Source organism: Schistocerca americana, chromosome X (assembly GCF_021461395.2).
Source record: "Schistocerca americana isolate TAMUIC-IGC-003095 chromosome X, iqSchAmer2.1, whole genome shotgun sequence".
Lineage (NCBI taxonomy): Eukaryota > Metazoa > Arthropoda > Insecta > Orthoptera > Acrididae > Schistocerca > Schistocerca americana.
Window position 1 is genome coordinate 917023305 of NC_060130.1, and position 72089 is coordinate 917095393.

A 72089-nucleotide genomic window follows, 5' to 3' on the forward strand; every position below is an offset into this window, starting at 1 on the left:
AGATTGGTTGTGCTGGTGCGTGATAATTTTCTCTTATTTTTTATATGCTATAAAATTTGTTACATTAGTAGCCTAATATTTTGCCAACTTAGTACCCTAAGGGATGTGAAGCTTTGATAGACTTGGGCACCCCCATGAGGCTTGAGCCCTGGGAATTTTGCCCTCCCTCCTGCCCGCATCTCGTCAGGCTTGTATGTGTCGTCTGTTGTGTCGGACACGTCCGAAAGAGCAGACACCATTCTGATCCAGCAGCCACTATGAATTAAGACACAGCAGAGTTACAGACATTCGCTGCAAGATGGCATTGATTTAAACGAATGGGGAAAGATGAAAATTTGTTCCGTACCGGGATTCAAACCCGGGTCTCCTACTTAGTAGGTAGATGCACTATCTGGACACAGTGATCATCCCAACTGTACAGATTACCCTAAAGTGCCTTTTCAGAACCTAATTCTCAACTTAACCACAAACTACTAATGTAGTGCCCCTCGCCCTTTATCCTCATTACTTGCGACATTTCGCCGATTCCTGGAAGAGTTCGAACCTTAGTGTAGATCCACACTGAAGAGATCATTGGCCGTACTCGCTTTAACTATGTATATGTGGTGTCTCTTCTTTCTGACATGTCCGAAAGACAGACACCACATATATCATTAAGGTGAGGATGACTAATTGATCACTGTAATGCAGATGCACAGCATGCTCAAACTCTCATGGGAATCGGAGAAATGTCGCGAGGACTGAGGATAATGGCCGAGGGGCACTACATTAGTAGTGTGTGGTTAAGTTGAGAATTTGGGGTCAGATGGGAGGCTTGCTAGCATAGTCCATGCAGTTGCGCCGGTCACTGTGCCCAGATGGCGGAGTGGTGAGCACATCTGCCTACCATAAGTTCAGTGTAGAAGATGGCATTATGGTAAGTTAAATTTTGGGTTGGTAGCACCCCTAGTACCCTTCTCACCAACATAACACATTCCATGTCAATGCCATGACAGTTGTACCAGTGGGTGTAATCTGAAGACAGATATCCTTCCTGACAATCTCACCAGCAGTACTCTTATCATAACACCACTTCCCTGCAACTCTAATTCCTTCAACTCTTCAGGTTTTCCTTTTTCATAGCCAATTGTCATTATAATTTCTGGCAAGAAGACTGTACATCAAATGTATCCCTGCTTTTTGGAAGTAAGAATGTGTGGGAAGGATTTCCTTTTCACAACTTATCTCAATCATTTACTCCAAAAACATACTTGCATCACATGTCTGCATATCAGCATGTACTGGTCTGCGTGGACAAAAAACAATACTACCTTGAGTGCACTTCTTCAAAGCCACTACTGACATAACTACTTGAGCCCCTCTATTATCTGAAATCTACACCATCTCCTTTGTCCCTTTGTACTTAATCCTATCCATTTCCATATCCCCCAGGATGTCCCTGTGAACTTCCAGGCCTCTGGTAACATCTACAGAGGGATTTTCTGGTATGAAATATCTGTTCTTTGTGTGCATAGTACACACTCTCTTACATACTGCTCCATGTTGCACATCCTATTCCTCCACCAAAACCGTTGAGCATTACATCTATCTCTTGGCCATCAGTTACCTGACAACACAAGGACATGAGCCTGTTGTAACTCCTCCTTTTCAAAAACTGCAAGGACTACAACATGTGGCCTGCATTTTGTGTCTTTACACAATAGATCCTCATGTAAGATAAAGTGTGGCTGTGACTTAAAAGCCTGACCTAGATGACTAGATGGGTTTTGCACACCATGCACCATTTCAATGACACATGATCAGTCAGAATCTTAAATTTCCTAACGTACAAGTAACACTGTAAATTTGTGATGCTATGTATGAAAAGTAACAGTTTCTTCTTAGCTCTCAAGTAGTTACATTCTACTTCATTTAACTACCTCAGAGAATATGCTACTGGCAGCTCCTTTATATATTATCCATCTGACTCAAAATACAGCCGATTGCTTCATTAGAAACATCACATGAGAGATTGAACTCTTTTGCAAAATCAGGGAAAACTAATACAGATCTGAAATCAATGCCTCCTTCAGTTTCACAAATGTGGCTGACACTCCTGTACACACTGAAATTTTACAGACTTTCTGACTAATCTGTTCAAATGTTCAGCTTTTTTTGTGAAATCCTTTACAAATTTATGGTAGAAGTTACAAAAATTGATGAATGACTTTATTTGTGTGGTTGTCCGTGGTGTTGAAAAATTTTTAATTGCTTCTGTAAGATGAGAACTGGTCTGCACATCATGTTCGCTAATTGTGTGTCCCTGGTAATTAACTTGAGTTTGATCAAAATGGTACTTGTCCATGCCCAGTGTCAAATGTGCTGACCATAACCTACAAAACACATCCTTCAACCATCTCATATGCTCCAGTATATCCTTTGAATAAACTATTATGTCATCTGAACTTACAAGTTTTAGGCATTAACACACTTAAAAGGCCATCCAGTAACCTCTGAAATGTAGCAGGCCCATTTTTTAAACCGAACGGCATATGTTTATGATGATAATATCTGCATGGTGCCATAAATGCTGTCTTTGGTCTATGTTCAGGTGCTACTTCTAACAGATGATAACCACTTTCGAGATCTATCATAGTAAAGTAATAACACTGATCCAGATTATCCAAAGTTTCCATAAGATTAAGGATTGGATACAAGCCTGTAAGGGTTTAGACATTTAAAAACCTATAACTAAAGAAAAACCTATATTTCTTCATTCCATGCAATGATTTCTTAGTGATAATAATTATATTTCAGCTCCAGTAACTATCGCTAGTTTCTACTCTTATATGGTGTTGAGTTGCCAGAATTGTTGGTAACCACCTCTCTGTACAAAAGAAGTCACTGAATTTGAACATTACTTCTTCCACAGCAGGTCTATCCACACACTTTACCTCCATATGATGCTTCAGCACAGGATTAGTTCACTTTCTGTCATGGGGGAAGCCTCATCAGAGAGGTCCACCACATGAGCGTCTAAGGAAGTGATTCCAGTGGTGGTTTCCCATTGTCTTACACAGATGATGATGAAATGATAATGAGGACAACACAACACTCAATCCCTGAGCGGAGAAAATCTCCGACCCAGCCAGGAATCGAACCTGGGCCCCTCGGTGTGACAAGCTGCTGCCCTGACCACTCAGTTATCGGGGCGGACACAGGATTGGAACTTTATGAAAAAAGACCGGGAGAACGTATTTTGGCTTTCGGTGTGACAGACTCGAATTTGTCCAAAGCCTTATTCCTCTCATGGATTCTACATAAGGCGTATCAATTACAGTGTCAGCTTACCCCTTTATTTATTAATTTATTTATTTGTTCAAATAAATCTCTTTCTCAGTATACATATCATACACCAGGTATTGGGCAGAAAACCTTTTTAGCTATTGGTTTTACAGACATCAAACATACATCATTTCAATTTTTATGGCAAATTGGATCCATGTAGTTAATAATTACAAATTTGATTAAATACAGTATATTTATAGCTTATTTCTACAAAGTAAATTTTTTCTTGCATATGGTACTGTGAGAGTGAATAGTAGCAGTTTTGCACTAGGTAAGCTGTCAGAGACTTTTTAAAAGTTTTGTAGTTCAGGAAGAGGTTTTACATGTCTTGGTAATCTAGAATGAGATTTTCACTCTGCAGTGGAGTGTGAGACTTTCTGGATGATTAAAACTGTGTGCCGGACCGAGACTCAAACTCGGGACCTTTGCGTTATGCAGGCAAGTGCTCTACCAACTGAGCTACCTAAGCATGACTCATGCCCTGTCCTCACAACTTTACTTCTGCCAGTACCTCATCTCCTACCTTCCAAACTTCACTGAAGCTCTTCTGCAAACCTTGCGGAACTAGCCTCCTGGAAGAAAGGATATTGCAGAGACATGGGTTAGCCACAGCCTGGGGGGGGTGTTTCCCAGAATGAGATTTTCACTGTGCGGCGGAGTGTGCACTGATATGAAACTTCCTGGCAGTTTAAAACTGTGTGCCAGACCAAGACTTGAACTTGGGACCTTTGCCTTTAGCAGAGGTCCCGAGTTCAAGTCTCAGTCTGTCACAGAGTCTTAATCTGCCAGGAAGTTTCATACCTTGGTAATCTGTTGTATAGTTTTGTTCCCACATGATACACACCTTTCTGGTATAATGTGGTGTTACAACGACTAACATGTATCTCACTGTCTGACATGTTACTGTAATCATGGACACTTTTGTTTTGAGGAAAAAGGCTTTCTTTTCTCGGTATACTGTTATTGACATGCATGACTTCTTCCAGTATATAAATGCAGGGAAGGGGTAGCCTCTTTAGATCTTTATAGAGAGGTTTGTATGGTTTTCTGCTGCTTGCTTGTTTCATGATGCTTATAATTGCTTTTTGTTTACTCAAAACAGTTATGGCCTGGTGTATGTTTCCCCACATAATGGTACTGTACTTCAGTACTGAGTGTACATGAGCAAAGTATACAGTCCTAACTGATTCTGCACTGGTATTATTGCAATCAGTTCTCACTACACAGCTCATTTTTGCTAGTTATGAATTTAGGGACGTGATACAACAGGTCCATTTAAGATTTTCCTGGATGTGAATCCCAAGAAATTTAGTTTCAGCGATAGCACTAATGTTTTAGTTATCTATATAAATTACCAGTTGTGCTGCATTTTTATTCTGATCTGTGTGAAAATTCATGACTACTGTTTTTTGGGGATTAACTATTAGCCATTTTCCGGTGAACCATTCAGAGACTTGTTCAATAATATCTTTTGCAGATACAGTAAGATTTTCTTCTTTATTTCTTTCAATCAATAGACTGGTGTCATCTGCAAACAGTACTGGTTCTCAGTGCCTAACATGTAATGGGCAATCATTTTAAGACACGTTTCAAAACCAACTTGTATTTTTTGAAATAACTAAGGATTTCTGGACTGCTGTCAGTTTTTGGGTGCAGAAAAAGTTACTGCTTCCTTTCTAAAGATACTCTAATGCCTGATGTAATCCAGTTTTTGTATGTGTCTGTGTTTCTGGAAATCGTTTTCCTTTGTAGAAAAGCTATGTCAAAGTTATGCTTGAAAATGATCAAAAAAATTCCCATCTTTCCATTGGTAACTGAGGTATCATATACTTCTCTCCAAGAATTTTTGCTGATTGGATACTGGAAGTGTTCAATATTTTTGTGACTATAACAGTTTTTATCGATAATATTTTGTACATAGGTCGAAATGTGATTTTCAGGTATGATTTAACTGCAAAAGGTGGTCACTACAGCTGGTATCAATGTTTTCTGTTATACACTTGTCCATGTTTACACATTATGGTCCAAAACGTTACTGACTTGCTCAATTTGTGAAGCCATTTCTCTTGAATAAATCATACGATTTTTCTGAAACTGATATCATTTTTTTGCCTGTGCATGTACGTCATATCTACCAATATCTGTCCCATTTGGACTACCATTTTCTGTCCCATTTGGATAATTTATTTTTTTACTCTTAGAGTGTGTTACTGCTCTTCAAAGTTTCCCTCTGGATTTCCTCTGTATGTAACTGTATTATGTACTGATCTACACCTTAAAACAGATAAATAGAAGTAGCACACAATACCAGAACTAAATTCTGAACATCTCAAGTCAATGGCAATTTCATTTTTGTCTGTAGAAACATCGGCCTATCTACCTGTGAAAGAATGTTAGCAAGAATGGCTGGAATGTGATATGCTGAAACATTTACTGTAGTACTTCTGTGGTAATGCTGAAAGAGTTATGGATACAATGGGATTTTCATAAAATATGCTACTTGAAAATGCACAGTCAACTAAAGAGTCAGTGAAAGATTGTAAGGATTCACATCAAGCACAAAAATATCTGATGAGACCCACGAATATCTGATGAGTCACAATCAGTGTAGTTAAGGACGTTTACATACAGACTGAAATCTTCAGCACAGCACAATTATAAAAACTGTTTCAGAGAAATCTGTACAAGGATTATGGGAAATAAACACAGAGATAATCTACAAAGGCAAACATTTTTATTACATATTAACTTTTCTTCCAATAATGTGCAAAGTTTTAGTGTTACATTTAAAAACTTGAAGATGACGTTCATTAAATGTTATGTTTCAACTCAAAACAGAATCCACTACCAAATACATATTAATTATTCTGCTGAGAGGTGATTTCTGCCCTCTGTTTGTTGCGTCTTAATTCTCTCCTTATGCATGCTTCCATGCAATTTACCTGAAACACACAAGCCACTGTAATTCTTACATACATGATAGTAATTGTCTAAATACAACATAGTATGAAATCCGTATATTCTTTCATAATGCAATAATAATATAGTTGCAAAAATTCACGTGACCAATCATATAGCACAATAATATACTGAAAAGTCATACAGCATATGAATTTAAATAAACAGAAAATATTTTAGTAAATAATTAGTCCACTAAACTGCGATGCTTAGGACACAACTATAGGTCTAATGCTACAGGAGTATTCTGTTTCCAGTGTAGCAGCTATCTTTCATTGAGTTGGCTGTGGGTATACAAAAATTGAAGAAATTGATGGATATAAACACAAATAATTGTGAATATGATAGAGCCCACAGAAGTATATCAGCAATCTTAATGGCACAGTCACTTTCATCTTCTGAATGCACCATAATTCCACAGATCAATCAAAATCCCTACCACTAAGGAGTCAGCTCCTTATCTTTAAGGATGGACTGCAAACACATGTTACAATGAAAAACAAAAAAAAAAATGAAGCAGATAGATTGGATATTTTTTCTAAATGTCCAGTTTTTGTGTGTAATTATCAAATTAAATTATTCTTATGTTACATACCAGGTTAACACTTATTATACACTGACCTGTCACATTAATGTCATCTCCTGTCAAAAGCCTAAACAAGCACTTTTTTTTTCCCCGGCACAGAATACTGTGAGATGTGCAGAAAGAGAGACAATATGGAGGGAGGGTGAGGAAGAGGAGGAGGAGGAGATCAGTGTTAAACGTCCTGTCGACAATGAGACGGAGACGGAGCACAAGCTTGGAATAGGGAAAGGTGTGGGAGGAAAATTGGCAGTACCCTTCCAAAGGAACCATCCTGGCAACTATTTAAATGGACACACTGCCATTTGACAGTATTGTTGTTTATTTAACTATGCCCAGATTTCAGCTATTTATGCCATTTTCAAGCGATTGAGTTTATGTCATTACCATATAATGCTGGACATCAAGCTCAATATATGTTAATAACAAAAAACTCAATCACTTTAAAATGGTGTAAAGTCCAAAACCTGGGGCATAATTAAAAAAAAACAATACAGTTAAATAGTGGTGTGTCCATTTAAAAATTATTGTATTATTGTTGGTCAGCAACATCAAAAACTGTACCCTGGCAACTGCCTGAACCAATTTAGGGAAATCACACAAAAACTAAATCAGTGCGGCTGAATGTGTGTGTGTGTGTGTGTGTGTGTGTGTGTGTGTGTGTGTGTGTGTGTGTGTGTGTGTTTTTCCTGTTATTAGAATGTCACCTACATAAACACTTATTTTTGAATTGACTTCATTCCACAAAACAAAATCCAAGGCTCTAATAGATTCAGCAACAGGTACATTTAATCAAAAGGTGCAACATGATATTTGAAAACATCTACCTTATTATAAAAATGCTGTGTATTTTCTAGAACATGGATCAAGACAAATTTGGTGAAAACTTTAAGACAGATCTTAGCTGCTTGTAAACTTAACACATTCAGCTTTATATAATAGTTATCCCGTATTTTCTTGACCATGATTCTCTCTTTGCAGGAACTTATTCAACTGTCTTGAACTGAGAACAAGCCTGACATGACCACCTTATTATGAAAAAATTATTGGACGGTAGTTGTATTCACTGTTACTTTACTCTGTGGCCTTATCGGCCATCGACAACATTAATCTTTGGGACTCAGGTAGCTCATCTGAGCCGCCATGTTAATTCAGTCTGTTCTCATACCTTGTACTGTGTGTATGTGTATGATAATTGTCAAAATATATGTATGTGCAGACATTAGTGGGAACAGTTTATTCCGCATACCACTATTCATATTCTGTTTCCATAACTCTATGATTTCCCATGATTCCATTTTTTTAATCTCATTTTTTACTGCCTTGATATTTGAAAAAATGATGCTATAGGGTTTCATAAAAATGGTTGGTGAGGTCTAAGGTGTATCTTGCATTGATAGCTTTTGACTTTCCCTGGTTTATAACAAAACATATCTAGCAAATCACATGACATTTCATCCAACTTTGTCTTCCACTCAGAGTTTAAAGTTATAGCTTCATTGACTTTACAGTTAACAAATTATTAAAAAATTTTGATCACATAAATAATATAAAAATGGTGTTGGTTATCCCTATAATAGTTATTTTGCTATTATGATTGCACCCTTTTGCATAGTTTACAACAAACTTAGCTTTATACAAAGTAATATTATTTAAGTTTCAGTAATTGTCATATTTTTTTCCACCCCAAACAAAATCGGCATTTTATTTTACTATCCAGTCCATGTCCAGAAGGAAATTTTCTTGAATCACTGCCTGCCTATGTTTAAAGGTTCTGTTTTTAATTTCAAGAGTGAACAACATTTGATTTCAGTCCTATTATTGATAACTCTCCAAAATTCATTCCAGTTATAATTTTATCTCAAAATTTCTTTGTTATTTCTGAGACAGGGCTTTCTGTGTCTATTGGGCATTCCTTTTTGCAGCCAACAATTTTGACTTTCATATATCAATAGTCTTTTCTCTCATAATCTTCAATCTCTTTAAAATTTTATTCTCGCACTATACTTTTCTTACTAGGTTTCTCACTTTCACTTTTCTACAGAACAGCCACACCTGACCCTTCGCTATTTTCATTGTTTTCAAAAGTAGGATGAATGCAGAACAATCTGAAGCTTGTTGCTCACTTTTTATTTAATTCATTTTTCTGTTTCTTCCACCAGTTTGACTAAGAGGCTTTACTGACTTTAGTAAACATTTCCCAGAATGTTTGATTCTCACTGTTATTCCATAATCATCCCACATTGATCTTAAAAAAATTTCTCCCTTCCTTTCTAAGATGCAAAAAAGGGAAGCACCTAGAAGACACAGTCAGCTGTCAGTGTAACTTCATACTTGTAGACACCATCAGCAATTAGGTAATGATTGGATTTGCAATTTTCTGGGACAGGTAGAGCTGCCATGGCATTGGATTAGTGTTGTTCATGTTTAGTATGTTACCAGACCTGGTGCAATTTGTATGGGGTGTGAATAGCATCAGCTGTTTGATGATCACTGTGAAGGACATTGAGATGTTTCCTGTGAGACAGCACTATCAGCATCTGACAGAGTTTGAAAGGGGCCTCATTGTGTGTCTCCAGTGTTTTGGATGGTGAAGTCATGCAATACCCACATTTTTGGAGCATCTATAAGTGAAAAATGGCCTGATGTTGGACTGCAAGGGAATGTAAGGGCAGGAATATTCATAATGAAGGTACTGGTCAACCACATTTGGACACCAAAAGAGAAACTCACCATTTGTACACCAAGCACATAGTATCCAATTAACATTTGTGCCTGCCCTCGTAGAAAAACTAATGGACTCCCTGCTACATTCTCTGTCATACCCCACCATTGGATACAGACTAGTGGCAGGTGGGTTAGGGAATTATTGTCCCAGGCATAGGCTGACATTAACACCACAACACAAATGGCTGTATTTGGAGTGGTGCCACAATGGAGAAGCATGGACTGCTATGAATGGCATCGCATTGTGTTCAGCAATGAATCACAGTTCTGTACTATCTTGGGTGACCATTGTTGGTGAGTATGGTACTCACCTTGGAGAGGTCTCATTCTTTTTGGAGAGGCACAGCAATGGTATTCCTGGAGTCATGGTGCTGGGAGCCATTGGTTGTCTTATTAAGTCCCCCCTTATCTACTGTTGATGTTCAAGAAATTTCCTATATTGTCTGCACTGTAATGACACCACACATATGTTGAAATTCTTTTAACAAATTGATAATATTACAACTTTATACCAAAGAAAAAAGTACTTTATGTAGCAGTTGATGTCAGTGTCTAGGAGTTGTCTTGAGTTAACAACCTTACTGAAAGTAAACTTTGGTCCTGCGTTTTGTTTCAGAGACGGCTAAGGCATAGCTTGTTGATTTCTACATATCCACTATTTCTTTCTACTATGTGCAATCACAAACATTTTCACATCAGGTAAAATCACAGTATAAACACATTATGCATAGTCATCCATTGCAATGAATGTCATGAACTGAAACTCAGCACACTAGAAATACTAGTGACAAAGTTCATGTCTTTGGTGCCAATTACAGTGTATGTGTCAATAATATAATGTTCTAGAAGCATCCAGAACATTTGAGGAAGAAAGCTGGTGGCAGAATGAAATTCTTCTTTTAATATTTCACACAACTCAAAATTAGTTGATATTTCTCACACATAAAAAATACTCAAAAATATTAAGGAGCTAAAATGTATCTATGAAAGCGACAAAATTAATTAAATGTTCATCAGAAATAGAGGTGTTATGCCATACCCTATGCTCAAAATAACATAGTTTATGAAGTTCAACACATAAAAGTGGAAACTCACATAAGTGATGTTATATTGATTTCATAAAACAAAATTGAGGATTGTATTTTATAGTTTGTTGCAATATTTTAAGGAAGACTACTCAGTTTAACCTAGTAGTGTATAAAAATATTGATATATACTTTACAAACTTTAAGCAAGCCAGACCTTTGACAGACTCTAAAATATTGTGTAAATATTGAAAGACATGAATCAGATGTTACATATCTCAAAGTACCTACAACCATGGCAGAAAATAAGATGTTACCCTAGGTCTCCATAATCTGAAGAAATTACATAACATCTTTGTTTATTACAGTCTTCAGACTCTGATGGCACAACGGTACATGATGAACCTCCTGTGTCCTCACGTGTTACTTCTCGTATGACAGTACCATGGTGCCATTCTTTAATAGAACACTTCTTGTCCACATATGGCACATATAAGATATACCCAACTGAAAGGGATAAAGTAACTGTAGCACCACTGCATAACAGATTTGTACAAATATCCTCATTACCAGAGAGATGTTTGCATAGTTAGATGCCTGATGGATTCCTCCAATCACCACAAAGAGCGGTTATCTGATTTCTTCATGCAGAAGGGGAGCATGCTTCACAAATTTATTGGAAGATGAAAGAGCTGTATGGAGACCAGTGTCTCACACATTGCACAATATTTCGTTGGTGTCACAGTTATGAAAGAGGATTCATGGTCAAGAAGTTCTTCAGACTCCTTCAAAAACTTTGATGGGAGTCATAGAACATCCTTCTTCCACCCCCAATACCTCCCCATGTGACTCGCATATCATTGGCCCCTTAAAACATTCTGTGAAAAGTCAAAGGTTCAGTTGCGACTAGGAAGTGCAGAATGTTGATGCAAACTTGGTCTCTCAGCAACCAAGAAGTTACTACACTGAAGCTATCCACTCCCTTTCTACATATCGGAATTGGTCTATCAATATCAGTGGTAGTTATGATTGTACTGTTCCTCAAAAACAGTAGTTATAGTATTATTACCAAAGTTTCTTTACACATAGCTGTAGTCTCCTATTTCTTTGTACACAGCTTATATCTCTACAAACTGTCTGCATAATGTTGAAGTACTACAATGACCACCTATAACTACAATGACCACCTATATCCCTGTACCTATATCCATGTAACATGTTTTTGAGTAGCTTGGTTATCAACTATATACCAGTATCAGTATCCAGGATATGCAGGACCAGTTACAACAGCTGTTGGCCAGATTGCCTCAAAAGAGGATACAACAGCTTTATAACACCCTTCCCTACCAAATTGGGCCCATGCATATAAGCCAGAGTGGGTGCAATGTCATACTGATAAGCAGGCTAATACTTCCAGAATCTTTATACAGTTTACTGAATTTTGTAATCACTGAAATTACATCAAATACCCTTACAAGCCATAAAGCTTTCTTTTTGTTTCCTGCACTCCTTCTGAGTACTTCACATTTTTGTGAGACAGTGTATATACAGGCTTATCTTGGTCACCTTGAAGCTGTTTCTAGCATTGTTTTGGCGCTACTTCAGAAGAATTTGGCATTTAATGGGTAACAGGAGTACAATCATGCATTAGAATCATTACTTGTTTCCCATTCCCCACTTCAGAAGCCCACATACATTGCAGATACTGTATTCAAATCTCAGTAGAAAATTTGCAATGACACTCTACACTGCCTCTTTCTGAAAAAGTTTTATAATCCAAGAGCTGAAGTGTATCTCTACCCTACTATGTGTGCCAGTTCAGGACTTCTTCACCAACAGGGAGGATGCTGTGAATTATTTGTTTATTTTAACAACGTCATCGCACTGGATATGACTGGCATTTGTTTCACTTAGGTCCCTAAAGATCTTCTGTGTACTCTGTGGTGTCACATTCCATACAAAACATCATCAAATTCCTTAAATGGAAAGTAATGTATACCTCTTCTTGAAGTCTTTCAGTCTGGTTGACACATAATTGTCACCTACTGCATCAACAACAACTAAGAAAGATGGGAATACATATCTATCTTTCAGAGCAAAAGAGAAGACACTGGTAATAAATGCAAGGATTATGGAAGGAAGAAGAGTCTACAGACAAGGAAAAGATGAGCACAGTGGAGAGGTAAAAAGTTTTGTACAACAAACCAGGAGAGTGAGCCACATCTTAAACAGTTTGATATTATTTTATTTAAGAAAGTGAACCTATTTGACACTGAAGTGTGTATCTTATGTTTGTAAGCTCAAAAATTATGCTTGGAACAGTTACTTTCTATGATATTCACAATTATTGTTTTTTCTCTCTCCAGGCTCTGACTAAATTGATAAAGTCTATACAGAGTAAATACAGTATCATGCTACAGTTTAGAGAGCTTCTTGAACTTCTGTTTGTTGCTATGTCTCTTAACTAATACTGTTATCAAATGACAGTGATTTCTACTTGATTAAGGCTTTAAATAAATCTTCACCTGTTCACACACCCACCAGCCTTACTGCATAGAAATTATATCATGTTGTATATATCTATCTGCTGCAAACAGTATTGTACAGCTACACTGTGGGTTCTGTGGCATAGCCAATAGCCATAAAGTTACCCAACAGACTGTTTCCTGTTTAGTTTTTCAATATACATACTTCACTTTACTCACATATAACACTCTACTGTAAGTTACTGAAATATGTAGAGAGAGTGAACAATCATGCAGAACATTATAAAAAAGACAATTGTGAGCCAAACTCTCTCTCTCTCTCTCTCTCTCTCTCTCTCTCTCTCTCTCTCTCTCTCTCTCTCTCTCTCTCTCACACACACACACACACACACACACACACACACAAATGGTTAAGGAATTAACACTCCTCTAACACCTAAGGTATTGAAACCACTTCCACTGACCTGAAAAACTTGAAATAAAATTAAACAAACGAAACTACCCACACTTCTAGCACATGTAGGAGCCTTTTTTTCATTAATGTCTTTACTTTTGAAGATAAGCACACGAATAGTCTGCAGTCTATGTGGCTTTATGACCCTGTCTTGTCCCAGAACACACAATCAGTATAAATTGGTAACTCACAGTTGGCTTAAGGGTTTGATTTGCATGGTATTAGCTGTTTCTCTTCCTCTGGACCTTAGATATGTACATAATTTTTCCTTAAAATATAGTACCAACAATTTTAGAACTGTCATAACAATATTGCATGTAAATGTCAAAAGCCACACTGCACTGAGAAAATTCATTTGATTTTATAAAATTTATGAACTTACAGAAAAATTTTTAATTTGTGTTATCATTATAGTTGTAAAAGAGGAAGTCTCCACTCATAGCCTGGACCATATTAAATACTTACTGGGTTAGTAAAGTGAATAATAAAATCTTTGAACTGGCAGGATACAGATGGATTTGTGTTAATAGAGTAACACTATTCCTTAACCTGTTACAGTTCAAACCAATTAGAAACAAAGCTATTTACTTAGATGGAACAGGTCTTAAAGACAATTATGTACAGAAAGTTCAGGTTGAGAATAATGAATTACTTAGGACTATAGGAGACACTTCACTGAAAGAAGTACTGTGTTGTCGACAGGTACAGAGCTTTGCTTTGCTAGCTTTCAGAATGAAATTCCTTTCTCAAGTTTGTAGGACAAACATGCACACAAACACACACATACACTTACTCACATGCACATGCCCATCTCTCGACATTGTGCACAGTCGATTCAGTGTAATGTAGGGAGACAGGCATGTGCATGTATGGGAGTGTGTGTGTGTGTGTGTGTTTGTATGCACGTTTCTTGTACACGCTTGAGAAAGGAATTCCATTCCAAAAGCTAGTAAAGCAAAGCTCTGTACCTTTTGTTTGTGTACCTGTCATTGACACAGGTCTTATAGACAAGTCATAAAGCACAATAATTTAGAAATGCTAAAAAATGTCCATGCCACACGGTCATATTGACTTTGATGTTCTCAAAAGCTATCAAAATTTAGAAAAAAATGCAAATATTCCATGATACTGGTGTTCAGTATAATCCCGAAGAACTCAGCAACCATTCTCATGTATTCTGCTAATACCTATATTTTATTATTTTGTTTACTAATCCAGTAAGTATTCAATATGCTCTTTCTTGATCTTATAAAAGATCTGTTACTAAACGTGATAGTTGGCCCAAACATTTATCCCTTTGAGGATGAGACAAGTGTTATCTGAAAGAAATAGAGTGTTATACACTGACGTGACAAAAGTCACGGTATAGCAATATGCACACATGCAGATGATGGAAGTATTGCGTACATTATGTTTAAAGGGCAGTGTACTGGTGGAGTGGTCATTCGTATTGAGTTGATTCATATGAAGAGAGATCCAACAAGATTGAAGCTCCACAACAGGGACTAATAGACTTTGAATGCAGAATGGTGGTTGGGGCCAGATGCATGGAACATTCCATTTTGGTTATCAGTAGGGAATTCAGTATTCTGAGATCCACTGGTTCAATAGTGTGCCAAGAATACCAAATTTCAGGTACTACTTCTCACCACATACAATGTAGTGGCTGATGGCCTTTACATAATGAACGAGAGCAGCGGCATTTGAATGGAGTAGTCAGTGCTAACAGACAAGCAACACTGCATGAAATAGCCGAGGAAATCAATGTGGAATGTATGATGAATGTATCCGTTAGAACAGTGTGGTGAAATTTGGCATTAAGGGGCTATGGCAGCAGTCAATAGGTGTAAATTCCTTTGCTAATAACACAACATCCACTGCAGCACCTCTCCTGGGCTCATGACCATATCAGTTGGACATATATCAGTCTGTGCAGACAAGTCCCTATATAGGTTGGTAAGAGCTGATTGTAGCATTGAGTGTGACACAGATGCCTTGAAGCAACACACCCTAGTTGTCAACAAGGCACTGTGCAAGCTGGTGCTGGCTCCATAACGGTGTGGGCTGTGTTACATGGAATGGGCAGGGTCTTCTGGTCCAACTGAACTGATCATTGACTGGAAATAGTCATGTTCAGCCACTTGGACACCATTTGCTGCCATTCAAGGAATTCATGTTCCTAAACAACAATGGAATTTTTATGGCTGACAACGTACAATGGCACTGGGCCACAGTTGTTTGCGACTGGTTTGAAGCACATTCTGGACAATATGAGCAAACAATTTGCTCACCCAGAGCCCCCAATATGGGACATAATAGAGAGGTCAGTTCATGCACAAAATCCTGTACTGGCAACCCTTTCACAATTATGGATAGCTCTAGAGGCAGCATGGGTCAAAATTTCTGCAAATGAATTCCAGCGGGTTTTTAAGTCCATGCCTCATCGAGTTGCTACACTATACCGGGCAAAAGGGGTTTCTACAGGATATTGGGAGGTATCCCACAACTTTAATTACTTCAGTATGTACACTATGTAGGTAACAAGACAGTCAGTAACATGAGCATGTGGCTTTCTGAGGAGAGATTAATGCTGCACTATAACAGAGTACAAAGCACATAGTTTCTGCCATTGACCTCTTGTAAAAGCAAAATTTTATTGCCCAGGGTGATCAAACCATCAGAGGGGTTGATGGTTTTAAGTTCTTTGGATTAAGGGTTGACAGAATACATTCTTGGAAGCAGCATAAAAGCTGAGTTGAGAAACTCTACTATTGCACAAGCTCCATACACAAAATTTCTCGGCATACTGGTGGATTGGCACTTGTGAGGGGAGAAGGATCTAGAAGTTCTGAATAGAAAACTAAGTAAATACTCAAATGCGATAAGAACATTTAGGGACTGCTGCTCCACTGAATCATTGTTGTTTGACTGTTATGCTTATATGAACAGCTTGCTAAGATATGGTGTGATTATTCAGGAAAACACAAACATTCTAATTTCAAAAAGAGTTATCGGAATAATGAAATGAGTCTCCCATAGAGAGTCACGAAGGGAAATATTAAATAATTTAAAACAATGACACTTCCTATCTTATACATTTATTGATGTCTGTGCTTTCTGAAAAGTTGCCATAAATATTCAGCTTTGAACAAACAGAGTCACAACTATGAAACAAGAAACATAGATGATTTTCACAGAGACACTCACAAAAACGTCCTTTACCAAAAATGTGTACCTTATCAACCCAAAATACTTTTTAGTGCATTGCCTGCTGCAATAAAGAAAGTTAAGGAATTTCATAAATTCAAAGTGCAGGTAAAGCAATTTTTAATAACAAATTGCTTTTATAACATTGAATAAACAAATCACTTTTATAACATTGAAGAATGTCTGAATATAAAGAAAGTGAAATTATTTACATAGGCCTAAACTGATTTAAGATTATTGTATTTACATGAAAGTTCATAAATAACTTAAATATAAGAAATCAAACCAGGGAAACTCCAAGTTGGAATATCATTGTTATAAGGAAAAAAGGCAGATTGCTACTCACTGTTAAGATGAGATGTCGAGTTGTAGTCAGGTACAACAAAAAGAGCATTACGCATTTAGGTTTCAGCTAAAGGCTTCTTCGTGAAAGGAAAAGCACACTTGCCCATTCATTCATCCATTCACACATGGGAGTGAATGTGCACGTTTGTGTGTGTGTGTGTGTGTGTGTGTGTGTGTGTGTGTGTGTGTGTTTGTGATTACTTTTGTTAAGATGGCTTTGGTCAAAAGCTAAATGTGTAGCAGCTTTTTCTTTGTGCCTGTCTGAGACTCAGTGTGTCATCTTTATGGTGAGTAGCAATCTATCTTTTTCCTTATATTGTAAATATAAGAAAATTTAATGTAACTAGCCCTGGCTATGAACTGGCTACATCCATACAATGTACACTCTTAATGGATTTTCAAAGAGATTGAACAAAATTGAACTGAAAGTATCACATTTGAGATCTTGTGCAGAAAGTGAATGCCACTTTCTTCACTTTAAGAATAATTTCCATGGTCTTTGACTTTCAAATTCAAATGCTAGTTTACTCTGTGTACTGCCACTCTATTATCTTATATTGTGTCACATTTTAGGGCAACTCTGTCAGCTCAGAAAGAATATTCATAATCCAGGAAGGATACTCAGACTGATCTGTGGTGTCAGCTCATGAATTTCAGGTAGACCACTGCTAATGTCTCCCGGAATATATATATATATATATATATATATATATATATATATATATATATATATATATATATATATATATATATTCCCATGTGATTTTTTGTCAATATTGACTCATTCAGAAGCAACTGCAACACTCATTCAGTGAGTACTAGATGGAAAAATGATATGCACTAGGCTAACACTTCAGCATTATACAGAATGATATGCACTGTTTGGCACTGTCAATGCCAAAAATGTATGTGTTATTGGTATTAGCTATACAGGTGAGTATTTAGCACTCACAAAGAGGAGTTATCTTCAATGTGATCCCACTAGTAACCATCCATATCTCTATACTCAGGTATATTGGGCAAAACAGGGTATACGGCAATATAAATGCCAACAACATATGGGAGAATATTTTGAAATGGCTCAGAACAAGAGTGGTAAGGAGTGATTCACATAATTGGCATCACTATCTTTATGGAATTTTCAAAAGAAGGGAAGTGATAAGTTATGGACAAGTAAACTGGAAAAAAATATAATTCTATGTCAACAGTCAGTTCACCTTGTTGGTTAGAAATTCAGCTATAAATGCTTAAGGTCATTCTTCCTTTCAGTTCATAAATTTTCATAACAACACAAATACGACATATGACGACTCAGACATTCATTGCAGCTATCTAAATAAGACAGTTATACACTTAGCTACATATCAGAAACTCCTACGGACATATGTTCCATTGTTTGCATTCAAGTTAGTGACTACGCACAGACATGCCTATGGTCATGTACTGAAGCCCACACTAATATAGTCTTGTGCATATAGAGAAGAATGTATCTTCCATTGTATGTTTCACACCAAAACACCCTCATTCACCTCAGTGTTGTGGAGGCTGAAGTTAAAGAGTTCATTGTGTCACTAGCAGTATAAATTTGCTGGGAAAACTGTGACTCTGAATGGCTACATGTGTAATCCTCAGTAGAAAAACTGCTTCCTGTATATTACTATGACTTACAGAAAAATAATAATCCCACATAATTCCCATGAATGATAATTACATTAAAAATAAATAAATGTTATTATATATCATTGACCACTGTATATGTGTAAACTGAGAATTGTGTTTTTAAAGGTGTAACTACAGTCATTGGCATCTTTTCTGTTCAGTCACATAACATCCTGTCCCCTGAGAATCGAATTTTGAATAGCAATGTAACATGGACACAGATATATAAATTCTGGTACAGTACCGCACTAAAACATATGAGATTATAAATATTACAAAAAAACTGTTCAATAATATTGAATCAGAAGCATTTCTTACAGTTTTACTAAAGGGGATACTTAGCTATAAAACTACCATAAGTAAATTTATTTCTATACTCCATATCTCCTAAATAAACAACAACTTTGGAATTTCGCAATAGTAGTTGTGTCTAGTTTACTTCCGGAAGTAATTGTTGTGATATTCTACTTTTTAGTATTACAGCAGGTGGCAAATGACGAATTTCACATCTGTAAATCTTGACCTGACTGGAAGAAGTGCTCGGAAACTAGGCAGACAATTAAAGGTTCACAACATTCTTCATACAGACAAATATTACGAGATGTGTTGAAAGTTACTGAATTGACAAAACACTAAAATCAATCGTCATGCTCTACGAACATGAGGTAGTATACTGTTTCAGCAGCTCTTTCCGGAAATTCCAATGGAACAATGACACATTAAAAAATATTACTTATGCACAACCAAAAAGGCGCATTGACTGAATAAATTTCTTCTACACACTAAAACCTCTATGTTAAGCCAGTATTAATTACCTCTCCAGGGCTAAGTCGCATTGTTCCACGAGGTTTGAGACAAGTTCGGAAACATCTCTCACATATCTCGATGTACTGTTTGACTGAACGTTCATACTGCAATAAATTAGTTAGGCTTATTTGTTGCATATAATCATGTAGAACGACTTTAGCGATAAATTGTGTAAGCTACTTACAGTTTCATCATTTTCTGATGCCATATTGATAAGCTAGGACATAAATGGGTCTGATTTCTGTTGAAATTGAGAGTATTCTCCTCAGACAACTAGCGAGTAAAAACGCGCCACTGTTGCGCCAAAGATAGTACCGGCGACACATATTTTTATGGGGCCTTCGCTTATCATAGTCATCAAACCTAGACACTTGGAGGAATAAAAAAGCCATGTAAATAATACAAGTAATTTCAAAATTAGTCTATAGTCTTTAGTGACGTTTCCTGCTTTTGGTTCACAAAGAACGTGTTTTCTTATGAAAGCTTTGTCTATGGCTTAGTAACAACAAATCAACGTGGAAACCTGACTGATATGTTGGGTTCCTTCTATAGTGAGTGTTACCAAACTGATAGAGGATCGATGCGGTTGTACTGAGTCACATCCTGATTGTGCCAAATCATCACAATCTTTGTAGAGATTATAAAGAAGTTTCATAAAACTAAAGTCTTAACGCCATAATATGCCAATGAAAAAGAACGGCAGATTATAACACAAATGCAACTAACATTTTAGCAGTAACACACAACAAGCATGTCACTTCTAGGCAACTTGAATCTTTAAATGAGATGAGATAAGGGAGTGTTCCACATTTCGTTCCACCAAATGTTTCATGGCAATGACTTTCGAAATCGTTTATGATGTCCACGAAAACTGCCAAGTAATGTGGCGTTTCTATACAAAACACCGTTTATAAACCATGGGCAAATCACTCTAGGCAATACGGACTGCTGTCGGCTGAAAATTCATGCTGGCTGAGGTAAATGGATAAACAACAATCTTGGTTTGTCATGGAACTATAAATAGTGATACGAATCTACAGTTCCTGAGAGATTTGCTGCTGCAGTTACTGGAGGACGTCCCACAGGATACAAAGTAATCCGTGTGTAACAAATATGAATGATGTGTTATTCATTGTGCATGGATAGTTATAGATCTTCTCAACAGTACACCTGGGATTCATTGGATTAGTCATTCAGCAAATACCAAATACCCTGCACGCCTACTAGATTTAACACCTCTGAACTTTTATCTGTGGGGAAAATTAAAACAAAATGTCTAGAAGGAAACAGTGATGACTCCTTAAGACATGTAATACCATAAAACATGGGTTTGTGCTGCAATAAGTACAGATGAAATTGAACGTGCAGTATATTTATCCGTAATCACTTTATAGCGTGTATCAGTGCCCAAAGCAGGGCTGGATCGAGAATATTTTTTAATAAAAGCGATGTATCATTTGGCTGCACCCCAGAATCCGCCTTCAGCTCCTCTCCTAACACACACGATCGCAATTTTTGGCAGAAATGAGGCCATATTAGATGCAAAGCATACCCTTTTGCCACAGCCTGTGTCTTTCGAACAAGCGCAGAGTGGTCACCGGCCGTGATGACGAAGTGCAACGGACGCCCAGCGTCCCAGAAACGGTTGTCAGATTAGCAGACGTACCCACATGTGCAGTTGACGCTGCTCGATTCACCGCCTGTCATTCGCGAATGCGGCTTCCGACACTCGCGAAGGATGCATCTTGTTTCCGTTGTCTGGCGCAAGGCTCACAGACGTCCAAACAATATATGGCCTAAATGCTTCCTGAGAGAGATGAGATAATCGTACTGGAAAAAGTCACTGATAACGAAGCAAGCTTCCAAAACACGCAGTACTCTTGAAGGTACCGGTACTGTATTTGAGTAATTCGCAATAACTGCACACTGCATTTCCATCATCTTCTTTCGTCCCGACTTTACTCGACTACTGCTCTAATTATGGCCCATATGACAGGAGCAGCACAAGAAACATGTGCGAGAGGCGCCGAAGCGACAAAGATACTGTTTGCGTCCATTAAATTCGAGCACCACAGGCGAGTCAGAAAAGACGGTTTCAGCGCCCTCGTTCGAAATCAGTACAGCAGCACGGCAGCATGAGAAGGTGGCGAAACAGGGGGAAAAGAGAACACAAGGGAGCCAAAAGCATATCTCCTTTTTAAAGACAAAAGATTGAATTTAGAACATTACACTACTACACACAATGGGCTCTATGGTATTTTAGAAAATAACTACGGGCCGATACAATTTTGTTGTGTTCAAAGTATTTTTGGCAATTTTCTTTCGATCATTTTTCCTCAAATTAGGTTCATTAATTTTGTATCTTAAGTTCAGGGTTGGCTCGAAAACATTCCACGCAAGCAATGGTGCACATTATGGCCTAAAAACCTGTGGACCGTCACCTAGGTAGCATGTGATAGTGGGTGTTCACCTCTACATGGTGACGTTCGATTACAGGGGTGCCCTCCACTATATCTTATTAATTCTTCTTTTTGCGGATAATTTAGTCCATGGGACTGATTACGAACGCTGGATCTTCCTGTAATTTGATATGTATATCATGAACTGACTTCAATTTGCACCTGAAGATGCAGCTCAAAGTGTTGTGAAACTGCTAGTGCCTAAGAATAAAATGATTTCAGAACTGAGGCGTTTTTACTTCCCAACATGATTTTTCGTGGCTGTGGTTGACCAGATTATAACGTTTCGCATCTATGTAATACTTCTGCCATAGACATGGCTCAGACCAAGTATTCGCACAACTAAGACATGTCAGATGTGACAGAAGCGGGGATGGAGTAGGGGCGTACATAAATTCTGATTTGTCTCATACTGTGCACACGTGCAACAATAATGAAGATAAAGAAGTGGAATATATGTTCATGGACAGCAAATCCCTTAACAGAATGTGCTTGATATGGATCGTTTGCAAACCACCTAAAGTAGGTGGGTTTGCCATCTTCGAAACTGCTCTTTCAAGTCTCGAATTAACACACGAGCATACAATTATGACTGATGACACTAACGTAAGTTTTCTATTCAGTAGTTCTCTCAGTGTGAAATTTAAGCGGATCCATTCTTCTTCAAACGTGTCACTGCTTGAACTTGCTCCTGCCCGTCATACGAACTGTAGTCACACTCTCATAGATATGATTGCAACGAAATCGTCAGAGTAATTCTTAGCTCCTAAATATCCGCATCTGGCATGTCTGCCCATGACATAAGTTTCATGACGTACTCGCTAGAACGTCCCAGAAAAAAACTGCTACTGACTGCATACCGAGAGTCCAAACACATTAACTTATATGAACTTGGTACTGAGGCGCAAGAAATAGCTTCGTGGACGTCTTCTATTTCCTTCTCGTACATAGCGAAAACCTTCATGGAATTAATAACAAACCTACTCAAGTATTTGACAAATAGGCTCCCCTAAAGACCATAAAAGTAAGAAGGAATCCTGCACATTGCCTAGCTAAATAACTAAAACAGACTCTGCATCCTGGGCATGCAAGCTGCGCTCACGCCTGAGAATTACATTGTTTACAAGCAGAAGCGGAACAGCGTAAGCAAAGTTATGAGGAATGCAACTCAGCCATCCCCACACATTAACTGACAACAGGAACAGACCAACTGTCCAGCGGAAAATCTGCGTGCTCTTGGCGTAGGCGAAGTAAAATCTGCAGCTGATACAACTGGTCCTGCCGATAGAAACATATACAAACACTTATACTTTCAATTATTGGCTACAATGATGTTAGCCCGCATCTCGTGGTCGTGCGGTAGCGTTCTCGCTTCCCATGCCCGGGTTCCCGGGTTCGATTCCCGGCGGGGTCAGGGATTTTTCTCTGCCTCGTGATGGCTGGGTGTTGTGTGATGTCCTTAGGTTAGTTAGGTTTAAGTAATTCTAAGTTCTAGGGGACTGATGACCATAGATGTTAAGTCCCATAGTGCTCAGAGCCATTTGAACCATTTTTTACAATGATGTTATCCCACAAGGCATGTGTTTGTTATATTTGTACCATTCGACTCTTTGATTACATTTCACCATTATGTGCACAGCTATCCTAGCTGTGTGTAGACAAACGCAAAGAGCTCCATACCCTCTGTCTCCTTATTAGTGTACACTGTCCTTATATCCCTCCTGAACTTTAGTGCTCTTATCTGAACGCCATGGCAGGAATGCCCATTTGCATCAGAGAAAAATACTTTCTTTCTCACTCCATTGTTCGCCCACTTTCTTGAAGTCCTCCTCAGTGACAGGAACCTGACTCTGGAATAAGCTCCAACATTATATTATAGAACAGAACAACACTTCCAGTTTCAGAAGACAAAAATGGTTCAAATGGCACTGAGCACTATGGGACTTAACTTCTGAGGTCATCAGTCCCCTAGAACTTAGAACTACTTAAACCTAACCAACCTAAGGACATCACAAACATCTATGCCTGAGGCAGGATTCGAACCTGCGACTGTAGCGGTCACGCGGTTCCAAACTGTAGCGCCCAAAACCGCTCGACCACTCCGGCCGGCTTCAGAAGACAATTAATGACATATCAACTAAAGCAACAATAAGATTACCATTGTCCTTGTATGTACTCAACATCGTAGTACATCCTCCTTTCCAACCAGATCTTCCTCTTTCCCCAGTGTTCTTAGCTGATGCAGTTTCCCTAAATTTCCTATCCCTAGAAACTGCCATACCAGAAAAGCTCAATTTTGTACACCTATAAATTCTTTTTGTACCTACCACTGTCATTATTGTTATCATTGCTAGTATTATTATTATTGTTATCACTATTTGTGGAAGCAACAGCAGTAGTACAAGTTCTGCCAGTATTAACTTTATTAGTTCACAGTCAGTAATACTTACTCACATTGTCAATATAGACATTCAAATGATTTTAATACTCTCATATACAGTCATACTGAAATTGTTATTTCTTAAGGAACCATAATGTAAGAAAGGTACTGTATATGTGAAACACTGCTCTGATGTAAGCTAAGCAGACCAGGTTAAATAAATAAATAAATGTTAAATGTGTGATGAAAAATTTTGATTAATTTTTCTGGGGTTAGAAAAAACGAATGTACTGTTTTGCTAATATAAGTTACTTTGTATAAACTTTTCATGTTGTCAGTTCCTCAACACAAGTGTAGCTATGGATACTGTCTGGAATGCCTGGACGAGATCCCACCATCTGGATATTTGGGGCCTGTGAATGGAAGTGTCAGTGAAAATGGTTGTTTTGCAGGTTAGATGTGCCGTGAGGGACAGATGTGAAAATATTATTAGTATTATTATTATTATTCCTTTGTAAAATGTTCTCATCTAAGAAATTTATTGCCTATAGATACACATATCAATATTATGACAAGGAAAGTTGCTACTAACCATATAGCAGAGACGCTGAGTCGCAGATGGGCACAAAAAAAGACTCTCTCTATTAAAGCTTTTGGCCATTAAGGCCTTCATCAACAATAAACACACACACACACACACACACACACACACACACACACACACACACACACAACTCACCTACGACTGGAGTCTCAGGCAACTGAAACCACACTGCGAGCAGCAGCACCAGTGCATGATGGGAGTGGCGACTGGATTGGGGGTAAGGAGGAGCCTGGGGTGGGGAGGGAGAGGGATAGTGTGGTAGGGGTGACCGACAGTGAAGTGCTCCAGGTTAGACAGATGGCAGGGGAGAGGTGGAGAGAGAGGGGGGGGGGAGGGAGTAACAGAAAAAGAGAGAAATAAAAAGACTGGGTGTGGTGGTTGAATAACAGCTGTGTAGTGCTGGAATGGGAACAGTGAAGGGGCTGGATGGGTGAGGACAGTGACTAACGAAGTTTGAGGCCAGGAGGATTACGAGATGAAGGGCAATGACCAGTATCAGTCTATTTACAGTTTGATGTCTGTCATTGTAAATTAGGGTTATATGAAAAATTCAAGCTTTGTTTCCAATGTATTTTAAGATATTTGTAAGGAATTGGTGTACACAGAGTCATAGTGTCACCTATCTATCATCTGTCTATATAACCCAATGTGGGATTACGTGACACAGCTAGTTGGAACTACCCCATCTGTTATATATGACTTCAAGCCCTGTTAGTAATTAAATTTTTTCTTGTTTTCTTTGTCATATTTTCAATATAGTTATTTATGTAAGGAGTTACACATACCACAATATGCCAACAATTTATATGAACTGTATTCCACACAGATTTATTATTTAGTTTGTAATATTGGCCATACTGATTTCAATGATGCAGTTACTTTTACTAGAAGTTCTATTAACTAAAAGATGTGGCTAATTATGATTATAATAACAACATATAGTGGAAACACAGTTTCAGCTAATTGGTAAAATCTGAGGCATTGTTACCATTCATTCTGAGTAAATACTTTGAGTTTGTTGAAACTAACAAACTTATGAGTATGAGAAAATTAACACTGAAAGATTCATACCATCATAATTTCTATTGCCAGTTTTTGCCCCTGTGCTTCTTAGATTCTGAACACTGACACTATACTATTGTTGCTCCATTTTTCCAGTCAGATGACACCACTGAGTAATTAATTAAGTCACTAATTATGGGTTTACAAAATTTACTATTATGTAAAATAATTTTCAATATGGTACATGTACTTGCAAGTAAGGTAGTGCCCATGCGGATGCACAAAGGATTCCATAAATTTTTTAACCTACTCATTTTTCAAACAAATGTGTAGTTGTACGGCTTTCCTGTCATAAAAACTGCTTCTGTGGTGCACAGATGTCACATGCAACAGACAGTCCTGTGAAAGCTGCACAATATTTGAAGGAGACAACTGCTCATCATCTTCAGGTGCTTACTGACATGTTACTGCAGCGGTTTGCCAACATATGTACTCGCTCCCTTGGAAAGTGCAGGCACCAAGGGGTGGGACTATAACATCATCACAGATGAATCATGGAGGACAATGACTCTGTCATTACTGAAATGACAGATTGTTTGTATGACACTCATCAAATAGTTGGACTTCACTCAAAATTGTCAGTCCTCACCCAGTCCCGGTCGAGCTAATAAAGGTGTAACACATATGTCAAGCATGTTCCCAATATTTGCTCATGCACAATTTGTTCATGAAAAAAATGTGAAGTAACATCTGTGAAAACTCAGTAATATCAGTGTCTAAAAACTTTCAATTGTTTTCTGTAACTCAGATTAATGCATACCTAGTGTGAACTGTATTGTGGTCAGTAGGAGTCTTGGACTGTCATAGTCATTTCAATGGGCTATTGTTGAGCTTTGTGACTTTCATTAACAACTGAACTAAGTTGGCTATTGCAGAGAAGCTTTATCCTGTAGATTATTACAAGACACAATGCAAACTGTGATTTTCAGTGTAAAAATTGATTGTGCTCTGTGCCACATTTAATTACATTGTTTAGTGATATATTAGAACTACCACTGATTCTTGGACAGTGGTTCATTAATATATGCTTCAGTGACTTTACAACTTCTCTGAGTAATTCTGCTACTGGACTCTTTGTTGTTTGTGACTGTTGACCTGACTGTAACATCTAATAATCTCGAGAAGTAGAAAAAACTATTCATCATCACAACATACAACTTTGAGGCTAATAAATGTTTAAAAAAAGTGCATCCTTAATTGTGGTGTTGTACACATGTTTTTGAGCAAACATTGTGAACCACTGAATAAGATTTTCAGCTTCAAGACACAGACTGATGTGCTGCTGAAGGGGTAATAGGAATTACACAAAATCAGGTTGGTGAGCTTACAAAGTCTTTTATTTTTTGAAAAGTTTGTTCTCTAATCCAATTGTGATCAACTCATTGCTTAATTCATTAACCACATAGTTTGTTATACCAATACAATAATGAAAGAAAACCTTGAAGGTGCATTTCCTGGAATCTATTCTCTCACCATCCCAAAATTCACTTAAATTCTTTGCTTCTCATCTCTAGAACAGAATTTTTCTAACAATGTACCATTTGCTAGCTAGTGATGTAGGAGCTACTGTCCAGAGCCCTGAACACTATTAAACTTGGTGCCAGAAGAAATCCAGTGACAATGAGTGATGTAGTGGGACAGTGATCGGCATGTCATCTCAGTGTGGTGAGTAAGAACATTTTTTTTCCCATGTGACTGTGTTGAGAATGTCTGATTCCTTGGACTGTAGGGTTGATTGGGAGGTGTGACTGGTGAAACTAGAGAAGGTCAGTGATTTGAGTGACTTAAATGGGAACACTGCAGAAACTGATGGTTTGTACCCAGTTAAGTGTTGGCATAGTGCTCCTTCAGAAGTGTTCTGTTTTAAATGTACAATGCCTGGGCATTACATCAGACAGTGTGAAGAATGTGCATGGTCAGCATTTAGACATACAGACTGGAAGTGTTTTTAGTAAAACGTGTAATGTTAAAATTAGTATTTATCTCTTCCCATTTGTATTTTTTCCTGTTGTTGTAGATACAGGCTTTGCAATGAGTAGTCAAGGGGCAGAGGGGTTAGCACTACAAAGGCAGTTCAGGTTTTGCTGGAAAGGATGGCATGAATGTGGGCAGGTAACATGTGCTTTTATAAACGATTAGATGCATTAAGAAACGATGGATCCTCATTCAGTATGTCAGTAACCATCCTACAGATGCTACTACCACTACCCTGGTTTCCCCTTTTTTTGGGTAAAGCTGTATAGTGTGCGTCAGCATTTGTGGATAACCTGTTGACAGCCACAAAGCTGGATTGTTGGTCACAGGAACAGTTGTTGCACTTGTTCAAGTTACAGTTGGTGGGAGATGCTAAAACATTTGTGATGTACTATGAGGAGTTAAGGAATGCTCTGACATTTGAGGACAGGCTTCCTACAGTGATCATGGAGGAAAAATAGTTGTATGTATTAGCAGGAGCAATTAAATAGTGTATCACAAAACATTTAGAGTCCATTGAGAGATTTGTGGACAGTGTCAGGAAACTTAATGTCAGAACATATGAACTAATGGAAGGTCATAACACTAATTAGGTCTTCCTACAAGAATCAGAACAGAGAGCATTAGACACATTTTTGCAGGGTTTGCCATCCCATTTATTGAGAAAGGTATATGAATAGTTTCCTAAAGACTTAGCTGGAACCTTAGGAATGGCAACAGCATTGAAGGAGATACATGGGGTCCGTGATAAAAGGGGGATTTTTTCCACTGACATGCAATGTTACCCTTGTAGGTGATCAGGAAGTAACACAACTAAAATAGCGACAGAGGTGGAATTTTGCTTGACTGGCTTAGTGGATAGAAGGGAACATAAGTTTTTATTGGATACAGGTGTCCACATGGCTGTGCCAAGTTTGGACCTCAAAGAAAGTATACGAGTATTTACAACTGAAGAATTGCAAACCTTTTCTGTTTTTATGGCACAGTGTGTTCAATGTGTTCAATTATCAGCATTATTTTCAGCACTGCAATACTTACAAGATTTGGATGATCTTCAGGTAACTAACATCATATGAATGATTGATGCATGTTCACTTTTTAAATGATACTAGTTAAGACTCTGACAATATTTGGCTGTCATTTGCTTATAAACAGCACCACGAACAAGTTAAATATGCAGTGGTGGGAACTGAAGACAATGTATATTCCGTGTTCCAGCTTCTTGTACAGTTGAAATTTTTATTTATCACTTAGGATCAAAATGTTAGTATTCGACAGGTAAGTGGGAGGGGTACAGTAAAAATTAATTTCTTACTAACAAGGAAAAAAGTATGAAACTGAAATAATTACTTGAAACATATGATCTTTGCTGGGAGAATAAAAAATATAAGTCATTGAAAAAACAGTGAGATGAAATTAATGTGAAGGTTGAATATTAGTAATGAATGTTTTGGAATTTTAATCACTGAATAAGGATTTGTGTGTAAGGATTCATGTTTATTGAATCTTTAAGTCAGGAAAATTTGTTCTTCTAGTTTTAGCTAAATTATGAGCTAGATATTAGAACTTCTAAATCGGAACACATCAGTGTGAAAATAAGACTGGAGGAAATGATTCACACAAGACAACCGAGCATGTGAAACCAAAGACCAGAAGTCATACAAAGAAGTAATTCACTCCAAGAAAGCAGCAGTGAATGAGATTCAAGAATGGTATAATATGACTTAAAGGTGGGATTGCAATAAACACACAGCTACTACTCCACGAGGAAAAGACAGTTCTTCCATCGTGGTAAATTTGGTAAGTACTAGGTCTATTTAAAAATCGAAATGTGAGAATGTATTCAACACATTCATTAGAAAAAATTGTTCTCATAGCCATAAACTGCCCTTTATATTATTAAAATAATTTCCTATGATTTTCTGAGTTTATAACTGTAGGAAATATTGTGGATGCAGTCCAACATTGGCAAGCTGACGATTTGTTTCAAAGTGACATTGTGCAAAATTATCACATGGAGCCATCATTTTTGTGGCATCATACATACCTATTGACAATCTAATTTCATTGCACTAATTTATCATGGTCAATCACTACATGTTTTTGCTGTACATTCTGATCGTAAAAACTGGTTATCACACATCCAATTTAATTTTTTTTTTTTTTCGTTGTTAACAGACGATCAGATTGAGGTCTGTTTACTACAAATTCATCTATTTACAGCTACTTACTCTAGAATGGGTCCTCTTGAAAGGTATCTAATTTGTGGTTGGCCACTTGTACAACAATGAAGGATGAACCTGAGTTCCGATAAATGTTAAGACGTTGTTCAAGGATATTTATTTATAGGGGATGCCTGGTCTCCAATGGTTTATTACAGAGTAACTGAATTATGTTAGAGTTCTTACCCCCATTTGTCTTTGTACCAGTATTATACTACAGATATCTGCATAACACTCCAAATGTCAACAGGATACACTGTGTGTGTTGTTTGGAAACAAATCTTTTCCATCCACTCACCACACTTTTTTCTGGTGACAGTAATGCCCACTTACTCTTCGTGCATAGGTGTACATTAATAGTTAAATACATGAGTGTGGATAGATTTAGAGATTAAGAGTTGGGCAATATGCACCTCATTTATAGGTTCATTGAATACAATGGAACAGATGTGCAGTGACAATATGCTGAACTATTACTGTAGTGATGGCAACCAAATCACAGTACATCTCCATGAATGTTGTTCCATAACTGTAGTTTGTGTCATATGTTTGAGTGACTCTGTATTATAGGCTTATTTTCTCTTGTGAAGGTATTTTCACAGAAACAAGTGTAACTGGTGTAACAAACCAAATAAATTGTGATTAAATTATTACTTTGTAGCAAGGCACAAGCAACTTTGATTCCCTTAAACCAAAATACACAGAAAATATCTTTCAACAGCCTCTGTAATTGATTCATCAGTGATAGCTGTGTATCACTTTCACAGTTTCCATCTGCTTGTATTGTATCCTTAAGTAAAAACTCATCCTAAGTTTGGTAATATCAATAAAGGGATTAGTAAATTAACTGAACTGGTGGTAGCTACAAGGTCATTTAGTCTGAGACACATTATAAATAATTAAATACATACAGTAAGACACCTTTAATTTAAAATATGACTACACAAGTAAGTAAACTTTACAGAGAGTCATAGGTAATTTTATACCTAGATTCTGTAAAACATGATGTGAGTTCTTCCTCTAAATACTGATTTTCACATTTTTAAACAGGTACAACATTTCTATGTGTCTCAAATTTTAGTTAATTACTTCAAATGCTCCTTTCCATATTTCCTTTTGCTCTGAATAAAATATGTACAGTAATTCTTATATTTGAAGTTATACAGGATAAAACAGAACTCTATAACAGTGCTTGTATACAAATTATCTTTACTGATAAATACAACATTTTCCATAGTGTTGTTATGAACCAAAATTTCACTTTATTATAAACCATGTGCTAAAACATTTAGTCATGTGAATTCTTATTTCTTTGTTGTCTGTGGCAGTTTGGTGAGCACAGACTTTCTCAATAGCTGCATTTCATGTGCAATACAGTATTCGGCACAGAGAATCTGAAAAACATCCTCAGTTAGATATACAGAAGTAATATCATGTTTCCTTGAGTTACAGAGCAACATGATGTTTACACACTTATTGAAATGGAATGGTAACACAAATTATAAAATTCAGAAGGAAAGCAATGCAAAAGAATATAGTGCTGGAAAATATACAGCAATAATATGTTAAAATTCTGGGTGATCTAAAAGTCAGTATAAATTTGAAAACTTAATAAACCACGGAATAATGTAGATAGAGAGGTAAAAATTGACACACATGTTTGTAATGACATGGGGTTTTATTAGAACCAAAAAAAAGAAAAACAAAGTTCACAAAATGTCCGACAGATGGTGCTGGACAGCAAAATGTCAGTGACTGTGTATGACAATCGTGTGTAACAGGAGGTGTAATGAGAGACAGAATCAGATGCGCCAGCAGTCGCAGCATGTTGACGTTACCTGAAAAGGTGCTTTTAGTGAAACTGTATTATCAGAATGAGGAATGTGCTAGTTCAGCATTACAATCCTATTGCCATAGGAAGGGGATTCGAACGGGTAAAGGTCCGTTGACAAATGCAGCTGTGGCGAGAATGATTTCGAACTTCGAAGACACAGGTTGTTTAAATGATAGACCCCATAGTGGCCAACTGAGCACAAGATATAATGCCGCTGAGACAGTTCAGGAAGAAATGGAGACTGTAGTGGATTTGTCTATGCACGGGGAAGTCAGCGCCCGTGGAGTCGCACATTGCACTGGCATTCCATTCACTACTGTTTGGTTGGCAGTGAGGCATACCCTCTGATGCTATCCGTAGAAAATCCATTGGCACCATGAACTGTTACTTGGCGATTTAGTGAAGTGGAGGGCATTTGCAGTGTGGGTGTTTCAAAAGATGGCGGAAGATGATGATTGGTTGAGTAACGTTTTGTGGACCGACGAACCTCATTTCATGCTCCGAGGGACTGTCAACACCTGCAACTGCAGGCTTTGGGCTACCAAAAATCCTAGAACTCTCGTGGAAACTCCATTGCACAACGAGAAAGTCACGGTATGGGTTGGATTTACCACATCTACCGTTACAGGGCCTTTTTTCCTTCGGGGAAATGTGTGATTCTGGTTTTGCAACTGTACCGTGAAGGGTGAGAGGTACACCGATATGTTACAGAATCGCATCATCCCCAGCCTGGCTGATAAACACCAGCTGGAATGTATGATGTTTATGCGAGGTGGCACTCCACCCCATATTGCTAGATGCATGAGAGAACTCTTGCGCACGTCGTTTGGTGATGATCGTGTGCTCAGCCACCACTTTCATCGCACTTGGCCTCCCAGGTCTCCAGATCTCAGTCCGTGTGATTATTGGCTTTGGGGTTACCTGAAGTTGCAAGTGTATCGTGATCGACTGACATCTCTAGGGATGCTAAAAGACAACATCCGATGCCAATTCCTCACCATAACACCAGACATACTTTACAGTGCTGTTCACAACATTATTCCTTGACTACAGCTATTGTTGAGGAATGATGGTGGACCTATTGAGCATTTCCTGTAAAGAACATCATCTTTGCTTTGTCTTACTTTGTTATGCTAATTATTGCTGTTCTGATCAGATGAAGTGCCATCTGTCAGACATTTTTTGAACTTTTGTATTTTTGTGGTTCTAATAAAACACCATGTCATTCCAAGCATGTGTGTCAATTTGTACCTCTCTATCTACATTATTCCATGATTTATTCAGTTTTCAAATTTATACTGACTTTTTGATCACCCGGTATGTAATTCTAGTCTTAAAATATTTTGAAAACTGCGCAGAAAAAATTATGTAGAGGCTTTAGAAAGCAAGTTACACATACCATCCAATGCTAAGACCATTATTCACTAATGGTGACACATTGTCAGAACAGCCTACAATAACAAGTGCATCGTACTGTCAGAGTGAAATGGTACAGCAACTTGAAATGTCCTCCGAAGCTGAAGTCCGTACCACAGTAGGATTCTTCTGGGCAAAATGCTTAATTTGCACACAGATTCCCTGTGAAATTCTGGTGTAAATGGGTCTAATACAATGTCACATATAGCGTAGTGAAATGGTGCCAATAATTTGATCAAGGATGTACCAGTGTGGGTAATGTTGATCTGGAAGGAAGGACATTGACATTGGCCACAGAAGGCAATGACCAGGTAGTCAAAGGTCAATATCTGAGTGATAAAGAGATTCTCCAGTCATGAGGATCTTCACACAGACATTCTCAAATGGTTCCATTACCAAGCAGCAGATTTTTATCATTGAGGAGCTGAATCATTGGTAGAAAAATCTGACTGTTGTTTACAGATACTTGGTGAATGTGTTGAAAAATATTATTGTATTGTACTGTATTTTATTTATCTAGGCAATCATAGAATTGTACAATTGTACATATGATATTGGATAGGTCAAGAGAGCATATTTACAAGTAATTTTTACAAATTGATTTTTACATTATTTTGTAGTGTGGAAATTATCAATCTTAAACAAAACAGTCAATACAAATCATATTGTCATTTATATGTGTCACTTGGAAATGTAGTGCAGTATTCAATGAAAGTTACTTGGCACTCCATAATAGTGTGCAACTTACTCTTAGAAGTCCACTCATACATAAAGAAATGAAAGCATTAGTCACACATTTACCTGGTCATAAATTTAGAGAGGAGTCAGAGGTTAAAGAAGTGTGGAATAGGGCCACAATACAATGCAAACTGGAGGGATAAGAAAAGATTTTAATTTAAAAAATAAGTGTTATTGATTCTGACGTGGGAGAACTGCCTGATTTATATGTGTTTTGTTAACACATCTCAGAGTCTATATTTTTATTTTCAGTTTCCTCCAAAATTCAAGAACATGATCACAGTTTTGTGACTCTGTATCGGGCTGCCTAGTTTGTCATTTTTAGTCAGTACGACTGTCATTAAACACATTACGTTGTTTATTTAGATTAAAATTTTCCTTACAGCCAAAGAAATCTTCAGGGTACCAACATTGGTCCTAATAGTGAAAGTTACCCCAGAAATTAACATTTTTTATAATATTAGAGGTGTTGATTCATTTGAAGTCAAGTATCTTTATAACTTTTGGGGAACAATGTAAAATATATGTAAGTATATGTCATTGTTTCTGCTGGTTAAAATACATTACATCATGGAGTGAGTAAAACAGAATGTGGCACACATAGGCTCACTTTATGTTCACATTATCAAAAATGTATTGCAACATATGCAGTAAGGGGAAACTGTGCCAATGCTGCCACTTTTAGCATTACAATTTTATTTCCTTCTCATTTTTACATTCGTGACTACTCCTGTTGTATTATGTCAATGATGGAGAATCTGCAATGAAGTGGAAATTTTTTTTTTCTAATGTGAATTATCAAATCAGAAGTTTCATTCCCTGGAGACCAGATGAGACTATTCAAAGTTTTGCCATGGTGTATAATGAGACACAGAAGGGATAACAGTTAAGGAAGGTTGGGAGACAAGACATCAAGGGAGAGTTATGATGGTATATGATTAGATTTCATCACACAGTAAGAGATCACAAACTAAAGAATGATCAGTGGTAAAAAAAACAAGGAAAGAAAAAATAATAAATGAACATTAAAATACAAACTGTGTGTGTAGAAGAGGAGTGAGAAGGACTCTGGAAAGAGCTAGAGGGAAGAAAAATAAAACATGATTATGAATGTGGGAATGACAAATTCTGTTGCAGATTCAGGTCACCTTGCCTCTAATCTATCAACAATACTTCCTTGATGTCACCTGCATCTCAAAGTTAGTTAGATGGGTTCATACACAAGTGCATCCACATCACACAATAGCCTCTGAGAGAATATCAACTTCCAGTGTTGCTGTTTGATTCACATATACGTAGATATCTACCTTCTGATGATAAACAGTCCCTTTCTGGATTGGCTGATTACTTTGCCATATACTGCATATAATGCAAATCCATCATTACCTGGCAGATGTACCTCTATCCACTGCTGTGTCTACCTGAATACCTGACACATGCCAGCCTCAGTCTCTTTTAATATTTAAAGCAATAACATTTTTGCCATCGACTGTACACTTTTTTATGATTTCCATAATTTTAATTTTAAGTAATATAATTTCATCTGATGCACTGTGGTATCTCTAAGAAACAAAAGCCCTCAGAACTATTACCATCCATTTGTCTTTTTAGAACAAGTTACATTCCCATAGTGCATCTGATACTGATATGTGTGTCATTATTACTTCCAATGCCAGGCAGTTCCTCTTTCCATTCCGATGCTTTCATAAGTTGCTTTTACACTTCCCTTTGTTTTATTGTTTTTCCTTTACTTTTAATTGTTTTACTTCTTTTTCCAGTATTATATTCACTTCTTTGTCCTATCCTATCCTAATCCCATCTCAACTTCTTTTATTCACTCATTATTTGTAATTCTGCTCAAGTGTTCTCCTTCCATTTATGCCTTTGTTACTGCAAGTTATTCCTGTCCTTTTGCATATCAGCTTGCTGTGTTTCTTACAGAATAAAATGGCATACATTCCTCATACCTCTCCCACTGCATCTCATTATTAGTACTGTCATCATTCTCAACAAAATAAGACAAATAGCCTTCTTCCTCTAACGTTTATGGAACATATATTCCTTTATTCCTGAAGAGGAATATAATCAAGGAACAAAAGGCACTGTGAACTTACATTTAGCACAAAAAACAAACAAAAAGTGGAAAACAGCATTTTCTTTCAGTAACTATACGATAAACTGCCAAGGAGATCAAAATTATAATTAATATATAACAACAGGTGCCAATATCTATAGTGCCTGATGGTAATGCCTTGTCATTCTTCTGTGCTCAACATCTCATCATGGCGTGATGCTGACTCAGTTCTCAGGTGAACTGATGGGGGCCATGAAGATGTGCATGGGGCACAGTCGCATGTTTACAGACCTGGACTTTATATCTATTTGGTGGCGATAATACATTCAGTACAATGGTTGTACTGTAATGTAGGACCAGCCAAAGAATACAATATTGCTTGATGAAAAAGAGAAAAAGAACAAACAATATAAATTTAAGGTATTCAATACTATATTCAAAGTTTAAAAAAAGTGGAAATACTGCAAGAAATATACATACAAGGTACTCAAGGCTACATATGTATGCACAGAATATTATAGGTTCATTTATAACCTGATACATCTTTTACACCACTTATAGCTCTACAATTTTTTTTTAAATCATACATGGTATAATTTTTGAGGAATTGTTTCAGTTTCCTCTTGAATATATGAGGATTGTCAGTACTAGTTTTTATATGCAGTGGGAGCTTATTGTAACCCCTTATAACAGACTGGATAATTCCTCTTTGCACTACAATGAGGGCTATTGTGACTTTGTGCTGGCTTTGCTTCTGCTTTTTGCCATGGTTGTGCATGTCATATTTAGTCTTGTTTTGTGTTGTTTATTACAGACATTACCAATGAATAGATACAATGACTGTGAATGTCAATATCCCAAGTTTCTTGAATATATGCTTACAATATGTCCATTTTGTAACACCAAAGAACAGCCTCACAGCTAATTTTTGTAGTTTAAACACTTTTTCCACTTTTGAAGCATTTCCCAAGGCTATCATACCATAAGAGATGAGAGAGTGTAAATATGTGTAATATGATGACATTATTATTACCTTGTCAATACAAGACAAGACAGCTCTTAGTGCAAAGTACTCTCAGCAGCTTTCTTGAGGAGGTGTTTAATATGTTCATTCCATTTTAACCAATTATCCATTTGTATGTCTAGAAATCTTATATCTGAAATTTCATTAATTTTCTGATTATATATATCTATTTTAAGAGCTGGTCACTTGTTATTTGCTGTCTGAAACTGCATTTTTCAATGGATTAACAATAAAATATTCACTGCAAACCATCTATTTATAGCTTCTGTAGCAATCTGTACTGAGGTTTTCAAATCCTTGATGAAGATGCTAGTATCATCAGCAAACATTACTACATTTGTATTGTTATTTACTGATGCTGGTAGGTCATTAATGTACACTATGAAGATCAATGGCCCATGGATCAAGCATTGGGAAACACCTTACACAACAACTCTCCACTCTGATTTTGTTGTTCCACCTGAATCTGTTAGGGCAACTCTTTGTTTCATATTATGTAAGTAAGATTTTGATAAAGTTAGTGGCTGGTCTTTGATGTAATATTTTGTGAGTTTTTGGAGTAATATGTTGTTTTATACAACCAAAAGCCTCAATAAGATCACAGAGAATCCACACAGGACACCTTCTACAGTTGAGTTCACCTGGACTTTCCTTCGTGAGACTGAATATTGCTCCACCTGGGGAGAGCCCTTTATGATAGAAAAACTGGGAGGGTGTTAGTGATCCATTTTGTGTTAGGTGTTCATGTAGCCTATTGTACACTACCCCCTCAAATATTTTTGAAGGAATTGGCAGCAGTGGGACATGCTGATAGATATCACATGTCTGCCACCACCTTTGTGTACTGGTATCATCGTAGAATGCTTTAATCTATAAGGAAATAATCTAGTTTTCATTGCATGAATAGCACAGTACTTTGGTGATTAAGTCACTATTGATTAAGTCACTATTCACTTTTAGTGCCCTGTTTGATATTCTGTCATATTCAGAAAACCTGGTGATTTTTAGGTATGTGATGACTTCTGTAATTTCATTATGTGTTGTGCACTTGAATTGCAGTGTCATCATCAGTGTACATTGAGTAAGATTAAGTAATTTATGACATCTGAGGGAGGCTGAGTGATTTTTGTTCCCATACTTTCAGTTAGAGATGGGAAAAATTTATTGAACCCAGAGGCTACTCATTTCATATTGCTGTTGTCTGTTCCATATCTATGAAATGTGGTACTCCTAACTGTTCTAATTTTTTGTCCCTATATATTTCAGTTTTTATGATTTTCCATAAGATTTTTGTTTTATTGCTTGATATGTTAATTTGCTGTGTATAATGCATATTTTTGGCTCTTCTGATTACATAGTTTAGATTTTAGGATATCTCTTATAGTGCATTTTCACTGCTTGTGTGTACTATTCTTCTGTTCTAGGTAAAGTGCTTTTGTTGGTGCATAATATTCTAATCCCAGTTGTTATCCACTCCTAATGCCTACTTGCATTTGATTTAATTTTAATTTGTCAAGGTGTTTGGAAAAGAGGTTTAGAAATGAATTAAATTTCTTATCCACAGTGTATTCATGGTAGACTTCTTCCCATAGTTCCTGTTGTAGACTGTTACTAAACATATTAGTGGATTCACTGTTTATTATTCTAACACACCTAACTTGGGTATCTTCATTAGCTATTTCCCAGTTGGCAAGTCTTACGATTGCTATGCTGTTTAAGCATCGTGATCCAACAGACCATTTACCATAGCCAGTATTTTTACATCATTATAATATGTGGGATGCAGGAAAACACTGTCAATAGCATTCATACTGCAGTCATATGCCCTTGTTGGAAATAAGATTACTGGGAGTATGTTAAAGCCAGGCATCAATGTTTTTAACTGCCTGTGATTTTTGCTGGTTGATAGCAAGTCAAAGTTTAAAATCTCCATGTACAATAATTTTATTGCAACCAGTTTTCCTAACGGACTAGGGTTAGTTCAAGGGACATAGCAGCAAGTTCATTGTTCCAGAGTCACCAACAGGTGTCCCTGATGTGTGCAGCAATGAATGTGTTTATATCAAAGAACAATTTAAAACATGGATCAACTGAGCAGGGCAGTGGAGTTGTTAAGACACTGACCCCATAACCAGGAGGCTGGAGTTTGCTCTGTCCAGCCATACTGATTTAGTTTTTCAGTGATTTTCCTAAACCTTTTCATGAAAATGCTGCAATGGTTCCTTCATGAAGGCTATGGCTAACCAGTTATGCTATCCTCAAAAAAGCATTCTTATATATTCTACCTGCACGTATATTTTTGAGTTATTTATTTTTACTGTACTATGATAACAAATCTAATACCCTCGTGAGATGATCCTGAAATAAATAAGTAAATAGACATCTAACATCTTCATTTGGATCTCAGAGTGTAATCAGTTCTACTATGCACATCTTGTGATTTGGTGAAAAGATCATACATCTCACATGATTGTCAAAATCTTCACAAAATTCGGATTCGCCATGCCCAGTCTAGCCTAAATTCTCAGACACTGATTTTCAGAGGTGTCAGATGCAACCTGGGCCTGTTTTACAATAAATAACAGATACAGTACCAACTGAACACTGAATAAAACACTAAGTGGGAGTACATCCTTACCAGCTACTAGAACAAGCAAGTCAGTTATACACAAAAGTTGTATGTCCAACTGTCATTTTTAAGGCACTGGGTGCTTAAAAAGAGTTCTTTCACTGTAAATACAAATTACGAGAATCTTCAGAACACATCACAGAAAAAAAGAGTTCATATAGTAACCTTAGTTCCTGAGCTGTCATGATAAAATTGATATTTAACAATAATGCTGGGTTTCAATGCTCTCTCAGTGACACACTTACAATGTTAGATGGTTTCTGTTAAGAACTACTATGAAATTTTGTTAATATGCCAGATACAGTGTACAATTCTCAAATAATACACCAATAGTTTTATGAGTTTGTTATTAATCAACAGCTTTCCAATATGCAATAACCAGATAACGTATATCCATAGCACTCAGACACACACAAAATAAAAAAATATCCAAAATGTTTGCAATAACATGAAGTCATATGGTGCATGATTTCACACAGTGGACTTGTACATTTGGAGTGTGGCCTCAAATTGTCCCCTTCTATTCCTGATTTAGATTTCGATAATTGCCTAAATCACTTAAGGAGGAAGCTGAAATGTTTCCTCTAATGAACCTGCAGCTGATTTCCTTCATCTTCCTCATGAACAAAGTATATTCAATAATTCCATAACATTTAACATAAAGATTTCTTTCATCCATTACATTCATCTTCACTGACTTCAGGGTACTACATTTAGTCCTGGTTATTTTATTCGTTTATACATATTTCTCTGTTCCAAGAGTCAAGAGGAGGCATATCTGAAGTAACAAAAGCATTGCTTCTCAATTTTCTCTATGGAGGTCTATGCCCATATAAGGCCATAAGTAGATGAGAGCCTTTATTCTTCATTAATTAACATCAAACAAAATGCATTTCATACATATTTTCACTACAGAATGATCTGCCAAACTGAAATGTGAAAGCTCTTGCTCATTGTCTTGTGTGCAAGAAATATGTGACTGAGATATGTATATATCAATAACATTAATGTTAGGTGTCCTAGTGTGAGTAACATGGAATATGTTGCAGAATTTTTGTACGAACATGGGGCAAACTGAAAACCTCAATACATCTGCACGCAGATGACAGCTTCAACAAGCAATTACAGATTTGATACTAGCTTGCTGGACGTTTTCTCAGTTTTGAGGTCTTGTAATTCCCTTGGCATTGCTTGTATTAACTTGATGCCAGAGTATTTGGGTCCTTTTTCAAAAATCTTAAATCTACGTGGAATGCACTGCAGTTGTTTTCTGTTCCTTGTGTTGTATGTATGAACAGTCTCATTAGTCTACAGTTTTGTGTGATCACGCAGTGCAATCACAGTGGTCTTGAATATATACAATGATGAAAGCGTTAGAATGTTTAGTTCTTTGAAACAACTTTTACACGATTCTTTTTCAATATAATTCGAATGACTTGCTTCTGCATTTCAGATGAATAACTCAAATGATCAGTGTAAACAGATGTGTCATAAGAGTGGCTGAACGTCATTTAGTAGTCGTGAAAATTAAGAAGAGCATCATTCAGGGATAGATTGGCATATTGTAGAACAGAAACACAATGAATTGCATTTGAAATATGGATGACGATACGGCGTGTGTGATGAAGGGAAGTATGAAATCCGCCAAATTCCAATACAAAGTTTAAATGCAATATAATTGTGAGCCATCTTTCCTTAACGTAAACCCAAAATTAAACATTGAACACGTGAAAGAAAGGAATAAAAATTCAAGTACTTGATTGCGACACCGTTGAGAGAAATGTATTTCCATAGGTTACGGTATAATAGCACGCTAAAATAATAGGCCCTAGCTAGATAGTTAATCAGTCGCTTCAACTAGAGAGAAACTTATCAAGCCCTATTAAAAAATAAAAGCTTCCCAGTTGGATTTACAAAGCAATCAAACATGGCTTGAGTTACGAGTATCGACCAATATTTATAAAACATGGCTTTAAGCTTCTTGCTGAGTGTGCTGGTCCTTGTATTTCGAAGGTGAAGATATCAGTTTTGTCTTTCATTATCAATTTGTTTCTAGTGTTTCCTTCCAATGAATCTACATTTAGACTTTAAAACAAACTTGTTCCCCGAAACTTCTGCTCTCCTGAAACACACACGCAATTCCTACTGAAATTGCGGAAGCGGAGGGATTCGTGATACAATTCATGGTACCAAACAATTCTTCGTGCTCAAAAGCCGTATAAACTGGGAAGCTACGTACAGAAACACAAGGCTATAAATCACTCCAATAGTAATTACCTCTCCGCGCCTCGTCTTCGTTTTTCTTAGCGTTGGCACGCAGGACTCGAGGCATTGTATCGAAATATTTCGGTACGTATTAAGCAAACGCTCATACTGTAAGAAATAAGTTAATGTTAAGACCAAACGAAGTTGTTCTTGTTTCCTCAATCTGTAAGAATTGACAATTTTCTTACTGGGTCATTTATATTTCCAGCCATGTCGAGAAAAAATCAGATCTGAGTATTCAGAATTTAAGTTTCTAGAGAACAATAATATTGCTTGCCTAGGTGTCACGCACCACTGCCACTTCCACAATATATTCAGCGCGATACTGCGAAGCCGCACCTTCTTGCCGCTCAAGCAACAAGAGGAATACATAACCTGTTGCGCCAAAGATTTTATTAGATGACATTGTCCTTCTCTGTAATTAAACTTAAAACGTATGATGTTACATATATTTAAAGCGTATCTACAGTTACATAGTGAGTAAGTTCAAACGCAGAAAATTCTAGATTTGTTTTCTAAGAGGAATAACGTTCCCTTACTCGATTGCTGCTGACGTACATCGAAGTACCAACCAATCAATGAAAGGCAATACATTTGGCGCGTTGTTTTAAATGCACTTGTAAATTATACTCCAAAATTTTCGCTCCTAATTTATGAAATTATAACGTTCTACACTTATTAATCTATTATAAATCATTAAGTAGTGATAGCCGATTTTATAACGTAACTAGAATTTAATTATTTATACTAAGTTGCCTAGTGGATGAGACATACGTATTTGCAAAAAAGTGAAATCGTCCAACAAATAAAGGTAAAGCAGTTATTCACTCAAGTCAAGCCAAGTTATAAGTGCAGTAGTCAATGTAATGTTGGTGTAGCATGATATGTTCTGTTTACGCAAAAAACTATTTTAAATGGCATGTACTATTTTGCTGTAATCTTCAGTCTCAAAGGTTTGATGTGTCTTTCCCTGTCCTAATCAGACCTCTTCATCTCTAACTAACTCCTACTACCTACATCCATTTGAACTTTCATAATGCAAGCATCGTCACCCTCTACAATTTTTACGCCCCTCACTTCCCTGAATTACCAAACTGATAATTCCTTGATGCCTCACGATGTGTCTTGTTAGCCATTCCCTTCTTTTAATCCAGTTGTGCAATATATTTTCCCCCCAATTCGATTCAATACGTCCCCATTAGTTACACAATCAACACAGCTCTTCTACATCCTTGTGGAGAAGTGGTTAACATCATTTACTGGGATGCTGTAGATCATCAGTTCAGATCTGATCCAGGTCTTTGGTATTATCGTCATATATGCTGGCACTACTACTTCTAACTTGGTGAAACAAGAATTAACAGCTACTACCATTTGCTTCTTACAACTGTTTTCAATTTCCTTTTCTCTGACTACACATTCATTTGTAACAGATGCAGTTTTATAATTAAATTCTCTGTTTATACTTTTCATTCCATTGTCAAAACAACCTTCATTGAAAGTGTTATTTTTTCAAACCATCAAGTTTCTTATTAGTTTCCTTAATTATGTCACTATCATCATTTGTTTTATCATTATATCCTTTCATTTATACACTAAATTTGTCATCACTTTTAAGGCATTATGCATATCATTTCCTCTGTTACTAAATTATTCTTTTTCTCTTCTGTGTAATGAATTGCCCATACCTTTTTCAATACTCGCCTTCAAAATGATAGTTTGCTTTTAACAAAAGAATTATAATTTTCTGCCGGCATTAACTGCTGATGCATGTTACTGATGTTTTGTTTCTTTCCACCCAGTTCATTTGTTTACAGCCAGCAGGTTTCCCTTCTCTGTCATCCTCCAAATATGGCTAACAGTCTGTTGACTCCATCTAATGTCTCAATGGCTGGATGTAAATATGGCTTGAGCTTTAAGATACTTCAATTTTGTAGCCCGTTTCACTTCTAAATACTATCTTCTCTTGTTCTTCACTAATAAACACTTCACAAACAGTTGATGTATTCGTGTCCAATATACTGCTAGTTGTTAAAGTCTTGTGTGATGTCACACCCTTCTTTGCACTTTATACATGTGTTTGTATGTATTTCATTTCCCTTAACCTGTGGTAAAATTTCTGTCATTTTTACTGATATTACGGAATGCCTATATCTCACAGTTCATCGGGCATTGAGCATCATTTGTCATGTTACTGGCCTGATTTTGGGTACATCTTAAGTCTCATGGAAGTTCATCTTCTTTGACCTTCCTCCTACACTTATTAGATGTTATAAACCGATTTTAAGCAGACCTGCACAGCACTGTTGAACTTAATTTTTCTTTATATTCACATTTATTGACACTAAGCTCAATATTGACGTTTGGCTAGCGTCATATTAATACAGATTTTGTCAGTCAGCCAGTAAGTTACACAGACTATGAGTGGCTTCATAAATTCACAAGTGGCAAATGATAGCTACATACCTTTGACCTTAGCAACTGAACCGACTAAATGTTCATCACTGACTAACTACAGATGCATGCATTTTGACTACTGGCCCATGAGCAGCGTAGTGTTTCAATTGAGTGGCATGTGTGGGACAGCAATTACAAAATAATAAAATACAAAGCTATTACATTTCAGATTAGGCTTATAATATAAAGGAAACAAAAGTGAAATACAAGAGTTAGTTATTGCAGTTATCTTGAGTAACTATAAAGTGTATAATCATTAACTAATAAATTGTTGGTTCTATTTTACAATGCAGAACTTTTCATGTGCACTTGGATTTCCAAAGCTTGCCAAGAGTTTTCTGAAAGTTTAATTTTAAAACTGGAATATTTCGAATCCTAACATGTTACTTTAAGAAATTTGTACATTTTTGTAACCAGAAAATTCATAGCTGCAAAACTGGAACAGTAAAATTTTAACAGGATTTATTTTAAGATTCAAACATTCTGGAAGAGAATAATTTTGTATACGTACTGTATAACTGCTCAGTTTTATGGTTCCTGAAAAAGTTAAATGTTTGTTAAAATGTGAGGACTGATTGCTTTTAAATAACAAATGGCAAGCTAGAAACAAAAAATTTCTAGTGGGATCAAATTTACATGTATCTTAAATTTAGAATGTGTCACAAAAATATTTGTAGGAGTCATCAATAATCCGTAGTCTGAATCGTGAGAATTAAAGTGTAGCAAGACGGAGTGTAACTAAGGATTTTGTAATTCCATGTAATGATGTTTTACACATTATTGGAATGGATAGATAAGAGAAAAAATATATTATAAAGGAGTGTAAGTGTAGTCAATGGAGCTATTTTATATTGCTACATTTTAACTTATGATATGGTTTGGTGTGCATTCTTGAGGCACAAAAGCCACCCCATTTTAGCAAGGTCCATGATTCATGGGGCTATCCATATTAGAAATGACACATTTTCCAAGTAAAACTAAAAGTAAACTTCTACAAGTTTTGTTCCTACATTCTAATATTCAGTCACTACTGATCTTTTACAGGCCTGCCACTAGATCATGGAAGGAATGTCAAGATACCAGTACCAGTAAATGGAATGAACTGGATTAATTAATCTGAAGTTTTGGTGTCAATGGCAAAATCAAATAGTTTAAAACTTAAATGTTTTAATAGCACACTATAATAAAACAGTCAGTCCAGAATGTAACAAATATTTATTTATTAATTTTGGTTCCCCTTTCACTCAAAGTTGGGCATCCTTAGATCAGTAACTCTGAAATTAACAAGAGGAGCCAAGTATTATATAGCTATTTACCTTACAAACTAAGATACATGCAACATAGTTACAAAACATGTTATATGTATACCCTTGATGATGTGCAGAACTGGTACACAGAGCTGCTTTACATACTAAAATCTGTGTGTCCTCTTTTGTGACGACAAACATGAATAAAACATTCTCAGCTTTCCAGCAGCATTAATTCAAATAAAATCCTCGAGCTTTCGATGACCATCTCTGCCACCGTCATCAGTAGTTCACTGAGTGCTGGGGCTGCTACGGTTTCTTGCTTATATAGGCATGATGACATCATTCAAACATGGCGCCTGCCCCTGGCGCCACATCACATCACCAGTGTGGCCATGGGCAATAGCTCCGCTAGCTGCCCATGTCGACTTTTGCGCTGGCCACATTGGTCTATCTGATTGGCTGCTGATGATGTCATCATGCCTATATACGCAAGAAACCATAGCAGCCCCAGCAGTCAGTGAACTCCTGACAATGATGGTGGAGGTGGTCATCAAAAGCTCGAAGATTTTGTTTGAATTGATGTGGCTAGAAAACCCAGAACGTTTTATTCATACTGAAATCTACCAGTCAACAATTGCTGACTAGCATGTGGATGCTACTGGCTATAACTGCTCCAACCACCATTCCATATGTGATCATTGAGTAAATCAATGAGCAATTAAATTCTCAAACAACATGCATACAATTAGCAAGAACCTGATATTGTATAAGCAAACATGATGTAAAGTTGTTTATAATCTGCAAATATGTTTAAACCATTTAAAAAGTAATTAAAAACTTAAAAGTATGATAGTAATTGGTAGAATATAAATAGACTGCCCGCTGGTGTGTGTTGGATAGAATATTCACATTGGTGTAACACAGACAATACAAGCAACCAAACAAAGACATGTAGTGCAGGACATAACTAGTTGCCATGAGGACAGATGATTACTCATACTACTGTCCCAGCAATACCATGTCCTGCAAATCCAATGAGCTTGTAGACTGATGTGTGTCCCATCTCGTGTTCAGCATTGTGTGGGATTTAATTACAAAACTTTTACATGCGCAGAATGACAGTCAATTAATTACAAATCAGGAAAGAAACTTTTATAAAATACAACTTTAAGAATTTTTATTTAAAATATAGAGACAACTCTACCAAACTGTGGTCTGTAATGTGTTTGCATGAACTATTTACAGTTGCATTTGAATGTAATGGTAACTAGCATGAAATTTCATCAGTTAAGCACCTAGTATATTAAGTAGGAAACAAATAGTCTCATTTGGAGAAACAAAATGGTTGCACAACCATAACAAACTCTTTAAGTGCCAGAACAGTGATTTTCAGTGCCCAATACTGAGTGCTTGCCAAATACGGGGCAACTACTAGGCATAAAATGTAACAAAAAATATGAAAGGCATCTCACTGTAAAAACAGGCAACAATGTGTACATAGGAATGTGGATAAAACTATGTTGCTTTAAGTCATAGTGGTACATTCCAAAGATGAACAAAAGTGAAAACAAAAACAAAAATATTGAAACAGAAGAGAAATAAATAGAGGCTATTTGTTATTGCTTGTAACTTATTTTGGAAGGTAAATATCTGCATCATACTTGACCCATTTTGTTAATTTCAGAGTCACCAATCTGAAGATGGTCACTTTTGACTGTAATTGGTTAGGACTACACAGTTGTCATTATATGGACTGCCTGTTTTGTTATATCATTAAAGACAGTCACTGACATTCCAATATGACTTCCTGAGTGGTAGCATGGTACTCTGGAAACTTAACTGAAAGCATTCTTGTGGTGTGGCAGCACTGAAAAAACTATCTGTAATGCAACAACTCTAGCAGCTGAGAAAAGGAAGCCAAGTTATCAAGCTGTGAGGGAAGTGGACAGCAGTCACTGGACTGATCCCTCACTCAACACTATGCAGGCCTTCCTTTTTACTAACGTGCAATGCTGGTATAAGGTTGTCTGTTGTAACTAAATTTCAGTAGTAGTCTTGTACTTTGGATGAACATTTTTTGTGTAATAAGTACAAATACCAATATTGAGGAGAGGATGTATCAAGTGACTTACGAAACTGAATCATGAAATCCTACCTACAGTCAGTAAGTTGAAAGTATGTTGAGTCTGGGACACATTGACAACATTGAAAGTCAGAGCATTCCTAGCAGCATTTGTGTACAGTGTGTATGTGATTGGTAAGTATATTGGAAAGTACCAGAACTACTTGAGACAAACTGGTTAATAAATGTAATGTAAGTAATTTTATCAACTATTGAAATGAATTATGGTGGATACCATGGGACACTAACTACTGTGGTTGTCAGGTTGAGGCTGTTGGTGGCTCTGTGCACCTATGAGTAGGGTTTGATTGGTTCAGATGAGACACACAATCGTTTTCTGAGCTAACAGTAGGGCACTGATAGTGTGAGCCTTGTAGATTCTGTCTGTCAATAAAATTCTGTCCATTTTTTTGGTGCTTGCAGTGGTTTGGGAAGTTTTATGTGAAGTGGAATGCATAAAATGATCTTACACGCACTGTGCATCAAATACAACATGGTATTCTCATTTATTTACTTAATGTATGTGAGCTTATGTGAAGTGCTTTTGCAAACTAAATTATTAGATATCCTCATTGGTATTTAGATGTATTTCAAACAATATATGTTTGCCATAGTTCTTCTGCATCTACACTCCATGCCTCAGTTGTGAGATTGGGTTGCACTGCTGTGGGGTATTGCTCACAGGCTTGGATAAATAGTTCTCACACAAGACTTATTAACACAAAACTCAACCATATCATGCAGCTTATAACTGGTACAGTCACACCTATACCCATTTTCTGGCTACCCTACTTAGCTCACAGAGCTCCTCCGTCTCTGCAGCAGGAAAGAGCACTTATATGGGAGTACAAAAAACTATAGAAAAGTTCTCTCCTCCTTGCTCATACAGACATTCCAACCATCAGTAAAGGAAAGCTTCTGTCTCATCATGCATATCTGGAAACAGCAACAATGTTAATTGGCAATAACTTTAATACTAATGAGTGCTTGAGACTGTGGGAGTCACCAGAAGAACATCTGTGAACGCACAATGAAATGCAGCATTATTCTGTGGTGATGAGCACACAGACAGTCTGTTTTACTCTTTGATTTTTATTAGTAGTCTTTCTATTGACTTAGATTTTTCAGTTATTTTTGTTCGAGCATAAGGATATAAAAAATTATTGCCTGATTACTATGTTTTATCTCTTTTATCAACCACAGGTTATCTCCATCTGCTAATGAGATACAACACAGTAATTGTAGTAATAACTAAAAAATTTTGGTTGGTATAAAGTATACTAATAAAAATCAAAGAGTAAAGCGGATTGTCTGTGCAGTCATTGCCACAGAATAATGCAACGTTTTATTGTGTGTTCACAGATATTCTTCTGGTGACTCCCACACAGTATATTGAATTCCATTTTAGATGCGCAAATGCAGCATATAAAAGGAGCTGAGAACCTAATAGTGGATTTCCTGTCTCAGTTGTAATCAATGTCTCAGGCTATTGACTACAAGGAGTTAGCTGCTGTGCAAGAGACAGTCCAACAACTCACCGAATTCCACTGCAACAGTACATCTGGGTTATGTCTGTGGCAAATACAACCTGCTGGTGAATGTTCGCAAGTTTAGTGCAACGTATACTTGAGAAAACTGAGACCTTTTGTACCTACAAAATTGCGACGGCAATTATTTGACACCATCCATGGAATTGCTCATCAGGGAATAAATGCCAGTGTGAAACTGATACCAGACAGATTCATGTGGCCCAATATAAATTAGGACTGCCATAGTTGGGCAGATATGTGCTTAGATCATCAGAGGGTCAAGGTTGGATGACACATGCTCAAAGCGGTAGTAGACTTCCCACTTATAACCAACATTTCATACATGTGCAGCTGGACATTGTGGGACATCTATTGCCGTCGGAAGGATATCATTATCTCCTCACTGCACTGGAGCACTTCACCAGATGGACGGAGGTGGTTCCATTATCGGACATTTCCGTGGAACAATGGTGTCGGTATTTCTTTCATTGTGGAATGCATGTTTTTGCTGCCCTTTACATGTCCCCACAGATCACAGGCATCAATTAGAATCAACCCTGTTCTCAGAATTGATCAAACTCTGTGGTTTTCACCATCATCATACCATGGCTTACCACCCAACAAGCAATTGAATGGTGGAATGCCGGCATAGAACATTAAAAGATGCGTTAATATGCCATGCACAGTCTTGCTCACCAGCTTTGCAACTGATTTTGTTAGCCTTTGTACAGAATTAAAAGCTGATTTAGGAGCATCCACTGCAGAATTGGTTTACAGTGAACCCTTAAGACTGCCCGCAGAATTCTTCACCAATCAAACCAGAGCACAAAACACTGAATTGCCTTATGTACTGCAAACAGTGCAGGACCATATGGCCAGACTTCGCCCATCCACTGTCTCAAGAGATGGGGCAGTAACTATATACATGTACATATCTGATGCCTCTGACAGACGGTGTCAAGTCACCGCTGCAGCCCCATATTCTGGGACCTATACAGTTCTCTTCTGGGATGAACATACCATGCATACAGATTAAAATGAGAAGGCCCAGTTGGTACCATTGGAATGTGTAAAACCTGCACATATGTTACTGACCAAAGAGGATGTACACACTGAACATGATGTGTCATCTTCCACCCCACTGGACATGGATGACACTGTCTTGGCACCACAAGAGGAAGTAACATCATAAATGCTGTCATCTTGCAGTGGTAGGCGCTGGTGCTTGGACTTGCAATCAGTGGTGCCTATCGCTGACCACTGTCACCATTTGGTTGAATGTAGTGTGATGTCCATTGTGTCACCTTGTTTCTGAAGTGACGATGATACCAGCAGATACATTCCTTAGACATTTTGCCATCTTCCTTCCTCTTTTCATACGTGGCTGGTTTGCCTTAGAGCAACATCGATATCTGTCACCACAAGTCATCAATGTGATTTCATAGCTTGTCCAGTTGTTGAATAATGTCAATTTGTTGGTGTCATTGTATCGCTGCAGCTTCCTGAATGTCTGTACTGCTGTGTTTGAACATCACAGATAATATATGCCCTGCATGTAATGAGACGTAAACCTCATCAGCTAGTGAGAGCAATGATGAAATGTTGCATGCATCGGAAAGCACCACAGCCATTCTAACTGCCTCTGGCAACTGTACATGTCACACATGTTGCAGTGTCATATCTGGCAACTCGGTGTCATCGACTACGCTTCACAGGTGCCGCCAAAATTCTGAAGGTGACTTATCTCCTCTCTTTTCACCATGTAGTGCTTGTGGGGTACATTGTTCCACTGGTCGACCTAACTGCTCAAGGAGTAACTGTTTAAAATGAGAATATTTCCATATGGCAGGCAGGCAGGGTATTATATCTGTGCTGATCATTGCTGTTTTGTTTTCAAGCACACTAACACCGATCAAAAATTTGGTATCTTTGTTTACAATACCATGGTGCTGGAAAGTTAGACTGAGCATTTCAAGCCATAATTCCAGTTTATCAGGAATGGACTGAGGTGGGTGTACCTTCATGTTGCTGGTGTTATCCACCAAACAGCCATTCCTTGATGCAATAGATAATTTCACACAGAGAAAGTACCAGTATCATTGCCAGCACCGGAGGCTGAAGAATATCAAGCAGTGCCTTCAGAACACACAATAGCTGGACATTGGGTGAAATATAAATACTCCTACATTCTCAGAGGTGTGGGAGCTGTGTGGGAGTCATCAGAAGAACATCTGTGAATGTGCAATGAAACACAGCATTATTCCGTGGCAATGAGTGCACAGACAACATGCTTTACACTTTGATTTTTATCAGTATTCTTTGTACTGACTTAGATTTGTCAGTTATTAGTGTTCAAGCTTAAGGAAATAAGAAGTTATTGCCTGACTATTATGTTGTATCTGTTTAGCAGATGTAGATAAGCTGTAGTTGGCTAAAAGAGACATTTGGCAGATTAATGTTACAATGGAACAACTTAAGGTGCCATGCACATCAACCAAACCTGCTGGCTTTGAATGTAACAAAAGATCTGGTCAGCTCTTGACTGAATAAGAACCAACACTGACAGGTGTCAAAGTCTCTGCACAAGTGGAAGAAAGTAAGTTCTCCAGGTTGTGACTGTCATACTGAAAAGCAGACAGTTCACCATATAATTCCACAATGTTCTCTGAGAGCTTTCCTTGGATATCCAACAGAGTTCTTGGTGATGATGGAGAGATCAGTACACTACATTCGTGGTCTGGATATTAGTTTGTGTTTTAGGCAACTGCAAACAAATAAATAGATAAATAAACTAATTTTTTCCTTTTACTGCAGTGGGCATGTCATTTGTATAAGATAAGGAGTAGAGATCCTAGTCGTGAACCATGAGTTACTCCATATTTTACTTGCAGAAAATGAAAGTAGACATTTTTCTCAGCATTTATTGATGTGTATTTTATTTGAGCACACTACTTGTACAATTACATTCCAACAGGCTGTGTCTCACATCAGGTTTTTGTTGTATGGCACCAGTGCCCCAAGGAATTTTTCACTGCAAGGAGGAATAAAAAGTGAAAACTGATGTGAACATGTACATTAATGTGAACAGGCATCTGATTATAAACCTCTCAGCTCAAATTGGCGACAGCACTATTTATGTGAATAAATAGAATTATTAAAAGTGGTTGGTTGCTGTTTCCTTCTCCGCAAGAATTAATCTCTATTTTGTACACAGCCATAGTCTTAAAATGTCAGTTTTTGACAAAATGGTGACATGAACAGTGTATTTGTATGAAATTTCAACTCTCCATTACTCTCACAATAATTCCTGAAACTGTCACTCTTGCGGATGACATATGTCATCCACAACATAAATTATTACTTACTTTTTGTAGGTAAGTATTCTAGATAAAATCAAATTAACTGTTATTAGTTTCAATACACCTAAAATTATGAATATGAAAGTTGAATTGACTCTAGGAGATCAGAAAAGTAACATACATCTACTTTGTTTCAAATCATAGCAGCAATGCTTGTATGGATGACCAGGTCCCTCCAACCTTTAATAATGTTTCATAAGCAATGCAACTCCACATAAAAGAAAGCCAGTGATGGCTGAAGCTAATGGAGTTAATGGAATGGTACTGGAAATGGAAAAAACTTAATCCAGCCTGGTCAGAAAGAAATAGAGTTGGAAAATCGTGTGGATGACAAGTGTTATCTGTGCAGGCAACAGAGGGATGAATGTGGCAGTACTTTATTGCTATATAACTGTGTGCCATGATGTTTGATAATCAGTTGTTGTGTTACATTTTAAAAGTAACTGTTATATACTAGTCATTAATGTGGGATCATTTTTTTTCATTAATTTCTCGGTTACTGTGAATAAATACCATTGGATCCATTTCTTTCTAGATGATGTTTTTAGATTCCTTTGGTCTTTGTCTTGCAATTTTGTGTGTCACTATTTGACATTTTTGTTTTTGATATGACTTACATTATTATTGGTGTATATTGTTTAAAATAATTAATAAAAACAGGAATTGTGGTTTGGTTTGAGTGTTCATAAAAGCTTCTCTTTGTGCTGACCACACACCCCTCCTATCTGCATCCTCAGCTGAGGATGACATGGCGGTTGTATGATCCCGATGGGCCACTTGTGGCCTGAAGACAGAGTGCTATTCTCTTATTATGGCACAATATTTTTACTCCTACCATGATTCATTAATCTGAATACCTTACGCAACTTGTTACTTATGTTTGTTTGGGGAAATATCAATCTTTTTATTTATATTTACTTCATCAACTTCGTTTGTGTATTACAAATTTTTTCATCTGGGTCCCCTGTTACAAAGTATCTCCAGAATTATTAAAATAATATGTGAACACTACTGTACCAATTCTGCCTCCAGTGCTGCCAGTGGGACAGATTCTACACTACCATGGCAGATGCGGAGTCAGGAATGGATCAACAAATTGAACTTTGCAAAAAACAACATTTTACTCAAACTGTAGATGCACAATGATTTCTTTTCAAAAATTTACTGTCCAGCTCAATCACACTAATGTTTTAACAAACGTATTGGTTTTGGGCATTGTCAGCTTTTTGTTTAGAAATTAGTGTGATTGTGTTGGACATAAACTATTTTCATATTTCAACTTTACTTATTGGACAATGACTATACATAGCAAAAGCTGCCATAGTGTGACCCATGACCCTCAGGTAATTTGAGATATCCCCATGGTTGCTAAGGCAGAGCAACAGTGGCTAGCAGCATCGGCATCCTCACTCACCAAGTAGAATGTCAGCTTTGCCATCAAAAGATGAGGTGGTTGGGTATTGCACATTGCCGAAGACCTATGGTAGTTAGTAGAAAGGACACTGGCACTTTGGGTGGGATGCAGACACTTTGAGTTGAACTCCGAAATGCTCTTGCAGCCACTCAGATAATGCATCTGGCAATGGTAGCCACTGATTGAATTCACAACAGCAGATCCTGTTCAGGGCCTAGAATCATCAGGCATCACTGATGGCTCATAGACCAGTGACCCTATTTAGTAGTCAGTACAGCTGCTTGATGAGGGACAACATGATCCAGCCATACATTCAGTTGATGACTAGCCAGGAGACTGAACTAGTTGAATGTAGGATGCATAATGATTTTGCTGACTAAACCACAAATATTTATAAGCCCCATGGCCAGGTGCATTGTTACAGCAGGCAGGCTCCCATTACATACTCAATTGTGGAAATGCCACATTGTGCTGCACTGTCTAAGAATATGGTGAACCACCAATGACAGAATGCAATATTGCTGTTTCCAGATAGCCTGATTACAGTTTGTGCTGCCGCAATCTGCAACACCTAGCAGCAGGATTGAGGCTGCATATTACTTGGCTGGTTGTAATGGCCTGCTTGCAGCTTACCCCACTTCAGTTTATGGGAAACAAAACCACCTCTTATTATGTGTGACATGGTAGTTTTTGTGAGAGATAGCTTCTATGGAGTAGTCCCCAAAGTCTGATATGAGAGAATCAGTCAACTTATTTTTCAACATTCTCTTTAGAAAGCATTCTGGAGCTGTTGAAGTACCACAGTTGATGCATGAAGTGAAAAGATTTACATACTGATAATTTTTTTAAACTAAAAGATAGTGTTTTCATTAATATAAATTAAAACAACAATGCTATTTATTTTCACATATTTGTAGTGAGTTCCATTTTTTTGTGTGTTAAGCCCTTCTGTGATCATATCAACCCATTTCGGTAAAACTCATTAGCATGCAAGGAGAACTTTGAAGGTCCCACAAATTCTGTTTTGATATACAGAATCAAACTGATAACTAGTCTTCAATGTCATTTTAAGTTGTAAATGTGATATTTAGATTCCTAAGGCAAATCATAAATCTGGCGTAGACCTTCACTGATGTGGTTAAGTATCATATTATAAGTTACCATAAAAAAAATAAAAAAAAAGACAGCATGAGCTGAAAGTACAAGTTCTGGTGGAGTGTTTCTGTGTGAGGAAGAGCTTCAGATGTTACTGTACATCTTTGACTCTCTAACCTACTCATTCATAGTGAGATAAAAGTAATTTTCAAAATTGTTCTGTGAACGTCTTTGGTGAACATTGATATGGTGTGTGAAAATAATTCTCAATAACTTAAGAACATACAAAAGTGTGATGAATTATCATTGTGAAGCATAATAACTCACAACACTTGTAACATTGTCTTCTCTTTATAGTTTTATTGATTTTTTTGTTGGTACAGTATATCGGGAAGTATATTCCCTGTTTGAAGAGAAGAGATCCAGTATCGTTAATTTGGCTGTGCATTAACATTAACATGATTTTCTGTGAAGCTCTTTCTCTTGATTATTTTGATCATATAATAACTGTTTTTAAGACCACATCATATCACACTAAATCGTGAATTACAAAAAAACTTTTCTATAAACATGTCTGCCTTAACATTCCATTGACAGTCTATACTTCCTTTTCAACAAAAACTGCTTAAAACACACCAGAAAGACAAAGAGATCAGTGTTATATTTTTCTGTATGAAGATGTTGTTTAAACTTGAATCATACAAGCAAAGACAATTTTATGTGTAATTAACACTTTTCATAATTGAAACTATAAATGTTACAAGTGATCTTACATAATTGTAGAAATAATAATAATAACAATAGTCATAATGGATGCTGTTCAAATTCTAAAATACATTTGACACATTTCCAGTACTACAATCTGAAAATGCTTTTCATTACATGTTTTCACATTTGAATACAACAAATTATATTTTACTATCTGGTTAAATGTAATAAAAAATCAAAATTTTTTGTTACATGAAAAATGTTATTGAGTTGGGTAGTGCCTTTACTGAATGTATCAGCTTGTGTATTAAAAATAAATGTGTGTACCACTGATCACTTTCATTATAACTCTTATATATAATATGATACCAACACTGTAGATGGCCATAGTGGAGCAGTATGTTTTTATTTTGTGATGTGTGATTATATTTAAATATCACACACAGTTTTGTTTATTATTCTACCATTTTAAAGCACCTCAGACATATGGATGTAGATCTACAACCTCTAATAAAATGACTACAAAACATAAGTATATCCATGGTAGTTGAGGATTTGAGCCACTACCAAATGGAGGCTCAACTTTGTGAGAATTACTGACGACAGGTAAGTCTCAAGTGGCATCTGATCTCTATGAAAAAGTCAAATACTCCAAATGAGATTCCACAAAAAATGAAAAAATACATATTACTGGTACCCATAGGATGAGTTTAAATTCATGCATTGGTGATCATTGTATGCCAAAACTTGAACATTTGTCCTATGGATAGTAATAGCGTAAATCTTTTACTGTCTGGTTATTACTGATGCCTATACTGATGTACCAGTGAATGAAGAATTTGGGCACGCATTAACAGTAAAAAAATTATGACAATGATTAATTCATCTTCAGCCTATGGCCTGTGGTGTGGCAGACATATCTGCTATTTGACATGGTCATACAGAAACCATTTAACAAGATCTACTTCATTGGTTAAAATTCTTTGATGATAAATTAGATTTTTGCAGAGGGATTGGGAAATCTAGTAATACCTCTTGTGAAAACATTGCCTTTCTGGAAGAAATGAATCTTCGGCACTTCAACATTGCATTTTCTAGGCCGCAGAACAGATTCCAATGGCATACAAGTTCAAATAAGGACACTGAAGCAGTATGGTATTCTCCTAAGCAATGCCATAAGAAGAATTACACCCACTCCTACATAAAGCTACGTACTACCCTTTCTGTATTACATAAAGAACAACAAGAAGCAGTCCACTGAGAGGTGCACTTCTGATGGACACTTTTACATAGGCAACATCTGTAGAAAGACAGTATTATGACTTCAAGAACATGGTACACTAATTTGTTCACAAGTTCTGATGTTTGATGATCTTGCCCTCCCACTACATCTACATCTACATTGATACTCCGCAAGCCACCCAACGGTGTGTGGCGGAGGGCACTTTACGTGCCACTGTCATTACCTCCCTTTCCTGTTCCAGTCGCGTATGGTTCGCGGGAAGAACGACTGTCTGAAAGCCTCCGTGCGCGCTCTAATCTCTCTAATTTTACATTCGTGATCTCCTCGGGAAGTATAAGTAGGGGGAAGCAATATATTCGATACCTCATCCAGAAACGCACCCTCTCGAAACCTGGCGAGCAAGCTACACCGCGATGCAGAGCGCCTCTCTTGCAGAGTCTGCCACTTGAGTTTATTAAACATCTCCGTAACGCTATCACGGTTACCAAATAACCCAGTGACGAAACGCGCCGCTCTTCTTTGGATCTTCTCTATCTCCTCCGTCAACCCGACCTGGTACAGATCCCACACTGATGAGCAATACTCAAGTATAGGTCGAACGAGTGTTTTGTAAGCCACCTCCTTTGTTGATGGACTACATTTTCTAAGCACTCTCCCAATGAATCTCAACCTGGTACCCGCCTTACCAACAATTAGTTTTATGTGATCATTCCACTTCAAATCGTTCCGTACGCATACTCCCAGATATTTTACAGATGTAACTGCTACCAGTGTTTGTTCCGCTATCATATAATCATACAATAAAGGATCCTTCTTTCTATGTATTCGCAATACATTACATTTGTCTATGTTAAGGGTCAGTTGCCACTCCCTGCACCAAGTGCCTATCCGCTGCAGATCTTCCTGTATTTCGCTACAATTTTCTAATGCAGCAACTTCTCTGTATACTACAGCATCATCCGCGAAAAGCCGCATGGAACTTCCGACACTATCTACTAAGTCATTTATATATATTGTGAAAAGCAATGGTCCCATAACACTCCCCTGTGGCACGCCAGAGGTTACTTTCACGTCTGTAGACGTCTCTCCATTGATAACAACATGCTGTGTTCTGTTTGCTAAAAACTCTTCAATCCAGCCACACAGCTGGTCTGATATTCCGTAGGCTCTTACTTTGTTTATCAGGCGACAGTGCGGAACTGTATCGAACGCCTTCCGGAAGTCAAGAAAAATAGCGTCTACCTGGGAGCCTGTATCTAATATTTTCTGGGTCTCATGAACAAATAAATTGAGTTGGGTCTCACACGATCGCTGTTTCCGGAATCCATGTTGATTCCTACATAGTAGATTCTGGGTTTCCAGAAATGACATGATACGCGAGCAAAAAACATGTTCTAAAATTCTACAAGAGATCGACGTCAGAGATATAGGTCTATAGTTTTGCGCATCTGCTCGACGACCCTTCTTGAAGACTGGGACTATCTGTGCTCTTTTCCAATCATTTGGAACCCTCCGTTCCTCTAGAGACTTGCGGTACACGGCTGTTAGAAGGGGGGCAAGTTCTTTCGCATACTCTGTGTAGAATCGAATTGGTATCCCGTCAGGTCCAGTGGACTTTCCTCTATTGAGTGATTCCAGTTGCTTTTCTATTCCTTGGACACTAGTGCTAACAAGATATGTAAATACAATAGGAGTGGTTATTGTTTCGGTGTATCAACTGAAAGATGACAAAAAATGGCCAAAAATTGCCAACCATACATTAAACGTTACTGAACAGCAGTATACTCACAATAAGAAAGAGGTATTGCCAATTGTATAGGCTGCACAAACATTCCTCTATTAAGAATTTGCTTGTAGTTTTTGCTGATAGCAGAGCATAAGCCTCTCACACAACTTTTACATCCAAATAAATAATTACCAGTATTATGTGTTAGTAATATGACAAACGACACTGATTACCTTTTTCCTTTCTATTTTGAGGTTGAATGCTAACCCAAAAAGTACAACACATATACAAATTACTACTCTCAAGAGGCATTACCAAAAATAATGCAAGCTGTTCACAAAATTGCATTTAAAGCTGAAATAGCTCATTAAGAATTTGACAATTCACATTATGCCAAATCTGATAATCGTCAGTGTGGGAGGAATAATATGGTTTAGGAGGAGCCTGATTTTGGTTGGATTGTACAACTGCTGGTGGCAGGAAGGAACTTCACATGTGGTGAATACAACCCTCAGAAGCTAAGAATGTGTTAGTAGCTGTCTGCATACTGTTTGAGAATTCCAACGACACTATGGTAAATGATTCAGAATGTTCTACATACATGTAATGAAGGATATGTCACCATGATGGTCACTGCTCACTGCTACATTTACTGGGATATTACTCATGCAGTTATTGAACAAGTCACCAAATCTTGCAATTAGTGTGATAGACAGAAACATTTTATTCGAAAATTTTGAATCCATCTTTGGGAGTATCCTAAAGGACTATAAGGGGAGATACAAATATATTACACATGACAAGCTGCAGATACAATATTGTTGATCATTGCTAATGCCTACAGTAATGGCAGGATGTGAGAGTAGCTCTCTCAACCACAGTAATTTCACCTACTGCAATACTAGATGATATCATCCCTTCATACTGAATTCCTGTCACAATTGTTGTGGATAATGGACCACAGCCAAAGGATTCGAAATTCAAGAGATATCTACAGCTGTGTAGAGTAGAATTTCACAAATATCCAGTGATAATGTAATGTACAGATGATTAAAGATGATTTTCACATGATGTATATGATGGCAGGATATTTACAAGCATCTTTTAAAATTTCTACAGTAATACAAAAAAAACCTTGTACTACAAGAGGACAATTACTTTCTCAGTTGTTTCTTATTATGGAGAACGTAGTTAACGACCTGAAGATGGAAATAAACTTTCTATCTTTGCTTAAATTGTAATTAATATATGTTAATACATGTTGTACATGTTACATTTTCCAGAATGTTATTATGTATAAAACCTATTTTACCCCAGATGTTATTAGAAAATGAAGATGAAAATAATCTCTGCTTACTTGTTACTTAACATATATTAATACATGTTACATTTTCCAGAACATTATTAATTAAAAGAACTAGTTTATCCCAGAAATTATAAGAAAAATTTGCACATTCATATTATTATATTCTCTTCGACTATGGTAATTTGGTAAACATAGTTATCCTTAAATAAGGAATGTCATATGCAATATGTTATTCAACAGCAGTAGCCTACCTAAAAGGACCAGTGTCACCAAGATAACAGCATAATATCTTTGAAAAACAGCGCTGCACAATGCCTGCACATCCTTTCACACTGAAATATTTTAATACCGGTATTCAGTTACATAGAATATGGTATAAAAGTTTAACTTTCTCAGTAAATGAGCAAGAAACCACACATGGCATATAGACTGTTACTTCCTCTTCAGCTGTGGTACTTTGTTAGCTGTTGATTTCTTTAGCTGGCACAGTTCAAGTGCAATACAGTGCTCAGCACACTGTACCTAGAAAAATTCATAAGCAGTAGTATCACTATAGTGAAAATCTTTATTTCAAACTTCAGTACACCACGGCACCAAAGTTTTTCATGAGGCACAACAAAAGACTTACATTTTACAAATTTTACGTGTTAAAATGAATCATTCAGCACATATTGCAAACTGACCATCACTAATATATTAATGTCAGCATTGAAATGGAATATCATGTGATGAGGGCCTCCCATCACGTAGACCAGTTGCCTGGCAAAAGTCTTTTTAGTTGTCACCACTTTGGTGACTTCAGTGTCAATGAGGATGATAAGATGATGAAGACAACACAACACCCAGTCCCCAAGAGGAGAAAATCTCTGACTCAGCTCAGAATTGAACCTGGGCCCCTCGAATGGCATTCTGCCATGCTGAACACTCAGCTATGGAGGTGGAAAATGTCAGTGTTTAATCACATGTATCAGTGTAAGCTGATCATTGCCTTTCAACTGAATCACTTATAAGTGTTTGAAAATAAGTTGCTCATGTCCTGACCTTTTTGTTTAATAGCAAGTAACTGTCACATGCAACTGTTGACAATGCCTGCTAGCTGCAAAACACTTTTCACAATGGGAAAGTGTTGTACAAACATAGACAGCATACACACAGAAAATGGTTTATTGCGAATGAAAAGATTTAAGTTGTTTGAAATAATAGACAACAAAAATGTTAGTACCGGTAATAGAAAGTAATGAAGTTTCAAAGCAATGTGTCAGTGTCTATGCCACAGGAAGAAAATACAGATTCTCCATGACACAATATCACACTTCTGAATGAATATATTCTACTTTGTTTGCTTAAATAGACCAAGTACATAGCTGTAGTTTTTCTGGCTGTGTTTAATATATGAAGTACACCAATTGTTATCAATATGAATACAGTTTAAAGCAGTTAAAAAAACAAACTTTCCTTATCTATGGATTATGTTTGAACACTGTGGCTATAGATCACAAATCAAAATATTTAGGAGTATAGGAGACCACTCACCAAATAGCAGTGATGAGTCATCAACAGGCACATCAACAAGAAAATACAAATGGTGTTCTTCTTGGCTAACCAAACCCTCAACACAGTAGAAGGGAAAAGGAGGGAAAATGTTCCAAAGGGGGGAGGGGTGTCATTATCATCTGTGAACAATCAACATCGTGTGCGTGCATCAACCAACTTCCACGTCATGCAACTTAATGTGAAGAATTAAGGTTTCGGTCCCTTACTTAATTCTTCACATTAAGTTGCATGACGTGGAAGTTGGTTGATGCACGCGCACGATGTTGATTGTTCACGGATGGTAACGACGCCATTTGTATTTTCTTATTGATGCCCGCTTTTAGGAGGTATTTTATGTATCTTCGTTGGCTTATATGTAATTATAAGATCATGGAGCCAAGGTATGTTATAAATCTTTAACATCTTCTGTTTACGGCCTGGTCGGCTGCTTAGTATTATGGCAATGTAGCGACTTTGGTTGCTTCTGCTGCAGATATTATTAGCGCGGTTTTATCCATTGACAATAACATCCTTAGCATAGCTATCTTTTCAGTTTAGTTGTAATTTCTACCTAATTCTAGGGCCTCCATATTATCTTGTGGCTGATTTACCATCCATGCACAAAGTTTGTCGTGCATTGCTATTAAATATGTCTTAATTCCCGCATCATCGCTTTTATCATTTGCTCAATTTGCTATTTGTGTGACAACTTTTAGCGATCAATTAGGTCCCGATCTGTATTAACTTTGTAATACCGCTCCTATGCATAAGAAGAGCGTTTCCTGGCAGTGCGCGTGCGCAGTGATTTCAATAACCACGCATGTGAGCAGCCTGCGGTGCGTCAGTTCGGTGGAGAGCCAGTGACCATCACACGTTGGCTGGGACGAGGCAGCACACACAGGGTTGAGATAAGTAATATTATTGACTTGGTACATATGTACCATGTATTTGTAAATAAAAAAAAACAAAAATTATGGGGTCTTGTCGCTGTAGGCATTGACTTTAGTCTTTGACTATGCCTATTTAGGCAAGCTGTTTTATATTTGTTCTGAAGAAGTCATGGTTATCCACGCTGAAACCTAGGTAAACACCAGGTAGTCTGTGCTATTGAGGCAGATTTTTCATAATTATTTTGATACTTACGATTGCTGATGCGCTGCAAAGTTGAAAGTTCAGAGATGTCACTAAACCCACCCAAAGATGTAAATAACCATGCATGAGCAACGCCTATTAGATCGAGAGGGTCTGACAACTAATCAGCTCCAGTCATTCCACCAGGAAGGAGGTACATGGCTCACGTAGTCTGTCGTTCAACCATGCCTGGACGGTCGCAGTACGATTGCACCAGGAAGGGCTCTCAACAAGGGAAGTGTCCAGATGTCTAAACCAAAGTGATGTTGTTCGTTCACGGCGGAGATAAAGAGAAACAGGAACAGTTGACAACTTGCCTCACTCAGGCTGCCCAAGGGCTACTACTACAGTGGGTGACCGCTACCTATAGATTATGGTTTGGAGGAACCCTGACAGCAACGCTACCATGTTGAATAATGCTTTTCGTGCAGCCACAGGATGTCTGTTATGACTCAAACTGTGCGCAATAGGCTGCATGATGCTCAACTTCAGTTCCGGTGTCCATGACGAGGTCCACCTATAACACCATGCAGCACGGTAAAGATGGGCCCAAAAACATGCTGAATATACCGCTCAGGATTGCCATCACATTCTCTTCACCGATGAGAGTCGCATAAGCCTTCAACCAGACAATCGTCAGAGACATGTTTGGAGGCAACCCAATGAGGCTGAATGCCTTAGACACACTGTCCAGTGAGTACAGCAAGGTGGAGGTTCCTGATATTTTGGGGTGGCATTATGTGGGGCTGATGTACACCACTGGTGATCGTGGAAGACACAGTAACGGCTGTACGATACGTGAATGCCATCCTTGAACTGATAGTGCAACCATATCAGCAGCATATTGGCGAGGCATTTGTCTTCATGGATGACAATTGGTGCCTCCACCATGGATATCTTTTGAATGACTTCCTTCAGGATAATGACATTGCTCGACTAGAGTGGCCAGCATGTTCTCCAGGCATGAACCCTATCAAACATGTCTGAGATAGATTGAAAAGGGCTGTTTATGGATGATGTGACCCACCAACCACTCTGAGGGATCTACGTTGAATTTCCACTGAGGAGTGGGACAATCTGGACCAACAATGCCTTGCTGAGCTTGTGGATGGTATGCCACAACAAATACAGGCATGCATCAGTGCAGGAGGATGTGCTACTGGGTATTGGAGGTACCAGTGTGTACAGCAATCTGCACCACCACCTCTGAAGGTCTCGCTGTATGGTGGTACAATATGCAATGTGTGATTTTCATGAGCAATAAAAGTCAGAAATGAAGTTTATGTTGGTCTCTATTTCAATTTTCTGTACAGGTTCTGGAACCCTCAGAACCAAGGTGATGCAAAACTTTTTTTGGTATGTGAATGAGCTCTCATCTCCCCTAATTTTTGCTTACACCTCTTACAGGAGATGAATATCAGCAGCCGTACACTTGTTCTGCAGTCTGTTACAAATGTTGCTTCTAAAACAATGTGATGTCCCTATTCTTCTGTTGAATATCTGCCATAATTAACAATCAATTGAAAATCTGAACAGATAAACTTACAATTCTGAAAGGGAAATAATGACCTTTATCATGATGACCATGTTATGTGTAGAGTATAATACATGAGCAAATTGTAGCCAGACCCATAAGAGAACATTAGTTTGTTACTGATACCTCCTTTGTACTGGTTATATACAATTTGTGGATGATTTTAAAGATCAGAACATGTACTTTGCCAGGATCAAGGTACAGTCATCGTCTGAAGCACTTAAAGTGGTTAGTTATGATGATGATAGTGGCAGTATTCATATATGTGATTGTTAACTGTGTAAGATAGAATGAGCCTGAAAACATCACTGGAGATGGGTAGCAGAGATAACTATGGGGACCTTCCAAGAGAAAAAAAAGGTTATATTACAAAATGAGGGATTTTTTGGGTCAGTCAGTAGGAAAATCAAGGAGAAAGAACTATGAATTAGTATGTAAACAAAAATGGCATATATACAAAAGAAACGAGAAGTAATATAAAAAGTGCAGATCACAGGAGAAAATAAATAGTTGTGGGGAAAATGAAGCAAAATAGAACAGAAATAAAATGAGAATTTTAGTATCTATTCTCTGATGCAGTTCTAAGCCTAAAAGATCTTCAGCCTTGAACTCACGTTTCACTCACTGAAAGACATCTGTCCAATGTACAGGCCTTAACTACCAACAGAACTTTAACTTTGTGACTGGTCATACAATTGATGCATAGAAGCATATTTGTCATGCTTTGTCTGGTGTTGTATAAGGGCTTGATGGACTAACTACAATTTTCACAGACAGTAAGACACTACTCAGCTGGTCCATCAACCAATGTTTGGTGTCATATGCACACATATCACTTAAACATAATGAACTATGCCCAAATAAGAAATATTAATAATAAAACAAGACAGTGATAAATTAAAATGTGAGAACAGTGATGAAGGTACTAGCAATAACCAGTATTCATGTCCTGAAATATGATGTATACAGAACCTGAATTGATCTCAAATGACTATAGATACATACAAGTATTCATTGCACAACTTGGTGCTAAATAGTGACAATAGAGAGAAAAATATTTCTTTTTGTAAAATGACAAATACATGTAAATGAACAGCCTCAAATAACAAACACAATGAAGGGGAGTTAGAGAACAGCACAAAGTGCTTAAAAACAAGGAATATCAACAATAAAATAAGACAGTGATAAATTAAAATGTGAGAACAGTGATGAAGGTACCAGCAATAACCAGTATTCATGTCCTGAAACATGGTATATACGGAACCTGAATTGATCTCAAATGACTATCGATACATACAAGTATTCATTGCACAACTTGGTGCTAAATAATAACTGAGAGAAAATATTTCTTTTTGTAAAAGACAAATACATGTAAATGAAGAGCCTCAAATAAGAAACATAATGAAAGGGAGTTAGAGAACAGCACAAAGCACTTAAAGGGAGAATATTTGGTAGTTGGGGACTGTATATTCCAAAATATTACTGTTTCCAATGGGAAACTAAATATATGACCTACAGTTATGGCGCATCAATTAAAAACTCATATTCAAACCTGACAGACAGGCAGAGAAGACAAAGAAATATGAGGGTCACTTCAAAAGAAATGCACACTATTTCTGTAAAAATACAGTTTTCATTCTGCATGTGTGAAAGTTTTACAGTGCGTAGATACATCCTTCCTGCTTGTTTTCAAACTTAGTTCAACCTGTTCCCGTGAGTGGTGCCGTCACAGCATTTCTTCAAGATGGCTGCTACACTTGACGTTCATCAAAAGCAACATGCTGTCATAGAATTCCTGTGCTGTGAAAACGAGACAGTGGGAAACATCCACAAGAGGTTGAAAAAGGTGTATGGAGTAGCTGCTATTGATTACAGTACAGTTAGTCGGTGGGCAGGTAGGTTATGTGATGAAAGTGGACGCAGCAATATTGAGGATTGTCCTCGCAGTGGCAGGCCTCATACTGCACACACTCCAGACAATGTGCAGAGAGTTAATGAATTGGTGACTGCTGACAGACACATCACAGTGAATGAATTGTCACGCTACATTAGGATAGGGGAAGGAAGTGTTTGCAGAATACTGAAAGCGTTGGCGTTAAAAAAGGTTTGTACCAGGTGGGTTCCCAGGACGTTGACAGTGGCTCACAAAGAAACAAGAAAAACGGTATGCAGCAAACTTTTGGAACAGTACGAGAATGATGGAGATGAATTTCTTGGAAAAATCATGACAGGTGATGAAACATGCATCCATCACTTTTCACCAGAGACGAAGAGGCAATCAATGGAGTGGCATCATGCAAATTCACCCAAGGAAAAAAAAAATTCAAAACCACACCTTCTGCTGGAAAAATTATGGCTATGGTGTTTTTCGATTCCAAAGGACTCTTGCTTGTGGACATCATGCCAAGTGGAACCACCATAAATTCTGATGCTTATGTGATGACACTGAAGAAACTTCAAGCTCGACTGAGTTGTGTTCGACCACATCGGCATAAGCAGGATGTTTTGCTGTTGCACTACAATGCATGGCCACATGTCAGTCAAAAACCATGGAAGTGATCACAAAACTTGGATGGGCAACACTGAAACACCCACCTTACAGTCCTGACCTGGCTCCATGTGACTATCATCCCTTTGGGAACCTGAAAGACTCTCCTTATGGAACAAGGTTTGAAAATGATGACTCCCTTGTGCATGCTGCCAAACAGTGGCTCCAACAGGTTGGTCCACAATTTTACGGTGTGGGTATACAGGCGCTGGTTCCAACTTGGTGTAAGGCAGCTGAGAGGGATGGAAATTGTGTGGAGAAATGAAAATATTGTTCCTAAAGGATGTATCTACACACTGTAAACCTTTAAAACATGTAGAATAAAAGATTGATCTTAAAAAAAAAATAGTGTGCATTTCTTTTGGAGTGACCCTCGTATTATAAATAAAATTATCATTTATGTGGACACAAATGCAGTCCAAAATTACAGTGAAGAACAAATTCCAAATGACACTCAAAACATGAATGGAGTGGTAACAAATGCATTTCCAGGATTTAACTTGGGGATCAGTGGTAGAGTTGTAAAATAATGCTCAGTGACAAAAGTATAAGAGAGAAATGTGACATGCTAGGCACAATATGTACTGACCTTGATAAATTCCTGTGGGATGAGTGGTTAGAAAAAATCTGCATGCACTTAGACAGGCAACATTTAGCAAAATGTTCAACTACTTTCATAAAATACAACTGGGAAACTTGAATATAATGGGAAGAAAAATGTAATTAGCAACTGCAGCAATTCAAATACAACATTATGCAAAGGGACTGCAGATGAACTTAATTTGAGACTGTTATTGTAAAACTGTACCAATGTGTTAGAGATAGTGGTAAAATCCTGGTAGGTGTTACAAATATATGAATGCCATGTTGTGACTGGTATGGAGTCTTAGTTAACAGATAACATACTTAGAAGTGAGATTTTTCCACTCAGGTTTGCAGTCAGAGGCACAGAAGACTATACAGAGAAGGGAGATGCTTTATCACAATTAGAGAAGGATATTACTTCTCACATTGTTAAAGTATTACAAAAATAAGAAGTCCTTGGAGTTGACTTCTGTGGAAGGAACATGAAGAAAGTGAGGGTGGTTGGAGTTTACTGTACAAGCATGATATGGGGTAGGAAAAAGTGCACAGAAAAGTTACTGAAACTCATGATCATGTTATTAGAATTTAAAACTGCCTATGATAAATTGGAAAGGAGATGGAGGGGTAAGCACCAATAAGCAAGAGATAACAAACTCTTCGGTGTAAGATAGAGGTTTCAATTATGTAGTGATGTACCATAAAACTTGAATCACTGAACAGAAGCAGTGGAGAGCATCAGGGACTAAAAGTGAGCTATAATGGAAACTCATGGGACTGGAAAGTTGGCACTGTGATCCCTATCCACAAAGGAGCTGATCCAGTTGAAGGAAACTGTAGGCCAGCTAGTCTAACATCAGTGGTCAGCAATATTATGGAAATGCTAGTTCCTAAGTATATCCATACAATACACAACACAATCCAATGGCTTAAGGAAATTCAGCATGTATTTATGATATTTTTTTGAATCAAAATTTGAAGTACACACTCAAGATGTAGTACGGACTGTATATGTGGCGGGTGGGAGAGGGAGAGGGCAAATACACTGTATCATTTGGGACCTACCAAAGTGGAGGTACAGTCAAGGCGACTACAGGGAAGTGTTGTGGGTCACCTGCTGTTTACAAAACGCTGTATATGAATGATATAGATACTGCAATTCCCACTATAATTACAGTATTTGTAGATGATCTGAGGGTACATAGGAGAATTATGCAATTGTGAGGATGTTAGACATTCTAGAATGACCTTTCAACTACAGAAGTGGTTAAAAACAAGTGGGACTGTCATCAAGGCAAGCAAGAGTGAAATAGACAGTTTCTGCTGCAGATAATCCAACACAACATTTAAGTTCAGTATAAATTAAGACAGAGATAATCTTGAATTTGATTGCAATTTTCATTTACATCTGTATTTGTGAGGGCAGTTAGCAAGTAATGAAAATCTTGGCGGGATGTTCAAGCAAGGTGAAGCAAGAGCTATTCTGTTATTTGGTGAGGTTTCATATGAAGTGCTGCAGCTCTGTATGGTATCTATACCAATCATATCTGATTAGATTAGATTAGTTTATGATGGTGTCCTGAAAGTAATGCATATTAATTTTTATATGAAAACTCATAAGGATATTGAAATAAAACAAAATTTATTAACATTCTGCATCTATATTATTCATGACTTCGCATTTTCCACCCTCTGACACTATAGACCTCTGAATTGACCATCTAACATGACAGTGTGTCGTATAACTACACCAATGGAGAAAAAATTGCAACGCCAAGAAGGGCCTGTGCAACATAAAAAAAAAGTTGATAGGCATGATTCTACATTTGAAAGATGATGTCTATTAAAATTCCACATAAGTTGCATGAGAGTGGCTCTAACTGCACCACTATGATGATGCAAATCAGTTTGCTTTAAACACACACTGATACAGCCATGATCTTTAGCTACCTTTGAATTATGTGCATACATAAAATCGGTCCCCAGAATGACTGCCATCCACATCAGGGGTACAATATAAAAATTAAACTCAAATTCATAACCTTGACATTTGAAGTTAATCCGAGCTCACCGTTTGATCTCCACACTTTTCCCGTAAATCGCTCCCCTTACTCCTGTCCCTCGCACTAGAAGAACAGGCCAATCTCCACTCTCCTCACACTGCCGGCATGTTCTCTCACCAATAATTGAATACGGACTCCCTATGCTCAAAATGCACTTTAATTGCAACTCTCTAATTGAGATCGTGACAACGGCAGTAATAACTTGCACTTCGCTGCCTGGAGCCTCTCGTAGTAAATCTTCCCATATATCGTCGTTTTCCTTGTACATACTCATGTTAGTCCTACTTGCAATTTTGTTCTGTTCCCTGCTGTCCAGCAGTCAAAGTTCTTGTCACTCATTTCTGATTCGAAGATTGTGTCGGGGGTTCGCAGGACTAATTTCCACCCCGGGTGGTGGTCGCACATCCGTATTTCTATCCACGTTACGTTCTCTACATAACTGGTTTCTGACCTCCTGATCTTGATTTACGCCTTTTCCACGGTTAGTATAATAATTTGCATGAGCCATCTCATTTCCAAAATGATGGTTCCCATTGAATCCATTGCTCCAGTCATTCCCACGATTTGGCCACCCGTTATTACGATTCCTATTTTGTCGATCATGGCCCTGTGATCGATTTCATTTGTGTCCTCTCCTTCTTCTTGCTCGCGTCTTTTGCTGCGCCCCTATTGCAGTCTTGTGCTTCTGCACCATGGGGTTTGCCCGCATAATTAGACCCATACGCCTCTGAGTCATCTTCTAGTTCTTGCAGTATTCCTTTGAAAGCTTCCACATCATCTTCGCACCTTGCAGCAAGGATGATGTGGTGCATATGTCCCGGAAATTTTGTTAGACAAATCCGGATCAGCTCTGCTTGTCCAAACTGGTCATACAAGTATTGATTTGCCTGCACCATGTGATCGAATAGACAAGCAGCTCTCGAGAAACCTGAGTTGATGTTAGTTAAGAATGCCATTAAGGTGACAAAGATGCCATTATCAACATCTCACTGACTTTGAATGAGCTCATGTAATAGGGCTATGAGAAGCTAGATGTTCCTTCTGCAGTATTGCAAAAAGACTTGGCAGGAATGCAGCCACTGCCATCATGTTCGGTGTAAGGCTCTGGTGCACCGTACTGCGTCTGCAGCAGTAGCTTGAGCAGTAGTTGACGTGAACTGTTACAAACTGGTAAGTTCAAGAACGGCTCTGAGCCAAATGCCCTGTAGCATGCATTCCACTGACTACAAACCACTGCCATAAGTGACTTCAGTAGTGTCATGTGAGAGCTCATTGGAGGGCAGGCTGGAGCTCTCTTGTGTTTTCTGATGAAAGCTGCTTCTGCCTCAGTGTCAGTGACAGTCGTGTATTGGCTAGAGGAGGCCAGCTGAGGGCCTGCAACCAACCTGTTTGCATGCTGGACACACTGGATCTACACCTGGAATTATGGTCTGGGATGCGATTTTGTATGACTGCAGGGACACTTCTGGAAATTTGTATGTCGATCTACTGATTTGAATTGTTTTCCTGCCATTCATGTACAGCATTCCAGTGGGTCTTTTTCTACAGGATAACAATCACCAACATACTGCTGTTGTAACCCAACATGCTCGAGGGAGTGTCAACATGTTGTCTTGGCTTGCTTGATCACCAGATCCATCTCCAATCAAGTACACGTGAGACATCATCGGATTAGAACTCTAGTGTCATCCACAACCAGCATTCCTGTACTGACCAACCAAGTGTAACAGGTGCATAACTCTATTACACAAATTGACATCTGGCACTCACACAATACTGTGTATGCATATTTGCATGCTTGCAGTAAACATTCTAGCAGTTACATTGATTATTAATGTACCAGCGTTTAAAATTTGCAGTGGATTGTTTCACACTTACATTAACCTGTGACCTTGCAATGTTAATCACTGACATATGTTACTTAGACAAATGTATTACAAATGTATTCTCAAAATTTCATTATTCTCAATTAATTATTTTTTGGTGCTGTCTTTTTTTCTTCAGTCTGTCTTCTTGTGAAACAGTGTACTGTAACTGAATTTAAAATTCCAAAAATTTGCCCACACATGGAGCACCCTTCCTTTAGCATGCAAGTGCCACACCATACACTAGCACTGCCACAATCTGAGGCTTTGGTTTCACTGTCATTGGTCATCCTGCTTACAGTCCTGACATGGCCCCATCCAATTTACATCTGTTTCCTAAACTTAAAGAACAACTTCTAGGTCTC

General features: G+C 37.5%; 2 long non-coding RNA genes across 2 annotated transcripts; both read right to left on the bottom strand.

Moving 5' to 3' along the window:
* Window positions 1-6195: 6195 nt before the first annotated feature.
* LOC124556775 lies at window positions 6196-19873 on the bottom strand. The gene is made up of 3 exons (XR_006968690.1): window positions 19763-19873; window positions 19587-19682; window positions 6196-6269 (listed from the first exon to the last, which is right to left on the bottom strand). It is a non-coding gene; the product is annotated as an uncharacterized LOC124556775 (long non-coding RNA).
* An 11586-nt stretch (window positions 19874-31459) lies between these two features.
* On the bottom strand, window positions 31460-42602 carry LOC124556774. Its single transcript, XR_006968689.1, has 3 exons — window positions 42448-42602; window positions 42272-42367; window positions 31460-31673 (listed from the first exon to the last, which is right to left on the bottom strand). It is a non-coding gene; the product is annotated as an uncharacterized LOC124556774 (long non-coding RNA).
* Window positions 42603-72089: the final 29487 nt, after the last annotated feature.